This window comes from Diabrotica virgifera, chromosome 7, assembly GCF_917563875.1.
Source record: "Diabrotica virgifera virgifera chromosome 7, PGI_DIABVI_V3a".
NCBI lineage: Eukaryota > Metazoa > Arthropoda > Insecta > Coleoptera > Chrysomelidae > Diabrotica > Diabrotica virgifera.
Window position 1 is genome coordinate 50,817,694 of NC_065449.1, and position 72,089 is coordinate 50,889,782.

At 32.6% G+C, this 72,089-nt stretch overlaps 1 protein-coding gene across 3 annotated transcripts; it reads left to right on the forward strand.

Moving 5' to 3' along the window:
- Positions 1–18,194: 18,194 nt before the first annotated feature.
- On the forward strand, positions 18,195–47,330 carry LOC114327328 (uncharacterized). Of its 3 annotated transcripts, none has more exons than XM_028275916.2 (4): positions 18,195–18,347; positions 39,635–39,843; positions 43,025–43,105; positions 44,429–47,330. In XM_028275916.2, the coding sequence occupies exons 1-4, from the start codon at positions 18,320–18,322 to the stop codon at positions 44,909–44,911; spliced, it is 801 nt and encodes a 266-aa protein (XP_028131717.1). In that variant the 5' UTR covers positions 18,195–18,319; the 3' UTR covers positions 44,912–47,330. The 3 variants fall into 3 exon arrangements, with proteins under 3 accessions (XP_028131717.1, XP_028131718.1, XP_028131716.1); XM_028275917.2 differs by lacking the exon at positions 18,195–18,347 and adding an exon at positions 18,357–18,569; XM_028275915.2 differs by lacking the exon at positions 18,195–18,347 and adding an exon at positions 31,509–31,860.
- The last annotated feature ends 24,759 nt before the right edge of the window (positions 47,331–72,089 follow it).

Here is a 72,089-nt window from a genome sequence, read left to right on the forward strand (position 1 = left end):
TAAATAGAGTAAATACAACTGGCAACCAATTTGGACTGAAGATCAATAGAAAGAAAACTAAATTTATGGTGATCAGTAAAAAGAACATTCAACATATCGACCTGAATATTGAAGCCGAACGTATTGAAAGAGTACACCGATTTAAATATCTGGGATATACAGTAAATGATAAGTGGGACCCAGACGTAGAGATTAGGATCCGAATTGAAATAGCAAGATCCAAATTCATAAAAATGAGAAAGCTCTTAAGCAACCGCAACCTAAGCGTTAACCTCCGATGGCGCGCCGCAAAATGCTATGTACTCTCTACGCTACTTTACGGAGTAGAAGGGTGGACGTTAACAGCAGCAACTATAAAGAAGTTAGCGGCTCTAGAAATGTGGCTGTATCGACGCATACTGAGAATTCCTTGGACAGACAGAGTGACCAACACAGAGGTATTGAGACGAATGGGTAAAGAGTTGGAATTGTTAACAACTGTTAAAAGGAGGAAAGCGTCATACCTGGGCCATGTGTTCCGTAATGATAAGTACAGTCTGCTACAGCTTATCGTCGAAGGCAAGATTGAAGGTAGAAGAGGTTTGGGCAGGAAGAAGAAATCCTGGCTGAGAAACTTGAGAGAATGGTTTCAAATACCAGAAGCTGCGAACATAATACATGCGGCACAAAACAGAGAAACCTATCGTTTGATGGTCGCCAACCTTCGGTAGAAGACGGCACATAAAGAAGAAGAAGGACTATCCACTACTTATTCTCAAATTTTCAAGCAAATCGATCCATTCTGTAAAAATTTCGTTGTTTTGTCCTATTTTAAGCTTCATTACTCGGACTAATTTTATCATTATTTTAATTATTTTCGCAAACGAGTGTATAGAAATACAACTAAAGTCACTAGAATTTGTAATTTCATTTTTCGAGAAAAATTTGTGGATTGTATAATAATTATAATGTAAGTCCCCTTAACAAATTAAATAACTATTTCATAACCCTAATCTGATATGAAATAAAATGACAAATACGTAATCTTTTAAACTTCGATGACTGATTCATCAGGCCCGAAACAACTTAAGTACAACATTTTGCAAAATGGAAACAGTAGCTCAGAAAATATGAAACAATGTTTAAAATCACGTCTACACATCTCGTGAGATTGTTTATACCCACGTAATAGCCTCCTCCAACTCCCATATTTCCTATTACAATTACAACATTTTGAAAGTTACGATTCCTGCAGAATAGTCTCATTCGTCACAATAACGTTTCAAATACCAAACTTGAATCACGCACCTTATAAAAAAATCAGAAAAAAAAATCAGAAAAATAGTTTTTAATAAAATGTGCAAAAGAAAAAAATAGACCTGCGGCCATCTAAAAAATATGCATTTTTTGGTTATGTACGGTCAAGTTACGCTCAAAATAAAGTTGGCCTCCTTTTTTTTGGTAAAATAAATCACGAAAATCTCCCTGTGTTTAGCTCCCTAAATGAAAATAATCTTTACCGCTTTACAAACAATTTACGATACTTATCAATCTTGTATATGATCCGTTAGTTTCACTGGTTTAATGTGATTATTTTTGAAAGGGTTATAGTTGAATAGGCTTAAACAAATCACTAATCACGAGTGTATGCAAACTTTGAACAGCCATGTCTTTGGAGTTTGAAGAACAAATTTTTGTCTTGGAGAAAAATAAATTAAAACTAGCACAACAGCAAAACCTACATTTTTATACTCTTCAAGATTTTTCGTATTACAAATAATTTTTAGGTTATTCTGAAAAAAAATTTAAATGATTTTCCAAAATTTAAAAAACTAATTTTTTACTATTAAACTAAATTATTTCAAAAATAAGCATTTTTCAAACCGGTCAAACTTATAGATCATATAAACAATAAACACATTTAAAGTAAAATGTAAAATGGTAACGATTAATTTTATTTAGGGTGCTAAATAGAGGGAGATTTTCACGATTTTTGTTAACAAAAAAAGGTGGTCAACATTTTTTCAGTGTAAGTCGTTTATTTTGATGCTAGCAACTTTTGTAAAAAATAAAAGTAAAGCTTTCTTCAAACGCTTTATAAATTTTTAAGTTTTTCCCGAAAATTGCTTAAGGTGGAACAGTAGCGATCAACAGGTAGCGAAAACGCGTTCCAAGATTGCGGCTGTAATTTTGAATATTTTTTTTGAGATATTTGGCACACGTATTCGTAATATACTAAAGAATGGCGGTACAGAGCCCAATTTGAAAAATATATTAATATGTGGAAATTACTCTGTAATTAAATACAATATTTAAAAAACGAGCCTGTACCGCCATTAAGATGAACAAAAAAATACACTTTCTTCAAATAAACTTTTTATCCGATGCCTAGATTTTGTGTCATTTTGGAACTACTAATGAAATAAAAAATTTTAGTAGTTCCAAAATGACACAAAATCTAGGCATCGGATAAAAACTTTATTTGAAGAAAGTGTATTTTTTTGTTCTTCTCTGGCGGTACAGGCTCGTTTTTTTAATATTGTATTTAATTACAGAGTAATTTCCACATATTAATATATTTTTCAAATTGGGCTCTGTACCGCCATTCTTTATTATATTACCAATACGTGTGCCAAATATCTCGAAAAAATATTCAAAATTACAGCCGCAATCTTGGAACGCGTTTTTGCTACCTGTTGATCGGTACTGTATCACCTTAATTCTTCGGTGTTTTCACGTTGAAGTATTCGATTCGAAATTAGACGAATAATAAAGTATTTTTCATGTGCTACAAATTTGCTTTTACTAGGTTTATAGACGTTACTTAACACCCTTTTTTTCTTTTTTTTATAAGCTACAGTTTTTCTAAGGATATTATTTCGATAAAATATTTACTTTTTGAGTTATTTGCGAAAAACAGTCTGAAAACGTAGTTTTTGTCGAAAAATAAACATTTTCAATCGCAAATAACTCAAAAAGTATTAACTATTTATATGGGAAATAACCCACAATTAAATTGAAAAAATTATTAAGGTATCTGAAGGTAATATCGCCAAGCTAAGGTTTAGAATTTTTTTGTTGGATAGTGGGTCATATTAAAAACGATTTCACAACTTGAGCTGTTCAATGCACTCCTTGAAATTACGTAGAATCCACTAAAAAAATAATTTGGATATTTTTACACATTCACTGGACAATTTAAAAAAAAGTCATCTTTGGCGTTATTTCCAACCCTTGTTGGCAATATCGCCAACCTATTATTTCGAATGCAATACTGTCTAACAATTGAACAATACAGGGTGTAACAAAAATACAGGTCATAAATTTAATCGCATATTCTGGGACCAAAAATAGTTCGATTAAACCTAACTTACCTTGGTACAAATGTGCACAGAAAAAAAGTTACAGCCCTTTGAAGTTACAAAATGAAAATAGATTTTTTCCAATATATCGAAAACTGTTAGATATTTTTTATTGAAAATGGACATGTGGTATTCTTAGGGCAGTAGTATTTTAAGAAAAAATTATAATGAAATTTGGACACCCCATAAAAATTTTATGGGGGTTTGGTTCTTTTAAACCCCCCAAACTTTTGTGTACGTTCCAATTTAATTATTATTGTAGAGTCATTTGTTAAACACAAGTTTTTAAAAACTTTTTTGTCTCTTAGTACTTTTTTCAAAAGTCAGTTTTTATGGAAATATTTGAATATTTGTCAAATTCACCACATATTTGTATATGGTAAAGTACGGTTATCGAGACTTGGTAATAATATGAAAATTTATTTATGATTTACATTTTTAAGTATATTTTGAACCATATTAAAAAAGAAGCCACATCTCGATAAAATATGCTTTATCAAAAAAATACAAAGAGGCAAAAAAGTTTTAAAAACACTATGTTTAACTAATGGTACCGCAGTAATAGTTTAATTGGAACGTACACAAACATTTGGGGGGTTTAAAGGAACAAAACCCTCATAAAATTTGTATGTAAACATATTAAAAAAGAAGCCGCAACTCGATAATAACTGCCTTATCGAAAAAATACTAGGAGGCAAAAAAGTTTTAAAAATATTGAATTTAACTAATGGCACCACAATAATAATTTATTTGGAACGGACACAAAAGTTTGGGGGGTTTAAGGGAACAAAACCCCCATAAAATTTTTATGGGTTGCACAAATTTCAATATAATTTTTCTTTAAGATGTTCTTTCCATAAGAATTCTACATGTCCATTTTCAATAAAAAACCTCTAATAGTTTTCGATATATTCAAAAAAATAGATTTTCATTCTGTAACTTCAAAGGGCTGTAACTTCTTTTGTGTGCATATTTGTACTAAGGTAAGTTAGGTTCATTCGAACTATTTTTGGTCCCAGAATATGTGGTTTAATTTATGACCTGTATTTTTGTTACACCCTGTATACTTCAAAATGATATATTTGCTGAAAAATAGCAATAAGTAAGTATTTAAGAACAATAACATTTTGGAGTGGTTAGCATATCTGAAAATGAAGTGTCATGTTTTTCTTCACCTGATGTTTCCATCTCACTTAACTCTATATCATCAGAATCACTGTTGCTTGTCGATGACTCTACGGCAGAGCGCTTTTTAATTTTTCCAACCTTCGACGTATCTGGAGAAAGTTGCCAAGGCAACCAAAACTCCAAGAAGGGTTGGTAACGCCAAGGCGTTATTACCATCTATTGGACTTGGCGATATTACCGACGTGCACATAAATTGTTTGTAATTTGGTTTTCGAAGATAAGCAAAACTATCTAAAAAATCTGAATGCATCATTTTATTCCTTAGGAAACAAAGTACAAATCACTGAAATCAAATAAAATTACTCATCAATAACGCCGCTCCAATCTAATAAACACAAAAGATGTAAAATTATAAACGGTACTCCTTCTACAACGAACACTGATACTCAACTGTCATAAACACCGCTGGCGAATCTAAGGTCATCGCAAACATGATCACGTGATTTAGAATACTATGAGGAACATATTGACATTTATTATTTAGCAAACGTACTTTCTGAGAAATCACGAGTTGGCGATATTACCAAGCTGGCGTTATTACCTGCACATACCTTATATTAACGTTTCGACGCCACATCATAAATCATAAAAATGCCATAAGAAAATAGCTTCAGAACAACATCAAAAAGCATTGACTTACATAAAAAACTCTCTACAACGAAAGGTGCTTAGAATCAGTCATTTTATCCATTTCCGGGCTTATCTTGAAAGTATGTTTTCCACCCGTGAGAAGGAGTGATTGTGACCCTCCGAGTAAAAGCAACCAACGACACAAATTCAACATTTTGGAGGGAGGGTAAGTAGAACCCAAATCCAAATTTTCATGTAATTCGGAGATGTCCCTGAAAATTACACTCCAAAACGGTCATTTTCCGGGCTATGGCCGGTCATAGATATTATTAAATATATTATTACTAAATAAAAAACTAGAGATTACAAAATAACTATTAAATTTTATTAACTCTTTTAGCTCAGGTGACGCGTACGTGCGCCAAATACAAATATGGCTATAGAGACTAAGCGTAAGTAGAAAAGACTGTAGCGTAAGCGCGTCCATGGCACGTAAGTAAGTATTCAAACGAAATTATTTCTGCCAGCACAGGTTGAAAATATTAAAAGCCGAGCTGAAAGGGTTAAACAGATTAATGTCTTTCAGGAACTGTAGCACTTTGTTGTGTTGGTTTGGATCCTTTAGGATATCTTCAAGTGCTGTCTTCACGTTACGTTTCCGAATATAGCTGGTGTACTGTTGGCAGTCTGTTAATGTGTGGTTCACGGTAAGGGTAATATTCTTTTGACATGTACGTTCATTATTGGTGGACTTTAAATAGCCATGTGTCAGTCTTGTGTGTCCGATTCCTTATCTTCTTATTATTCGTGTTTCGTTGCGGGTGAGCTCATTTAGACTTGGCCGAGTAATTATAGGTTTGCATTCTGTGTACGCTTTGTCACAGTAATTCCAACGAGTTTTCCAAGATTCTTGGACTGACCTTTCAAACTCAGCTTTAAGATCGTTGCTTAGTATATAAGATATCGCTTAAAAATATCTAATACGAAAATGTTGAACGTAGCTCCATAATTGTTTTACTTACTTTTAATTTTTATAAAACACCTTATTATTATTAGTTGAACTTTATAGAAATACAACTACAATTTCTAGAATTTGCGATTACATTTTCCGAGAAAAATCTGTGGTTTGTATAATTACTACAATGTAAGTACCCGTTAAATTTTAACTATTTCATAACTCAAATCAGATAAGGAATATTCAAAAATGAAATGACAACACGTAATCTTCTAAACTTCGACGACTGATTCATCAGTTCAAAAACATCTCAAAAATATGTGTTGCAAAATAGAAGCAGTAGTTCAGAAAACAGGAAACAATGTTTAAAATAACGTCTACACATCTCGTGAGATCGTTTATACACACGTAATAGCATCATCTTCGAACTCCCATATTTTCGTATTACAAGTGACGATTCCTGCAGGATCGTCATATTCGTCACTATGACGTTTAAATTGCAGAGCTTGAATCACTCCCGGAGTGGGACAGTTTATAAAACTAGACTCACCAGCATGGAGAACCAACTCGCTGAAAACAATTGTACTGACAAAGTCATTAATGAATCATTTTTAAGATAAGTGAAAACATATAAAAGTAGTGGAATCCGCGGGCGAAATATATACGCATTCAAAATCGATCAATGGCACTCTGGCTGAGGTCTAGCATACGTAAATAACCATAAGATTTGCGGCAGTATTTGGAAACCACAAGAAATTGCAAAAACCCTGAAAAAACATGTTTTTTGATATAAAGAAGTTTTTCCAATGTTTGAATGTCCTAAAGGACTCAGTTACTGCAAAGTATATGTTATAACCAGTGCCGGATTTACCACTAGGCCGACTAGGCAGCGGCCTAGGGCCGCAAGCAAAAGGGGGCCGCAGCGTTTTGTAAAAAAAACTTTTTTGATAAAAAAACTTTTACTAATTGAGTTAAAATCAGTAAAACATTTTTCAAATAAGAGAATGGCTATTCTACTATATCCGTAGTACCTACGACATTTTACAACGTTTTGACAAGAGTAGCAAAACATTGCAAAAACTGCTACAGACTTGAATGTGACTTGCAACATACAAATCTCTAAAGGAGTACGCATTGAGTCTGAGAGACAACTTTGATTCCTATGAAAGAAGAGAAAAGAGTTGTCTAAAAATGAAACCTATATTCTTGAAATAAAAAGACGCCCGAAAAGAAAAGCTCTTCCAGGGTAAGACAAAGAAGATGAATCCACTGAACCCCACTTTAATGGCAAAGAAGACTTACAGATAAATACATTCAATGTTGTAATTGACACGCTTTATTCAGAATTGAATGAAAGGTCCTAAGTTTATGTCAGTGTTAATAAAGAATTTGGATTTTTAAACAACTTATCGTCAATTTCCAATGAAGAAATTGGGGTAAAAGTTTCTATTTTGACTAAAAGTATCGAATCGACATATATGGTGACCTTGGAGAAGAGTGTGTACAGTTCGAAAAAAGGCTTTGTTAAAGGTATATTTGATGAAGAAACAGAACCTCATGACAACAAGATTGCCAAGCCTCCGGGAAATACACTTTTGGAGTATCTGAAAATCATTCATGAAAAACAGTTAACAACATTATTTCCGAATATGGACACGGCTTTACGCATTCTACTATGCATGATGGCATCTAATGTATCTGGAGAAAGATCATTCAGCGTGTTGAAAATAATCAAAAACTACTTGAGAAACTCGACTTTTGACGAAGATTCTAGATTGTCTTGTCTAGTTTGGCTAGTTTTGTTTCAAATGCTGATCTTTTTCAAGCCAAAAAAGCTAGAAAAGTTAGTGTTTAGAGTTTAGATATGATATTTATTATGAGTATGGAGTGGAGTGAGTGTCAATGTTAATCACTAATCCAACTTTATCCAAATTAAGAACATGACATTGACGTTTTTCAGTATAAGAGGATAATGAATAATGAATTGAACGATCTAGAAGTTTATTTGCTGTATTCTTAAATATTTTGATTTTTCAGTACCGTAGCCTGTTACTAGTACAGTTTATATTATTTTGCTTGTTCTTTTACTTATGTCTTTTCAACTCGGCTTTTTTTAGTCTTATGTTGTCATCTGTACTTTTCCCTCCGAATGAAACAAATGGTATTTAATTTTAACAATAAACTACAATACTAATTTATAATATAACAATTTTAGCAATATTAATAATTTTACAAATAACTGCTGTTTGCTTACAAACAAATATCATTTTGAATTATATATTTTCTATCTTCTTCTTAAGGTGCTTTCTCCATTACTGAAGGTTGGCTATAACTACAGCAAATTGCTCTCTATCTTGAGAGGTAAGTTAGTATCGAATGTGTGTCCATGCCTGTCCAGTCTCTCACGTTCTTCAGCCAGGAGCATTTTCTTCTTCCTGAACCTCTTCTTCCTTCCACTTTCCCTTCCATTATGAGTCGTAAAAAGTTGCATCTTTCTCCTCTGTAAATTATATCCTACGGATAACTCGTTTTTCTGTTTTTTACAATATTTAGGAGTTCTCTCTCAGTTTCCATTCTTCTCATACCTCGTTGTTGGTCACGTGATCTGTCCAAGAGATCTTCAGCATCCTTCTAAAACTCAAAGGCTTCTATAAATATAGAATTCTTTCTATAAATTTTCTTTTTTGAAATTTCTATAAATATAGAAATTGTTGTTAGAGCTGTTTTGGGGTTTTTGCCAAATTTGAAACCAAGATTATTGTCGCAGATCCAAGGAGGACAGGAACGAGTCCTTGGATATTTTAGTAAAGTGCTTTCAAAACCTGAACGAAATTATTGCGTCACGAGAAGAGAACTTCTAGCAGTAGTAAAATCAGTGGAACACTTCTATCAATACCTCTACGGAAGGAAGTTTCTAATCCGAACCGACCATGCCGCCCTTAAATGGTTAATGCAGTTTAAGAATCCAGAGGGTCAGATAGCCAGATGGATTGAACGACTTCAAGAATATGATTTCAAGATCGAGCATCGGGCCGGAGTTAGCCACAGGAACGCTGATTCTCTATCTAGAAGACCGTGTCCAGCAGAATGTTCCCATTGCAACAAAACAGAGTCAAAGGAAGCAGTAGTACTAGGAACAACAGTGGTCAACGACGAGTGGACGCCTACCAAGATCAAGGAAGAACAAGAAAAAGATCCAGTTTTACAGAAGATTCGAAAATGGAAAGAAGAAAATCGTCGACCATCTTGGCAAGAAATATCAAGCCTAGGCTCAGTAGTTAAGACGTATTGGGCCCAGTGGGACTCATTTATCTTGGAAGACAGTTTGCTTAAACGAGTAATAGAAAATGATGATGGTTCAGTGAGGAGAACACAGTTGGTGATTCCAAAGAGCAGGGTAGCCGAAGTACTTCGTCAGTTACACGACAGTCCATCAGGAGGGCATTTTGGTGTAAAGAAGACCCTTCAGAGAATTCGGGAACGATTTTATTGGATGAATAGTTCCGACGATGTGAAGGACTGGTGTAAGAAATGTACTACCTGTGCTACAAGTAACGGACCCTACCGGAAAAGAAAGGCTCCTATGAGACAATACAATGTTGGAAGTCCGTTTGAAAGAATAGCTTTGGATATTGCCGGGCCATTTCCAGAAAGTGACAATGGATGCAAATACATGTTGGTGGTAATGGATTACTTCACGAAATGGGTTGAGATCTACGCAATTCCAGACCAGAAGGCCGCCACTATTGCAGATGTGCTAATCAGAGACTGTATCAGCCGATTCGGAGTACCTCTGGAGATCCATAGTGACCAAGGAAGAAACTTTGAGAGCGATCTATTTCAAGGAATCTGTGATAAACTAGGCATGAAGAAGACAAGAACCACGGCCTATCACCCGCAATCGGATGGAATGGTGGAGCGTATGAATAGGACAGTCGGCAAGTATTTGACAAAGATGGTGTCCAGTCATCAACGAGACTGGGACCAGTACCTTCCGTTCTTCGCAATGGCCTATAGATCTGCTGTTAATGAATCAACTGGCCAAACACCAGCAAAAGTCCTATTTGGACGTGAGATGCGTCTACCCTGTGATCTAGAGTTTGGATGTCGACCTGGAGAAGATGTTGCTGGTGAGGATTACGTGAATGAATTACGAAGAAGAATGGACGATATACATGAGTTGGTCCGTTCTAATCTTCAGATCGCTAGCGACCGAATGAAGAAACGATACGATACCCAAGTTGAGAAGGGATGTTTCAAGGAGAACGACAAAGTCTGGCTTTATAATCCAAAGAAGCGAACAGGTTGTTCTCCCAAGTTGCAGCAGTTCTGGGAAGGTCCGTACCTCATTGTCAAGAAAATCAATGACGTTATCTACCGAATAAGCAAGATTCCTAGGGGAAAGCCGATGATAGTCCACCATAATCGGTTGGCGCCGTACGAGGGAGACCACGACGTAGATGAGGAAGTGGAAGTCAACCAAGTTCGAGAAATACCTGACCTTACCTTTGAAGAGTTCATGGGCGCCTACGGAGGTACCGGTAAAGCAAGACATGGTGTTACCACTGAAGAAAAGCGAGATCTTCTTGCACTTCCCGATGACTATTCGCTGGCCCATACCATCCCGGCCAGTATCAAAGACGCACGAGGGTTGGCATCCGCCTTCCGAAGGAAGTTTGGTCGAGTTGCAGAACTTCAATGCCAACTGCCAGCTCCTGGCAAAGCATTGAAACTCCAAGATGCATCACGTTACCTATTCTATCTGGTAACAAAAGACACTGTCCGTGACCAACCTACCTACCAAGATGTATGGGATGCATTAATTCAATTGAGAGAGCACGTGTTGGAGTCCGACGTGCAAAAGTTAGCCATACCAAAGTTAGAATGCAGCCAATTAGACTGGAGAGTTATCCGAAATATGGTAGAAGAAATTTTCCAAGACACCGAGGTCCAGGTGTTAGTCTGTTGCAATCCGCATAGTTACTGGTGCGGAAAGAAGACCGTCCCCTGTCACTTTTATACAACTGGGAGTTGTAAAAGAGGGTCCAGTTGCCGATACCAGCATCCAGTTCCAGTCCTGACAAGGTTCCAGGAGGAACCATCTTTTAAGGAGGGGGCAATGTGACGAATTTCTAACTGAGGCCGGCCCTGCCCCTAGTAGTCAACAAACAACAGCGACACGTCATCGACGAGTATTGTCTCCGCTAATCCAGAAGTTTCCCCCATGATAGGCGTGGACCCGCCTCAGGCCTTCCTGACTGTTCTCGAAGCAGAGCCGTATCTATATAAGCGGATGATTTTTAAGCAGCAGGTAGTCAGTTACTAATTTCGACGCGATATTATATTGTTACGTTTTTGTGAACGGGTTGAAATGTATTTTTAAAGTAGATAAATAAATATTTGCAAATGAATTAAATAAGTTAGTATGTAAGTGTAAAATAAATTAGATATATTGTTGTAAAATTAAGTGTTAAATTGTAAGGGTTATAAATTAAACAATTTCAAGTAAGTCTTTTATTTATTTAATAATAATTAAAAGTCAATTCGCGTAATAGTTCACAAATAAATAAATCAGTACAGTAATAACCCAACACTATAAACTAGAGAAAATCACCCAAAACCTGTTTTTGTATTTTTAAGGTGGCGCTACTTACTGCAGTCTCAAAAAAATTAAAAATATGTTTTTGATAATATACACAAATAAAATAATTAAACACGCAGCCTAAAAAAAAGTATACGCTTTTTTCGAAAATATAGTGCTGAGTGATTTAAAAGCGTCGATTAAAGTGAACGTTGAAAATAAGCTATCTCTATAAGACCGTGACCAGACATCTCGTAACGCGAGAATTCGTAACCGGACAAGTGGTAACGGGCAACTCGTAACGGCGACAGTTCGTAACTATACATATTCGTAACGTCCAAATTGAATTATTCTGTTTATTTTTGTTAACCTGGAAACTAACTGTTATTATAGTTATAATTGAAATGATGCTTACCAATTTAACGAATCAGTACATGGGATAAACATGTTAACATTTTATATTTCGGAATTTAGAATATATTAAAAGTCTTTAAACACAAGCAAATATTTAAATACATACAAACTTTTAACAATATTTTTTAACGTTTATCCCTCTTATTGTTCCTTAAATTTGCATATACCATGACAAAGGAATAATGAAGTAATTCGTGAAATTTTTAGCCGACAACCGTATAGACATTCCCAACTTTCTAAGTAAACGTTTTGTAAAGGAAATATTATAATTACGTGTTACTATCATAAACCTTATGATTGGTTATAGCGTTGGGGTATTCAATCAATGGTTATATGTACATAGTTGAAAAGACGGATAGCTTTTAATACTTTAATACTTTTGGTTTAAATACTTCTATTATATTCTGAAACATGAAATGCCTTAAAAATGTTTATGATATGCCTGATACTAATTCGTAAAATTGATAAACATAATTTCATATATAAGTGTAACTGTAATAACAGTTAGTTTCCACGTTAACAAAAATAAACAGAATAATTCAATTTGGACGTTACGAATCTTCCGTTACCAATTTGTATAGTTACGAACTGTCGCCGTTACGAAGTGTCGCCGTTACGAACTGTCGCTGTTACGAATTGTCCGTTACCATTGGTCCGGTTACGAACTGTCGCGTTACGAGATGCCATGGAACAAACTATAAGACATGCCTACTTTAATGACTGCATGCCATTTCAGCAAGTAGATTTAAGAAAAAAAGGACAGCACATTTGACCAGAACTAAATATATAGACCAAGAAGACTGGAAAATAAAACTGGTGGTTTGAGTTTGGAAAAACTGGGAAATTTAAGAGACCGAATAAAATTTGTTCCCGAAGAGTATAGATGGTTTTATGAAAACGGGAGGAAAATAAAGAAAATAAAAAAAAAGAACCTACTAAAAATATGTGTTTATTAATTTTACATTTTGTATTGTAAGTTTTTTGAACAAATGCCCATTTTTGATACTTAACTATTTTATACACTTAACCCTAACCTTTACCAATTATTTTTATTATGGGGATAAAGGTAATTTGTCCACAAACTTTGAAATATTTGTCTTGAGGTAACTTGTCTTTAAATTGAACATAGAGTGTAAAAAAGTACCTTCAGATACCTGTTTAAAAAAGTGTAGCAATGCAAATTTATAAAATAAATAATTACCTTGGAACAAAAGACACTAAAATTCTCATTACTCAAAAACATTATTTTGTGACATAATATTATTACCTTTATCCACTTATGTCTTCAATTGAATTTAAGATATCTTTTAAAAATACCTGATCCGAAAACTCAATAACTGGATTATTTTTAATTTTTACAAAACATCTTACTATCATTATTTAATTGACTTTAGAGAAATTCTACTAAAATTTCTAGAATTTGCGAGAAAAATGTGTGGTTTGTATAACAATGTATACCCGTTATATTTTAATGAACTTTTTCATAACTGTAAGCAGATCTGATAAGGGAAGACATATTCAAAAATGAAATGACAAATACGTAATCTGCTAAACTTCGATGACTGATTCATCAGGCCCGAAAGAACTTAATTATTATTTGCAAAATAGGAGCGTTAGTTCAGAAAACAGGAAACAATGTTTAAAATAACGTCTACACATCTCGTGAGATTGTTTATACACACGTAATAGCATCATCCTCAAACTCCCATATTTTCGTATTACAACAAGTGACGATTCCTTCAGGATCGTCAAATTCGTCACTATGACGTTTAAATTGCCGAGCTTGAATCACTCCCGGAGTGGTGCTGTTTATAAAACTAGACCCACCAGCATGGAGAACCAACTCTCTGAAAACAATTGCACTGACAAAGTCGTTGATAAATCATTATTAAGATAAGTGCAAACATAATATAAAAGTAGTGGAATCCGCGGGCAAAATATATACACATTCAAAATCGATCAATGGCACTCTGGCTGAGGTCTAGCATAAGTAAATAACCATGAGATAACTGTTTGCGTCAGTATTTGGAAAACTCGACAAGAAATTGCAAAAGCCCTAAAAAATCATGTTTTTTGGGGTGTATAAAGAAGTTTTTCCAATTTTTGAATGTCCTAAAGGACTCAGTTACTGCAAAGTATATAAGAAAACTTGTTTTGATCTGTTTTTTATGTCTATAAACTGGATAAAATCATCCAGAATACCCAAAAAACATTTTTATGTTTTTGAAGGCGGCGCACCTTATTGAAAAGTCTGAACAATTCAAAAAATATATATTTTGATGAGATACAAAAAATAAAAAAAAAACCTGCGGCTTATAAGAAAAGTTATGCCTAGGCTTTTTTTAAAAAAAACTTAGATCTGCAACTTCTCAAAAAAATGCATTTTTATGTGATGTGCACTCAACCTAGGGGTCTATAAAAATAGACAAGTTTGTAAAGGCTTCAACTATCGATGACAATTTTTTTAAGTTTTTAAATTGATTGAAACGCTCCGAAAAAAATATAAAAACGGAAAAATTACGTTTTAGGGGTTAGGAGAATGGGCACCGCGCGTCTTAGTCTTGGGCACATAAAATGTAAAAAAATAAAAAAATTAATTCAAGTCAGTTATATCCATCTCAAAAATTATAATAAACTCCGCAAAAAATGCAAAACCCTAAAAAACATATTGGGGGAGGGGAGTAAAGGTAAATTTCTCCATATTTGAATGGCCTAAATGACTCGGCTACTTAAAATTATATATTATAACTTACAAAAAACTTGATTTGATCTATTGTGAGTCTATAAACTAGCGAAAATCTCCCAAAGAAACACCCAAAAAACCTGTTTTTGTATTTTTAAGGTGGCGGAACTTACTGCAAAGTCTCAAAAAAATCAAAACTATTTTTTTGATATATATTATCAAATTTATTTATTTATTTATTTATTTATAGTACTATACAATTGACCTGGCCTCTTGTGACTAATCCAGGTCGTTTCCTGATGGGATTACAGTAGTTTATTACAATATTATTATTTTAAGAATTTTTTCTATTTGACTAATTAACGATAGCCCTAATCTACTACTAATTATGAAAACTACAAATTGTAAACAATTCTAATAAACAGTTCTAATAAACAAATAACAACAACTAAACACAAACTAATAAACAAAAGATAAATTATTACTTTTTTTTGAACATATAATTTTTATAAAAGTGCTCCCATTTCTCATTCTCAGATGATTTTTAATCTAAAAATAGTCACGAATAATTTTAAGTGCAGGTCTAATCGACTTTATGATATTCTCAATGGTATTTCGGTGAGCTTCAGACCATTGAGTTTTAAAATTTCAGGTTTTTAGTTTAATTTTTTTCTTGATTAATATTTAATCTTTAATATTTTTTTTATTTTTGATTTATTTTATTTTATTTTATATTTGATATTAATTTTTAATTATTTATTATATAAATATTTATTTAATTATTCCAATATTTTATTTTATATTTTTATATGTAATTTTAATTTTTTTTTGTATAATTTCTTATTCAAATTCATAGAGGTTGGATATTATTTACTTGATTTCTTCTTCGTCTAATATTATATAATTCTTATTGTTTCTTTGATATTATGTCCGCTAAATTATTTAGTGTATTAAATAATTCTTCATTTTGTATTATATTTTCTATATTTATGCCAACAAGGTCTCTTCTCATTCTTTGTAGTTCTTGTGTATTTGTTTGTCTTTCGCAAATAAATACTATGTGTTCTGGTGTGCCTATTTCTCCACATTCACAATATTGATTGTCTTTTAAGTTAAATCTATGTAGGTATGTAGGGTACGGACAGTGCCCTGTAAGAAAATGGATTAATCCTTTTTTGGGTTAAAATAATTTGGTATATTATTTAAATTTGGAATAAAATTATAGAGACGTCTTGCTTTAGGGGAATTATCCCATTCGTTTTGCCATTTTCTATTTAATATTTCTTCTAATTCTCTTTTTGTTCTGATTCCTATTCCCATTAATTGTATTATTTTTTCATAATTTTATTTATTTGCCTATATCTACATGCACGTTTTTGTGTTTCCAAGTGCATGGGCATTACACCAGTCAATACTGTTAAAGCTGATGTTGCTGTAGTACTGAAGGCTCCTATCATTCCAACAAGGAAACCTCTTTGTGCTTTATTCAGTTTTTCAATATTTGTATTATTTGTTATTCTGTGTGCCCATACACTTGCACCGTACCCTACAATTGAGGCAAGTATCGTACTCAGGTATACGCGCATATGCTGGAACGGAATTCTATACTCCCTTTGTGCTAGGCTTGCAGTGTAATGCATGACTTTCGCTGCCTTCTCACAGACGCTATTTATATGGTTTGTAAAGAGTCTTGGTTCATCGATTATGATACCAAGATATCTAGTTATTTTTGTTCTTTTTATTGTTTTCCCCCTTATTTGTATACTTGGATTTCTTTCAAGTATATATATTTTTCATATATTATCAAATAAAAAAATTAAACCTGCAACCTAAAAGACATTATACGCTTTTTTCGAAAAAAATGCATTTTTAGTTATGTACACTCAACTTATGGGCCTATAAAAAATAGACAAATAATTTTTAAATGGTTTACAAACCACCGAAAAGAAGTAAAAATAAAAAATTACGTTTTTGGGATTAGGGGGTGGCCGACTAAAATTACGCTGAGTCTAATTTTTAATCACATAGAATATAAAAAAATTAAAAAATAAATTAAATTCTCGGAATGAGGGCATTTTGCCTATCTTAACAGGGGACACCCTGTCAGTAAAAATCATACATCACCTTGTATATTATTCAACCATAGGAGCACACACACTTTTTAATGGTTATCTCTTATTCACCATAGGGGCCTCCATACAAGGTAGGCGTATGTAGGTACAGTACAAAGACCGATATATTTACCTGCCATAAAAACTGTGCTATCAAGCATTTGCGAATCGAGTGTAAGAAATTTAGTGCTGAGTGATTTAAAAGCATCGATTAAAGTGAAGGTTGAAAATAAGCTATCTCTATAAGACATATTTACCTTAATGACTATGTTCCATTTCAGCAAGTAGATTTAAGAAAAAAAGGACAGCACATATGGCCAGAACTAAATATATAGACCAAGAAGACTGGAAAATTAAACTGGTGGTTTAAGTTTGGAAAAACTGGGAAATTTAAGAGACCGAATAACATTTGTTCCCGAAGAGTATATATGGTTTTATGAAAACTCGAGGAAAATAAAGAAAATTCCAAAAAGAAAAAAAAACTACTAAAAAATATGTTTTTATTAATTTTCCATTTTGTATTGAAATTTTTTTTAAACAAATGCCCATTTTTGTTGCTTAACTCTTTTATCCACTTATCCCTAACATTTTTTAATGATTTTTACTACTTATGTGGATAAAATGTCCACAAACTTTGAAATATTTGGCTTAATGTAACTTGTTTTTAAATTGAACATAGAGTGTAAAAAAGTACCTTCAGATACCTGTTTAAAAAAGTGTGGCAATACAAATTTATAAAATAAATAATTAACTTGGAACAAAAGACACTAAAATTCTCATTACTCAAAAACATTATTTTGTGACATATGACCTGTATGCACTTATGTCTTTAATTGAATTTAAGATATCCTTTAAAAATACTTGATCCGAAAACTCAATAATTGGATTATTTTTAATTTTTACAAAACATCTTACTATCTTTATTTAATTGACTTCAGAGAAATTCTACTAAAATTTCTAGAATTTGCGAGAAAAATGTATGGTTTGTGTAACAATGTAAGTACCCGTTATATTTTAATGAACTATTTCATAACTAATCGGATAAGAGAAGACATATTCAAAAAAGGATGAATACGTAATCTGCTAAACTTCGATGACTGATCAGGCCCGAAAAACTTAATTATTTGTTGCAAAATAGAAGCGGTAGTTCAGAAAACAGGAAACAATGTTTAAAATAACGTCTACACATCTCGTGAGATTGTTTATACACACGTAATAGTCTCCTCCAACTCCCGTATTACAACAAGTGACGATTCCTGCAGGATCGTCACATTCGTCACTATGACGTTTAAATTGCAGAGCTTGAATCACTCCCGGAGTGGGGCAGTTTATAAAACTAGACCCACCAGCATGGAGAACCAACTCGCTGAAAACAATTACACTGACAAAGTCGTTGATGAATCATTTTTAAGATAAGTGAAAACATATAAAAGGAGTGGAAACAGCGTGCGAGATATACACATTCAAAATCGATCAATGGCAGTCTGGCTGAGGTCTAGCATAGGTAAATAACCATGAGATAAGTGTTTGCGGCAGTATTTGGAAAGCTTACTCATATGGGCGATTGTGTTTTGTTTCGGACGTGTCGGTACAAGTGTAGCGGCAAATTAGCGCGGGAAAGTTTTTGTATTTTGTAGCTGCGCGCCGACCGAACGGTATTTTTTGTGTTTGTTCGTAAATGATGATTTTACGAGTGAAAGTTGTGTTAAATAATTAACAGATTATGGTAATTAAAGTAATTATGGCCCAAAAATACTTGAGTTTATTCAAATGTATATTTTAAAAATGTGATAAAATATTAGTTTTGTTCCTACAGTTACAAGCATGTGAGTATTGAATTTTTGTGTTTTATACGAGGTACCTAGAATTAAATTTACAATAATTAATGTTTTTAATTGAATCACATTTATTTGATTTAATTTATTGTTGTGTACTATTACACAATAAAACAATTTTTATTGTAGTCTGGTTTATTTGTAGTGATTAATATAGGTATATGTGTAATTCTGCAAACATTTTATCATTTTTAAATCTCTTTTAGAATAAAACGTAATTTATTGCTATTTTTTGTAAATATTTGATTATTTACCTACTAGGTATCTCCTAAAATACAAAATATTAGATTTCCATAATCTTGTTCTGTGATAAAATTTAAATACCGGATATACATGATGATTTTGTATAGGTATTACAGTATCTTTTAGAGAATGTTTAGATACTCGTATTTTTGGGCCAGCTATATTATTATTTGTTATTTAAGAAATATTTATACTTACTATTTTCGACTTTCGTGATACCAGATCTTGTTTTTGATTTTCCTTGATCTCGCCTATTATTTTGACTTCCATCACCTTTGACCTCGTTCTGTGATAAAATTTAAATACCTACAGATGATTCATATCTTTAGAAATTGGTACAAGACCTTTTATACTGTAGTATACTTTTTTGATATCTTTTAGAAAATGCTAAGTACTCGTATTTTTGTACCAGCTATATTATTTGCTATTTCAGAATTATTTTACCTATTATTTTCGTGATATCAGATCATGATTTTGATTTTCATTGATTTGTACATACTATAACTTTTGAGGTACATGATCTTTTTATATGATACAAATTAAATACAGGATTTGTATCTTTAGAAATTATTACATGCTGTTTTATACTAAAGTATTCATTTTAGTATCTATCAGAAAAGGTTTAGGTGCTCGTATTTTTGGGACAGCTATATTATTTGCAATTTTAGAAATATTTATACTTAATATTTTTGTGATATTTGACCAGTTTTAATTTTTTCTGATTCTCTGATATCAGCAACTGAGAACTATTTTAATTCTCAATGCTTGTAATTTATTTCTCAATGCTTAACTATTGCCTTTATTTTATGTTTTTTTCTATACATCTGCATGTTTTGTTTATTAATTTTAATTTTTTTTAGCTTCAGTTATTGACTAAAATTTCATTTGACAACTTCGATTTTTAATTATTGACAATTGACAAGTGACTGTTACCCATATTGTTTACATTATTACACATATATTATTGTTTGATATTAATATCTCTACGTTTTAGTATCTTCTAGGAGGGGTTGTGTAGTCATATTTTTGACCAGCTATAAGTATTATTTGTTATTACTTACTATTTTCGTGATATTATACCATTTCTGTAATTTTCTTTGATTTCGACTATTGTTTTGAAACATTTTCTGATTTCAGCAAGTTATGTTCTCTTTATTTTATTTTTTTCCTCTATATCGACTTGTTTTTTTTCCTTTTGATTTTCAGTTTTTAGTATAGTTTCATTTGATAGCTTTGATTTTTCAATTGTTGGCAGTTGACAATATCTAGCAGGATTGTGATTCCATCATTATAATCCGCAGTGTCTTTATCCCTATGCTTTAGTGCAGTTTCACCATATTGTTTTCTTTATTCTTCAATATTATTGACTTATTTAGAAGGTATTATTTAAAACCCTATTTGCGATATTTTTTTATAATGAAAACAACTCATTTTTTTTACAATTTACTTCAAAATTAGTTAATATTTATATTTTTACATATCTTTTACTCGCCAACCTTATAAAGCCTTGGATTCATTATATTTTATGTACACCTTTTTTTAGTTTAATGAACTATACTAGTCCAGTTAGGCTGACATCATCAGCAAAAAAACTGCAAATCTTCACCTTTTGCTCTCTCTGTGGTAATAGCACATAATGTCAACTTTGATATACTTAATTTAAATTTTTTAAATTATAATTAAAAACTTATTTATAGTAAGAATGAACTTGGTTGCGGTACTTTTTGTTACATATCTTTTGTAAATTCTTTTTTTTTTTTTTATTTACAATTTGCTTCAACCACAAGGGTTATTAGCAATGAACTGTATTTACATCAAATTACAAAATTTAGGTATATTAAATTTGGTTAATGAGTCCTATAGTACGTAAAAAATTAAGAGTCTTACATGAGTTACTTTCACTTAAACAATCTTTAATTGTAGTTGGTAACTGTTGATGTTGCCGTTCTATAACGTAGAGGGGACAGTCTATTATTATATGTTGCACTGTTAGTTCACTATCACACACATAACACATCGGAGGGGCTTCCTTCTTTAATAAAAAGTCGTGGGTGATCTTCGTATGACCAAGTCGCAATCTGGACATGAGCACTTGGTCTCTTCTCTTTGTAGGATGTTTCGACGGTGATATACTTTGTTTGATCGTTCTTAATGTAGAGTTTGATTCGTTCCAATTTGTTTGCCATTTTGTCATGATCTTGTTTTTAAAATATTGCTTTAGATCAGTATGAACGCAAGTAGTTATGATGTCTGTTAAGGGATTCTCACTCGCATTTTTTGCTAATGTGTCAGCTTTATCATTTCCACTTATCTCGCAATGTGATGGTACCCAGAGGAACTGAACTAATCTTTGATTTTGTTGGCATATCAAGAGTTCCGCCTTAATTAAGAGGAGGATAGGATGTTTGGGGTATACCCGCCTCAAGGCCGTTAATGCACTTAGGGAATCGCTAATGATTATTGAGAATTTGATGTCATGTGTGTTAACAAACTTTAATGACTGGAGGATAGCAAAGAGTTCAGCTGAGAATATGGAGGTTTGGGGAGGGAGCTGGTAGGAACTGTTATAGTTATCTGTTGTGAAAGCCGCTCCTACTCCATTTGCAGATCTGGATGCATCGGTATAAATATGGATGTGATCATTAAAACCATTTAATATCTCTAATAATCTCTGATTGAAGATTTTTGCTGGTGTGTCACCTTTCTTGAATGCAGATAGGTTTGTATTACAAGCAGGGAGAGCAATTGTCCATGGTAATATGTGTTGGCTGACTTTAAAAGTATTGTAAGTGTGTGGAATTATTGTGTCTAAGCTCTGTAACGTTGCTCTCACTCGATGATAAAACGGAGGATCCAATCTTTTCCCACAATTAAATGTCGATGGAAATCTATCTGTAAATGTGTTTTTATAAACAGGTACATGTGGGTTAGTTGATACTCTTAAGGCATACATGAGGCTAAGGTATTCTCTCCTGAGTTGAAGGGATGGTTCGCCTGATTCAACATACATACACTCAACTGAGCTTGTGTAGTGTGCTCCCAGTGCAATTCTAATTGCTGAATTATGAACTGTGTCTAGCACTTTCAATAGTGAACCTTTGGCTGAGTTGTAGGCAACAGCAGCATAATCTAGTTTTGAACGAATTAGGGTTTTGTATACAGTCATAAGAGTTTGGAAATCGGCACCCCATTGTTTATGAGAGATACTTTTCATTAAGTTAAGGCCGTTTTGAACTGACAGACGGAGAGAGTGGATGTGGTCTTGCCAAGATAGTCGGCTATCCAGTTTTACTCCCAAGAAGTTGATCGATTCTGAATACTTTATTGGTAAATTTTTTAGGAAGAGTTTCGGTGGATTTACTTGTTTCTTTGGAGTTTTACTGAAGATCATTGCTTTCGTTTTAGTGGGTGAAAATTCTAGGCCAGTAGTATTCGACCAATTCTCTAGTTTGTAAATGGCTTGCTGTATATGGGTCGTCATTGTTGATATATTTTTACCACGACAGAATATAACAAGATCATCAGCAAATAGACGGGCTTTGACTAATGGGCTAAGTGACTTAGCGATGTCATTGATGGCAATAAGGAAAAGTGCAACACTAAGAGTAGACCCTTGAGGAATACCGTTTAATTGGATTTTAGAGTCTGAAAGAAAGTTGTCTATTCGAACTTTGAAGTTTCGCCTATATAAAAAATTATTAATAAACTTGATAATATTTCCTTTAATCGACCAACTTGACAGGATTCTTATGATATCTGATCTCCAGATTGTATCATATGCACGCGTTATATCAAAAAATACAGCCAGACATTCTTGACCACATCCAAATGACTCATGAATTACAGATTCAATATCCACTATGTTGTCTAATGTAGATCTGGACTTTCTAAATCCACTTTGTATAGGGCTAAGTAGCTGTCGATCTTCTAGGTACCACATTAGTCGGTTGCTTGCCATTTTTTCAAGTACTTTGCACATATTAGATGTTAGGGAGATTGGTCGGTAAGACTCTGGGTCCGATTTATTCTTGCCCTGTTTAAGAACTGGTACAATAATGGAATCGTACCAATCAATGGGGAAAACATTATTTGTCCAAATGAAATTATAAAGATCCAAAAGATATTGTTTTCCTTCCGTTGGCATAGCTTTTAAAAATGTCGTAGGGATGTTGTCAGGCCCTGGGCTAGTGTCTTTAACTTTGTTTAAAGTTTCTAACAGTTCATCCATCGTAAATATGGCATTTAGAGGTAAATTATTGTGGTCATCAAGATTTATACATGCATTATTAAATTTATTTTTATGGGCTAGGAAACTTGTAGATAGAGTTTCGTCACTGCTATGTTGTTGGTATACGTTTGCTAGTACGGAGGCTATTTCTTGCTTAGTTGAATAAATATGGTTATGATGTTCTAGGTAATGAATGGTGTTAAATGATTTTTTCCCGTACATTCTGCTTATCATTTGCCAAACCTCAGAAGTCGGGGTAGATGAATTTAAAGATGATACATAATTTTCCCAGGCTTCTCTCTTACTCTTCTTTAAGGTGTATCTACAATACGCCCTTAATCTTTTGAATTCTAGCTGGTTATTTAAAGTTGGGTGCCTTCTTAATTTATAAAACGCCTTTTTTGACTCTTTAATTGCTGCTTCGCAGTGGGAATTCCACCACGGGACTGGAGCACGTTTTTTTGGAAATTTTGAATAACCCATGGACTCGTGAGCTATTGACGTTAAAAACTGTACGAGATGGAGTACTTTGGAGTTAATATCAATGTCTGTATCAAAGGGCTGAACCAACTGAGAAATTTTTTGTGAAATTAAAGAGGAATATAGAGACCAATCTGCATTTTTCAGACACCATTTATTGGATGGAATTGATGAGGAGATATGGTTATTGTTCGTAATTAGGATAGGAAAATGATCGCTTCCATGCAAATGGGATGTCACATCCCACGACAGAGTTGGTTGTAAGACAGGGTCACAGAGGGATAAATCTATTGGGGATCCATTGCCGGTGGAAATATTGAACCTTGTGATTCTTCCATCGTTAAGGATATTCATATTAGAATCTGTAACAATTTGTTCGATTTTACGTCCCAAGGAATCTGTTTTTTTACCTCCCCAAAGTATATTGTGGGCATTAAAATCGCCTAATATAATACGCGGTTCTGGAATTTGATTGAAGAGTTCAGTTATTTCTTTTATGGACGGGTCTAAGTTCGGAGGAAAATAAATATTACATATATTGACTTTGTGGGGGCCTTTTATAGATACTGCTGTTGCCTCCAACTCAGTTCTTAAACGTATTACTTCGGTATTAAATGAGTTATGGACATATATTACTACTCCCCCACTAGCATGGCTAGCAGTTATTCTGTTCTTATAGTACGGAGTATAGTTTCTTAAATTATGACAGTTATCTTCTTTGAAGTGGGTTTCTTGTAGGCATATTACAGATGGTTTAAACTTAGCTATAATTAATTTAAGTTCTTCTAAATGGGTGTAATACCCATTTAGGTTCCATTGCAGTATACAGTTGAATGTTGTTTTAAATTTCAGCAGAGGCGTCGCTGCTGTATTCACTGTGATCAGTAGAGAAAGCGGATAATAATAGCTGTTTATTAATCTTAGTTTTTAATCTTGTACAGCGACTTTTCAGATACTTGGGAGTTAATGCTGGATGGATTTTAGTTAAAAAATTGAGTAGTCCTTCGATATCTTCTGTATACGTTTTTGCAATGCTGAGAGGATCTGCAGAGCCGTATGCATTTTCAAAGAAATCAATTAGTTCTTCCTGGGTTAAATATCCGTTGTCAGAATTATCTTGGAAAAAAGAACTAGTGCATTTAATAAGATCTTCTGCTAAAGTCTTATTATCTTCAGGAATAGTTTTTGCTTTCTTAGATTTACGCAGAGGTTCTTTAAATGGGTTCTGGTCTACTGATGTTGAAGGAGACGTTATTTCTGACACCGCTCGTTTAGACGATTGAGTGTCAGAGGGTGTAGGAGGTTGATTTTGGCTGTGATTATTCATTTCAACATTATCTGGCTGGATAGGTGTTTGAATGGGATTTGAATCAAATAGAGAAGTATTGGTTGTTTCTTTTGATTGTGGACTGGTGGATTGTTGCGAAGATTGTGAAGGATGGATAGTTGGCTGAGCATCTGTTATGATAGGGTGGCAATTTTGGATATAATTTGGTTGAGCAGTAGGTGATGAATTTTCGATAGATGTTTGAGTGTTTGTATTTTTTTTGCACTGAGAGGCTAGATGACCTTGTTCTTTACAAATGTAACAAGACTGTTTTTCAAGTGAAAAATAAATTCGATAATTGATTTGTTCATAGTTAATTAATATAGACTCAGGAATATTTTCCAGATTTTTAGGAGAAATGTAAGTATAGCGTCGGAAACTCAAGATATGCTTAAATAAAGAGTTAGTTGTACCTATTCTTAGAAAATCCAATGGAGTTATTTGATGAATTGCAAAATTTTGTAGTTGAGTCTCTATAATACTGTGAGGTATTGATGGGGGGACATTAGAAATTATCAGTTTTTCGCTTGGTGTGACTAACTTCCTGGCTTGGATACGTTCCTGATTGATTACTATTGTTCCATTATCTGTTCTTAAAAATTCGGTGACTGTTTCTTCAGTAGTAAAATATACGCAAATACGATCATTTACAATCCTGGAAATGGCGAGAATTTTATTGGGATCGACTTTAGTTGCTATGGCATTTAAATAATCTTCAATTTTTGTATTTGGAAGTGAATTGAATAAAATGGCTTGGTTTTTGCTTGCGAATTTTTTGTTAGGTTGAGTCAGAGCGGTTGAATATAATTTTGATTGATTGGATGGATTAATGACATCTTGAGAATTTTGAAGTTCAGAAGATCTCTCCTCTGAAATTTCCTGCATATTGGGCCTATGTTGCCTGATTACGGCCCTTGTGCTTGGACAGGTTCATTAGTAATTAAGCTACTTAATTACCTCGTTACTGGTATTTATAACCGTTGTTTACTGTTTGTTGATTAAAAAATAGTAATAAAGATGATCTAACTTACAGTTTGATCCCAAAATCGGATTAAGCACTATATAATACACTATTATACCAACTTTGATAATTTTCTAACAAGTAAAACCACCTTAATTTTGATAAAAACTAAGAGCTAATCGGAAACACTGTTTACTAGTTAAGAAACCAGTTTCGAAAAAAACCTTTTGTAAATTCTGTTGCTAACTAATGAAAAGAAAACAAAATTTTGTTTTAATCTTTTATCGTAATTATCCAAAAGCATCTTAACTGAATTTCTTCAATGTAATTTTACCTCAATATAATTTTATTTCAGAAAACTATCTGATGATAATCAAGCTCGGATCTAAAACTAGTTAAGTCATTTATCATCGATATGTTGCATATTTTTTTCAGTTAGTTCAAACGTAATTCTTATTCAAATACTGGCATAAAACTAAGGTATATTATGCTATATCTTCTTTTTCTTTAGCCCATTTCTATCCAACTTTGGACATAGGCCTTCCCCAAATCTTTCCATATCTCTCTGTCCTTGGCTGCGATTTTCCAGTGAGTTCCTGCAGCTTTTACAATATCGACCTTCCATCGCATCTGAGGTCTTCCTCTTCCTCTTCTTCCTGTCCACGGTCTCCAGTTTTGTATTTCAGCATTCCATCTTTTATCTTCCTGTCTCGCATTGTGGCTCGCAAATCTCCACTTCAACCCTGTTATATGTTACAGTGTTTTTACTTTTATTTTCTCTCTTATCCATTTGTTTGATCTTGGATAAGAGAGGAGTAAGTGTTATATATGTTATAGCACTTACTCCTTTTCATTCCTTAAGCCCTTATCAGGATGTGGTTACCCTCTAAATATTATTAGCTTGCTGTCTCATTTAGCTGCGATCCTGTTCCAGATGCACAGCTGCAAGTAGGGATTTTCCCACCAGAGTCCCCATTAGGTCTGCTGGTCATATTAGAGATCTTCTTTTTGGTCTTTGGCCTTCTACTTTTTCTTCTACTACCGATAGTTCCGTGGTCTCTTTTTCTTTTGACTGTGTTGCCAAAGTAATTTTTCTTCGATCTTACTTTAATGGATTTTTTTGAGAGTCCATCTTTCACCTACATTTGTATTAACGGGAAAAATAAGTGTATTGACCAACCTAAGCTTAGTATTTCTTGTTATTGTTTGGTCTTTCCATATTTTAAGCAATTTAGCGGTTTACAAATCAATAAACATATTGTAAGAGGTTCTTGTTCTTTCAGTAGTGCCTTTTCATCGAAGTTTGGCGAATTTTAAATGCTTCTTCGTATCATCCATTACATAAAACAATTCTTAAGGTATAAACAAACCTTGCACTTGTATACAGCACCAAGATATGCTAATGTGATAAAGTGTTTACACCTTTTCTCGCGCGTCACCTTTGAATTAATGAATACGGAAAGATAATAGAATTAACTGGTTAAAGTCAGGTATGTACTTCACCGCGTTTAAGTAAATAGACGTACTTATCTCACTGAATCTAGTACTACATTGAATATTCTAATAATAAATCTCGGTGATTTCACGCTAAACGATATTTCGAATGCAAATAGAACATTTTTATACAACTGTTCGTTCGGTGTAGTACTATGTTATCAAGCGAAGTTAAGTTAATTGTTGACAATTTTAACCTGGTAATTATATGTTTCAAAATATGCATTTAGAAAACTGCTAATAATAGAACACTGTTGTAATGATTCTTGTTTAAAAAATGTATTGCATTGCTCTTATGATATAGTTCTTGTTATTTTGTTAATAGGTATATAGACATTTTTCTGTGAGCTGAAACTCTCCAGTTATTTAAAGTCTACTGCTAATTGCTTTTTGGCGGTTTTATATCTAATGTGAATTGCAGAGGTTCAAATCTTCATTTTATATTGAAGTGCATTGTGTCAAATGTCATATTTTATCTCCTGTTCACGAATTCATTTTTGCCGTTTTTGTATTTTAGCCCAAGTGTAGGCCACCCAATTGGTTTAAAATATAATTTTCATATATAATGAATTAACATTACTTTTTTTATTATAGTTACAATTTTTTTTAATATAATTTATTTAAATTATTTTAATTATTCCCATGAATTAGCATTAGATATTATGATAAATCTCCAAATTACCTTTGTTGTGTTGATAAAAATTGCGTGACTTAAAAACTGAATGATCTAGAATTAAAACAATATTTCTTAAATCGTACTGTGTCCTTGGAACAATTACCTGCTTTTACTTTATCACTCACGATTATCTCTACCATCAAATAACTGCATATGGATGATGAAATAATAAAAAATATCGGTGTCATCTGTAATCGTCTAATAACAAATGTATCAACTAAAACTTTCTCATGGCAATAGACAAATTTTAAACCCATGACCTTGTTGAGAACAGTATCATTATTGTAGTTTTTATTTTGATAACAACAATATATCAAAATTTCTCTTTCATTTATAACCTGACCAAAAATCATTACCATTAAAATTTTATCAAAAAATTAGTGATCTGTTCAACAGGTGTCTTGAAAAATCCTTATCAATGAATAATTTGAATAAAAATATAATTAGAAATTATTCGTTAAATGATTGATGTACGCTATTAGGTCAGGGTAACAAGACAAAAATATACCCTGTTCGTGACACTTCAGCAGCCAGGGTACTGAAGCGTTTTTTCGACAGGTAATACACCTATAGGAACAAATTATAACTATTTCCTGCGTAGGATCTGGCGGCCATTTTTATTTGTAAACAATTAACTGTCAAATAATGGCATTTCCCCTTTTTTTCAAATCAACGGAAAACAGTGAAACTTATGATTTTTTTAGTACAAATATCTTCGAGATTGTGGAAAAAGCTTTAAAATGACGTATTACAAAGTTTGATATACTCCCTTGTTGTTAATATAATTGCGAAAAAAGGTCGGAATTGCAAAAAAATATGTTCTCAATAACTGTTGTAAAAATTAGTGTACAGCTTTGAAATTTTTGTCAAATGAGGGTTCTTTGATGCTTAATATGTGATAAAAATTTCAAAGCGATTGATTCAATTGTTTAAATTTTATTCAAATTGTTTATCACAGAGAGCATTTTTTTGCAATAACATAAGTCAGAAAAAAATGACCTTAGAACCATTCCACAGGTGTCAACTGAAAGAGCATGAGCTACATTTTTAACATAGTTTAAAAAAGTGACAAAAAATGCATTTATTAGTAATAAATAATTATGCAAAATTATCGTCAATTTTTCTTCATAAACTTTTTGAATAACTTTTTCCAAAAAAATAACATTTTTATCCTGTTTTAAATGCACAACTACCAAGTAATGTTATCTATATCATAATTGATAAAAAATTGTAATAAATATGTACCAATATTATAATTTCTCATTAAACAAAATAAAAAGTTTATAAGGAAATATTTACGATACTTTTGCATAATTATTTATTACTAATAAATGCATTTTTTATTCACTTTTTTTAAACCAAGTTGAAAATATAGCTGATGCTCTTTTATTTGACACCTGTGGTATGGTTCTATGGTCATTTTTTCTGACTTATGTTATTGCAAAAAAATGCTCTCTGTGATAAACAATTTGAATAAAATTTAAAGAATTAAATGAATCGCTTTGAAATTTTTATCACATATTAAGCACCAAAGAACCCTCATTTTACAAAAAATTCAAAGCTGTACACTAATTTTTATAACAGTTATTGAGAATATATTTTTTTTTGCAATTCCGACCTTTTTTCGCAATTATATTAACAACAAATGGGTATATCAAACTTTATAATACGTCATTTTAAAGCTTTTTCCATAATCTCGAAGATATTTCTACTAAAAATATTATAAGTTTCACTGTTTTCCGTTGATTTGCAGAAAAAAGGGGAAAATGCCATTTTTTGACACTTAATTGTTTATAAATAAAAATGGCCGCCAGATCCTACGCAGGAAATAGTTACAATTTGCTCTTATAGGTATTACCTGTCGAAAAAACGCTTCAGTACCCTGGCTGTTCAAGTGTCATGGAAAAAAAATCTTATTTCCCTGGACTATATAGAGTGTTTTTTATAACAATATATACCTTTTGTTTAAAAAATATCATAAATCTGACATGTATTTGCTTGTCTGAGTTACACAGTATTTACACAACGCATTCCAAAGGAAACGCAGCATCGAATCAATCAGAATAGGTAGATACGCATAATTTGAAATTATTTTTGAGATTTAAACGTGCAGTGCACTTTTAATTCCTCAGATTATCTATTCCTTGTTACCTTCATATATCTAATACATAGTTTGATTTTCTTGTATATCGTCCTCGGATTAGCAGCTTTCTATTTAGTACATATATTTGTCTTCTTCTTTCTATATTCTGGACTAGTTTGTTATCTATACGTTTTATAGTTATTTTTTACTTTTCAAAATATGCTTTTAAAATCCTTGTATTATCTAGTAACCTATTTGTACCTTGTATCCTTACTTGTAAATGATGGTTTTAAAGATTGTATAGCTTGTTGTAGAATTATAATCATTCATTTAGTAGTTTTCTTAGGAAAAAATCTCAAAACTCACCAATTAAAGAATTTTTTCTATAAACAATTGAAAGTACCTCGAAAAGGCAGAATTTTTCTAAAAATTACCAAAAGAGAAAAAGTATTTATTTCGATGAGATATACCTAAAAAAATTATGTATTTAGTTATTAAAAAGTTATTCGAAGTGATTCGGGAAATTATTTCTTATGTTATTTGTTAAATAAAATTTCCGATACACTTGGAAAATTAAAAAAAAACAATTTAATCTTCAAAAATTATATGGAATCGTTTAAAAAAGTTTGGTGCAGTAGAAACCCAAAAAAAATAGTTGGGGGTAAACCGCTCGCCTAATAACAAAGAATTTCATGAATCCTTAAATCAATAATTTTTTACTTGTAAGGGCTATATAAATTTAACATTTACTGCGCAGCTGTAAAAAAAAATTTCTTAGTGACGAAAAAGTAATAAAAGGGATTAAAAATAACAAACAATCCCTATGCAAAAAATTAAAGAAATTATAACTACACTGATATTATTTAACTGTAAATAATTTATTCAAAATGTGTACAAAAGTAGCATTCATTAATAAATTCCTACCGAAATATTAACATTATCAAATAAAATACTAAAATACCTATTAGACGTAAATACCGTATTTATATAAACATAAAATAAGGTTTTGATAATTTTAAGTGAGTAGACAAGAAACACCAAACAGCAAAGTATTTTGTATTTAATATAAAATTCCTCTTGAAAAATCAAAATCAACACAATCAAACCGGCAGTTTCAAAAACGATAAAATTTGATAAAAAATATAATATAATAACAAAATCCTTTAAGTATTGTAATATTATATCCGTTATAGATATTAAACAATAATATATTGTGTCGTTAAAATATTGATCTAATCGCAAAATAACTGCCTAATATCAAAGTCCCCAATTTTCTTCGCGTATATATCTCCGCGATCTACATCGCGACTGACACCCGATATCGACGAAAATTTTCACAAACTACTAGATCATCATCGCCGAACTACCTGTCTCTCTCCTCCTGTAGCGGCAATGTTACAATTAATCGCAGCCACCTATGAAAAACAATAAAAAACAATAGCAGGAGTGTTTAACACAACATCTTGATGACGGTCTCATCATGGGAGGCTGGACCCTGATGTTGGATGTCCACTCAACTGCTGCGGTTTAGTCTTAGTCAGACTGTTAACTTGCTAACAGGTCTGCCAATATTTGGTGTTTAGGTGAGAGAGAGTGATAATATCCTCATGTTCCGTCAAAATGACTTTATCTGTGCTATACGGCGGTTGTGCGCGAAAGAGTATGTTCAAACGGTGCTATTTTTTATTTTGTAAGTATTTTTTGACATTTACTACAATAATTGCATTAGAAAAATGAAGTGTTATACGTAAATTAATTTTATTGACTTGCAAAACAACTAAAAACTTTTTTCAAAAATAAACAAAGTTGCAAAAATTTGTTGTCAAAAATCATCTTGATTTAAAATAATTTTTCTTTTTTATGAGTTTTCAACTAGTGACCTGTTGACATCTATAGTATCTGTGGGTATATCAGACAATTTAAAAAATTTTTATTTTCTATTTATTTTCTTTCTTATTACGTTTGTTTTTAATTTCATAACCCCCAACACATTTGAAAAATATTAACCATTATAAAAAAAACTTTTGCGGAAAAGAGTATGTTTAAACGGTGCTATTTTTTTTATTTTGTAAGTATTTTTTATCTACTCAAATTCATCAATTTAGTACAATTGCCAAATAAAATATAAATTATTATACATAACTATATTCTATTGACTTGCAAAACGGTAAAAACTATTTTCAAAAATCAACAAAGCTCCAAGATGCAACAATATGTTGTCGAAGATAATTTTCATTTAAATTAATTTTTCCCATTTATGATTTTTTAACTAGTGACCTATCTGAGCATAGACCAAAAATTTTTTCAAAACAAATAGAAAAACTTTTCTGTTTGTTTTTTATTTTTCTCTTTTGTTTCTAATTTCACAACCCCTAACACATTTGAAAAACATTAACCGAAACATAAACATTGTTTGGCTAAAACATCTTTTACTAATGGCCGTTAATGGTTTATTTTAATATTTTGAGCTTTTTGTTATTATTTGCATTTCTTGACATAATATGTAACAATTGTTGTTTCTTTTTCTATTATTTCGTTTCCATTATTGTTCGCCATTTTTTACGCATCTTTTGCCTTAATATTTTCTTTTGTTTAGCTTTTCTGTATCTCGATGCGAAATAAAATTTGTCAGTAGTATCAATTTTTTAAACAATTTACTTCCTCAATCAATCAATTTTTCTCGATTTTTTTTAACGTAATTTGCAAAAATTTTAGTTATTTTTCCAATAGTCATCGATCTTTGAATACAGGTGGTCAACTTTGTCTTTTTATCTGGTATATCATACGCATAAAAATGTCAATTGATTCAAAATTTATTGAACTATTACTACAAAATTTTGAGAAATACAAAAAATACCTATTTTTTTAGTAATTACTCAGAATCAATCAATAGATTTCTCCCTATTAAACTCCCATTAAGTCATTCTGTAGTGACGAAAATATCTGATGTCCATAATCGATTTTTAACTACCACTAGATAAGAACCGTCAAAACTTTTGTTGACTCTTAAGCTTATTTTACCGTTAGACATAATATAATAACAAAAAGTCGTGTAGAAGTTTTTAGAAAGTTAGAAACAAAAAAATTCCTTCGAAATTACATTAAAGTTTTTAATGCCGAAAACATGTTAGTTATTTTCCAACAGTGAAAATGTTTATGACCGTTCAAAATACCCGATTTTTTCTAGAAATAGGCATTTGAACTTCAATATTTTTGAATAGAATTCATACCAAATTTATAAATACAAATTGAAATCAATTTCAAAATCTAAATTTCTCTTTCGCCAAAATTAGTTCCCATCAATTTCATCTTAATATTTATTTATATGAATGTGTGGGAAGATCAACCAATTAATTCCGTATCAAATAACTGTATAGAATAATAATTAATACCTAATAAAATATTAAGTTATTACTAGTAACGAAAAAATGATGTCAATTATTTTCGTACAAGAATAAATTACTGATTTGTGCTATTAATTTTTATAAAAATAGATTTCTTAGGTTGACTGTCTTGATAATATTAGTTCTAAGTTAGAACCGTGAAAATAACAATGTCTCGCTTAACAATAAGTAATGGAAAACACTTATAAGTATAAAAAACATTGTCAGTAATGTATTCCGAGTTTTACGATTTGTTGTTTCTGTTTACCTCAGCTGATGCTGTAATTGTAATACACAATTTTTACAATATATCTGCCACATTTTGTTATTTTTTTTAGTTTTTTTTTTCAAGTTTTGTCTTTTGTATTCACATCTGACATTTTTATTAAAATTTTTTGAAACCTGTCGCATTTCGTCTTCAATTTGAAAACTCTTTTCAATCTGGAGGCCTAATAGTCAAAATAAAATTATTTATAGCACACTAGTATTCCCTTGTCATTAGTGTATCACTTACATTACTTGTAGAGTAGATGTTTATTCTTTATTTAGTGTTACTGGCTATTTTCGCATTTTCTTATTTGGCTTCTTCTAGCTGATAATATTCTTTATTAAGGGCATATGCGCAAAATCTCGCCTGTCAAAATGTTCAATGTGTTTTAAATATATTCGTTTTTTTTTCGAATCCTGGGAAAACTAATAAGTATTTTCGAAAAATTTCAACGCAGAATGAAAGATTATCACCGAGGGCCGAAAGTTCCTTAGAATACACAAAAGGTTTCTTTTGAATGTGATATTTAAAATTAAAAATCACACTAAATTTTCTCTTCTTTTTCACCCCTGTAACTTATTAAAACAAACATTATAGAAGTTGTCAGGGACTTTTGGCCCTCGGTAATAATGTAATCTTTCATTCTGTTTTATTTTTTTTTTCAGGATTCGAACAGAACAAATGTATTAAAACACATTGAACATTTTGACAGAAGACGTTTTGCGCCTGTGCCCTTAATTTGCATTTTAAACTTTTTAATGTTTGTTATTTTATCTTTCTTATTGCTCATAAATATTTCTAGTCGATAATTTTTTTAATTCCTTATTTCTTCAGTTGGCATGACTGCTTATTGTGCACTTTGTATCATTTTAACAAGACCCTTAGCAAATATTAAAATATGAAGTTTTTAAATACAAAAATTAAATTATATGTATCTACAACAACAAAAATTACGTTCCGAATACAAATCTGGATATAATATTTACTTTTTACCTGATATTTTACTAATTTGCAATCAAATTCGCAATCTTAGATTCTCCCTAGTCTGCCTTATTCATTGTTAGTCTGCCTTGCCAATTTTAGGAGGCCCGAATTCAGGTGGTCACTGGAAACTTGACTCCAACGATAGAATTTTTAGACTTTAGGATCTAAAAAATGGTTCGAATAAATGTTACTTATTATTTTATGAGGAATCCAATACAGCAATAAAAAACGGGAGTTCCTATTTAATATTTTAGAGTTACCCCTCACCCCACCTCCAGGGTGTCGAGTGGGGGTCGTATTTGGTGTCATTCGGGGTTTTTGAAAAATATTAAACGCGTATTTTTTGGTTTTTTATTTGGAAGTGTATTTCTAGTCTCGAGATATTAGACCGTTTCTATAATTTACCTTTAGTATCACTAAAAATCGTTTTGTCCGATTATAGCGCCACCTATCCACAATTTGACAAAATGTTTCAAATAAAAGTTGCTTACTTTTACGTAAGGAATCCAAATATACAATAAAAACTAGTGGTTTCCATTTAAGATTTTAAAATTACCCCCACCCCATCTCCAAGGGGTGGAGTGGGGGTCGTATTTAGTGTCATTCGATAGATTTTTGAAAAATATTAAACACGCATTTTTCAGTTTTTCGATCCGATGTTGAGTTCGTGAAATATTCTACCGTTCCCCTACTTTTGGGACACCTTATAATATATTTTCCAAGATTATAATAGATATATTCCATTATAGATATTTTCAATAATTATTAATTTATAGTTTTCGAGTATTGGAGAAAAAATGTTGTCTGTTTTTACTCTACTCCTTTAAAGACTGTATAATTTACGTTCCGTAAGTACAAAATTTGATGTAACGTTATCACCTGACTCAAAACACAAGCTACTGTTAACATCTTGACTTGCCGAAACTTGAGTAATAACAGAAATAACTGAAAAAGGCCTCGGTATTTTCGATTCATGTTTAACTACCTGAGATTGGAAAATCTCATTGTTATTGGGATCGTAAAAGAGACTCAGGTGTATACCTTTGTACTCTGATAGAACGGAAATATTTATGGTAGCAAAATTATCTCTATCCTGTTATCAATAAGATTTTTACGGTTAAGTACCGCAGATTTTGAGGTAATAAAATCTGGTCGGTAATTTTTACGTATTTGAATATTGTTTCTTTCAAAAGCAGATTTAAACCTTTAAAGCCGAGATTTTACCGTAGGGTTGGTAATCCTTCTTTTTATAAGTGGAATGCCGTAATTGAAAGGAAGATTTTTAGATTTTGACACGTCTTAACAAGTCTTTGTAACTGTTGCCAAATATTGACATCGTTTATTTTATTTTGCGCAAGTATCGTTTATACTGCTATTTTTTATACATGTGTGGTTATAGTCAATTTAGTATACAGAGAGAGTCTGTAATTTGGAATAAATTCAATATCTCAAATATTAATTGTTTTTTTGAAAAATGCTCAGACCCGTCGATTAGTATTTTAAATTGTCTTTTTTGACATACAATAATAATGTATACAGGGTGTCCCAATTTAGAGATATGACGTCATCGTAGATTTTATTAAATGGCGACACTGTCATTTTGAAAGCTATTTTCATAGGGTGTGTAAAGTTATCTTCTTCTTCTTCAGGTGCCGTCCTCGTTCCGAAGTTTGGCTATCATCAAGGCTATGCGTATTTTTGATACCGTAGATCTAAATAATTGGCAGCTGCTGCACTTGTACCAATCTCTTAAATTCTTCAACCATGAATGTTTTCTTCTGCCAATGGATCTTTTACCTATTATTTTTCCCTGAATAATTAATTGTAGTAGCTGGTACTTTTGTCCCCTCATTATATGTCCCAAGTATTGCAGTTTGCTCTTTTTAATAGTAAGCGCAAGTTCTTTTTCTTTCTGCATCCTTCGCAACACTTCCATTTTTGTCACTCTCTCTGTCCACGATATTCTCAGTATCCTGCGGTACATCCACATCTCGAATGCTTCTATTTTCCTTGTATCGATCTTTTTCAGTGTCCAAGCTTCCATTCCCTAGAAAAGAACTGACAGCACGTAACATCTCATCAGGCGAATTTTAAGATTTAAACTTAGCTCTCTTCCGCATAAAACTGTTTTCATTTTGGTAAAAGTAGCTCTAGCTTTTTCTATTCTGATCTTGATTTCTTCAGAGTTGTCGTTGTTTTCATTAATCACAGTTCCCAGGTAATAATATTTTCTAATTGTAAAGTTATACACAACTGCAAAATATCAAATTTTTATTCTCCACCATTTACAAGATATGTAATAGAAAATATCAAAGTTATGTCTGCAATTTGGTATAATTCAATAATTAAAATACTAATTGTTTTTTTTAATGCTCAGATCCGTCGATTAGTATTTCAAATTGTCATTTTTGACATACAATAATAATGTATACAGGGTGTCCCAATTTAAAGATATGAGGTCATCATTGATTTTCTTAAATGACAACACTGTCATTTTGATAGCTATTTTGATAGGGTGTATAAAGTTATACACAACTGCAAAATTTCAAATTTTTGTTCCCTACCATTTACAAGATAATAAAAAATAACAAAGTTATGAAAAACAAGTAATCGAATAATAATTGAATTTAATTATTTCAATTAAGCAATAAATACTCATAATTTTGCCCTCAATTATTGTCAAATTGTCAATGGGCAACTTTATTAGCATTTGCTTATTTGAAATAAATAAATTCAATTATTATTTGATTACTTGTTGTTCATAATTTTATTTTTTATTATCTTGTAAATGGTAGGGAATAAAAATTTGAAATTTTGCAGTTGTGTATAATTTTACACACCCTATCAAAATAGCTATCAAAATGACAGTGTTGCAATTTAAGAAAATCAACGATGACGTCATATCTCTAAATTGGAACACCATGTATACATTATTATTGTATGTCAAAAATGACAATTTGAAATACTAATCGACGGGTCTGACCATTAAAAAAAAACAATTAGTATTTTAATTGTTGAATTTATTCCAAATTACAGATATAACTTTGTTATTTTCTATTATCTTGTAAATGGTAGAAAATAAAAATTTGATATTTTGCAGTTGTGTATAACTTTACACACCCTATTAAAATTGCTATCAAAATGACAGTGTTGCCATTTAAGAAAATCAACGATGACGTCATATCTCGAAATTGGGACACCCTGTATACATTATTATTGTATGTCAAAAAGGACAATTTGAAATACTAATCGACGGGTCTGAGCATTTTTCAAAAAAACAATTAGTATTTGAGATATTGAATTTATTCCAAATTACAGAGTCTCTCTGTATAATAAATATAGGTAGTAAATTATATGTCATACCAATATTGATCCTCTTTTCAGACATGTCTTTCCTAACCATAACTCACTAGCTCTTCTTTAGTCTTCAATATGCACCGATCATCTGTACATTTTTGTTCTCCCATATTGACTTTAAGTTGTGTTATATCTACACTTCTAATAAACCTATTCTTAGGTTCTTAGCTGACGAATATTCAATCCAACACATAATAGATGACAAATTGATAGAATTTTCGTTTTTAATTTCATTGGACTGTTGGGAACTGTCTCACAATAACAAATTCGTTTTTTTTTCTGATTTTATCTATTACACTCTACATAGGTCCAATGTTGCTCTACATTCCTGATCATCAATGAATCTGCAACCCCGTGAGTCTTGGCATATCCTCGAATCAGCTTCAGTTCATTCCTATCCTTAATACCTGTTTCCTTCCACCTAATCCTTAAATCATTGCTCTGCATTACGAACCTTAGATACCAAGAATTTAACGGGTTGTTACAATTTTGATGTTCGTTTAGATTTGTGATTTAGATAACAGCAATTTAGATAGTATACATTAAGGGCCGGTTGTTCGAACGCTAATCAACAATGATCACTATCAAATATTTAATTACTGTCACCAAAACTGTCAATGTCAACTTTTATTGGGTTGCTGAAAACATAATTGATTAAAATTATGAGATTAGTTAATCAATTAACATAACAATTATTAACATAATTGATTAAGTAATTTCATATTATGTTTTCAGCAACCCAAACAAAGTTAACATTGACAGTTGGTGACAGTAATTAAATATTTGATAATGATCATTGTTGATTAGCTTTCGAACAACCGGCCCCTAATATATTTCATATTATTATATTACTAAAAAAGAACAGAAACTAAAAACAGAACTTAAGTCATTCAGAGTAGGTACTCCATGTCATAAAAAACCATAACTTCTCTTCTTCAAGTTTCATCTTCATCTAAGGTTGGAAATGATCATGGCTATTCAGCCTCTGTTGACTGCCACTCTAAATAGTTCTGCATTACTGCATTCAAATCCTTCCCTCAAGGTCTGAAGCCCTTCGTCTTCCCACATTTCGCTTTCCTTGAAGACATTGTTAATTCTTACAGCAACAATATTTTCAAACACATTCTATATAAAAATGTGCGATATAAATAGACATAACTTTGCATAGTATTTGGGAAAATGTTTCTTCGATCATACAAATGTAATTCTACTTCAAAAATATGCTTCCTGTAATCTTTGTTTAGCTTTGAGGTTGTTATAGTTATCTTTTTTAATGACATGTCGCACCTTCTTTGGCATTTTCACTTTGCTACCAGGAAAACGTTTTTATTTTCTACAAAATTGATTTTTGCAAAAAAAATTTGGTAGGTACTCACTGGTCTAGACATACTTAGCTGGATAATTAAGCTTTCCACATACACTTTTCTGACTGTCCTCGTATAATACAATACTAACAGTTGTTTTTGTTATAGATAACCACTGTACCTTCCTCCTGAGCGTAGCGGCGCTTTTATCGGGAGCAATGGCTGCTCCTAGAGGAAACCAATGGTGGACGAATCCATGTGGAGTACAAACAGTTCAGCTTAGGCATGGCAGAAGTCCGGCTGAGAACCAACTTAGAATATTTATTAAACTTATCGACAATCCAGTATTTAAAGACTTAAAAGCAATATATCCCTCTGTGAGTATATCTTTTTTATTTTGAGATTGAAATAAAAATTACACGAAATAAAGCACCAAGTACAGTTGCCATCTAGTTATTGCAGAAAACCTTAATATCATTATTATTTATTTGTAAACTAAAGTCATCACCATCATAATTACAGCCCTTCAATCCTAGTGTATTATGGCAAAGCCGGCGCATATAGTAATCCTTTTTTCCAGGGGGATTATTCCTGTTTGATTTATTTTTTATAGATCTAGTTGTGTCTTTTCAGCGTTGGTTATGTATTTCCAATCTTTTCTGTTTCTGCATCTTGTCTTCCAGTCTTTTATTTTCATCATTTTTATGTCTTCCTCTATCTGGTTTCACTATCTTATCCTGGGTCTGCCCCTTTTTCTTGGTCCCAGGGGTGTCCAGTGCGTGATTCTTTTTATCATTTCTGTGGACGCTCTTCTCATTAGGTGACCTGCCCATTGTAGTCGTATTGCTTTTATGTATCTTGCCATGTTCTCTCCTCCCATTTCTTGTTCAATTTCTTTATTGGTCTTCATTTTTGTTTCTCCGTCGCTTGTTCTTTTTGGTCACAATATTGATTTCATTATTTTTCTTTTTCCTATTCTTAGATCTTCTTCTTATGTTTTTTGTCAATGACGTGGTTTCCATTGCATACGTGATAAATGGACTGATCAGTGTCTTATACATACTGATTTTTAGACGAAAGACGAAGCAAGTTTTCAATCCTAATAGTAAATTAATAATATTGAAAAATATTAAAAATCACTAAAAGATTTTTAAATTGAAAACTTATTGGTACATTTTCATGGTAACACCTCCAAGACTTCTATAATTTGCAAGTCATGTGGATGCTGCAGTGAAGACGAAAGGGAAGGAATTCTACACCTTGCAATTCACATCCCCCGTCTGCAGCCGGCAAAGTTCTAACTGAAAAATGCACCTGGTTACTCTACGGAGTAATACGAAAAACAAAATAAAAATGTGTACCATTTTTACTGATTTATACTGATTTTTGTTTGTCTGCTGATGTTTTTGGATCTAATTGCTTATTCCTTCCAAAAGCTTGATTACCCTTGTATTCTCTCCTGTATTCTGTCTTTGCTACTTTTTCCTGTTGTTACTCGTAGGTGGTAGAACTTGGTTACTTCTTAAATTTATACTTTCCCGTTATTATTAGTCAAACTTAAGTTACATTATATAAACTTAACAGTGTAACTTATTATTATACAAACTTAAGTCACATTTTATATATAAAAAAAGAAAATTAGTCTAAAAAGTACATTAAAATTTCATAATCAATTATTTTCAATGGGAAATAAGCCACAATTTTACCAAAAAAATGATTTTATTAACGTTTCAACGCTCAAGTCGGGTGTCGTCAAAATACAAAATAATACTAAATTAAACAAAAATGTTGTTGCTTAGTAAAAAATTCTTCTAATAATTTATTTAATCTGACTCATTTATATCGGCAATTCAGACATGTATTATACATTTTAAAAGAGAAGATGATATTGCCAATATTGATGAGTTGCGTTCCTGGGACGACTTTACTAAAAGATAGTTCATTTGATTACATGAAATCAATCCAACTCAACAATATCCGTATTAGAATTTGAGAATTTGGTATTAGATTTGAGAGTAAACTAAATGTATGCCCAAATACTTACGATGTCGGAATAGGTTTTTCCTGGTTTTCCCTCGTGATTTACTATGGAGTCTCTAGCGCTAGAATTTTATTGCCACTGTTGCATTTGTCTTTTTAAAGACAGATCACATGCTATGATTTTTTGTGGCGGATATTCTTGAGTTGGGTTGATTTCATGTAATCAAATGAACTATCTTTGAGTAAAGTCGTCCCAGGAAAGCAACTCATCAATATTGGCAATATCATTTTTAAAGTCTTCTACTTTAAAATGTATAATACATGTCTGAATTGCCGATATTAATGAGTCAGATTAAATAAATTATTAGAAGAATTCTTTACTAAGCAACAACATTTTTGTTTAATTTAGTATTATTTTGTATTTTGACAACGACACCCGACTTTGGCGTCGAAGCGTTAATAAAATCATTTGTTTGATAAAATTGTGGCTTATTTCTCATTGAAAATAGTTGATTATAAAAATGCCACAAGGAAAAAGCTTCAGAACAACATTAAAATTTCATTCGCAAATAAATTTGTATGCGCTTTTAAACCTAACCACTACTAAAAACATTGAAAAATTTAAAGACTAAGTCAACTTTTTATAATCTTGGAACGGGTATTAGCAATTATTGTCTTTTAGCAATTGAATAAGATCAGCACAACTTTTTATGTAGAATGTTCATCTATCTACTTCAGATGCTGTTGATTTTGATATGCTCAGGTATTCTAGGAAATCCAGCGATTAGCTGTTCCCTGAAACTTTACCGACCTGTATTAATTAAGGTTAAATTCCTTTTATTGCCATCATTACAACTATCATTATTGCGGTATTTGCTAGAAAAGATTATTGAAAGTAATTTTCTTTACAGAGTAGAAAAAGTTTATCGACGGTTTATGTTAGTTTTGTTGTTATAAAAGAGACCATTGGTTAAAATATTGATACAATTAAGATTTTTTTAAATTGCGCAATAAAATAGTATCAAAAATTATCTCAAGTTTATGAAGAATATTATTTATTTAATTATCTGATTAAGTAGTAAAATATGGCAACCCCGTTGTTCTTTAATAATTTGGTGGGCTGCCGATCTGATGGTTTCCCTACAAGTTACAACAATTTTATTAAACGGCGAAATAAAATTCGTCCGATTCATTTTAGGACACCATGAAATTGGTCCGAATTTATTTTAGAGATAAAAAGTAACCATGAAATTCGTCCGATGCCACCATGAAATTTGTCCGATTTTAATTTTGTTCATTTTAACCAAATATTTATTATCAGTATTTATAATATAATATAATGTTATTAAACAAGGGAACAATAGATATGCACAATTCTTCTTCAAATTACTGATTTTATGAATATCCACAAATATCCGACATCTTTTAATATTATAGTTGCTGATAGGTATAACGTGTAATTTTTTATTTTTCTTTAAATATACAAATTACTGTATGAATAAAAGTAATGATACAATTATGAATATTGTAAAAAGTAATTATGAATAAAAGTAATAATCAAATTCTATTATTTTCCAGGTTGCTGAACACCCCCCAAATAGAAATTGTCCCAGAGTTAATCCTGTACTCCAAAGGATGAACAACGCTAATCTGTCTCTGGTAAGTTGATAATTTTTAGAATATTATTCGGAGTTTGGTCAAAAATCTTTTATCTAGTACCCATTCTATCTCCGGCTTTTCTTAAAAGTTTCTGTGTCTTTAATTCAGTCCACTCGTGATTTTTTGTCATTCAGCAATGTCCAGCATATTTATTGTCTACGAGGACCCCGTTTACCTTCGATTTTACCCTTCATAATTAGTTGCAATAACTTGTAGTTTTCATTTATAAGAATGTGTCCTAAATATGTATTATGTTGTTCTTCTTTTTTTAATGATGATCAAAAGTTAGTTCCCTGTATCTTTTTGTGTTCTGTGATATTGGATTTGCAGATTGAGTCTTTGGTTACTTAGAAATTTTCTCCAGACCTGCTCTTGGTTGCTTTTTTTTCGGATCTTACAAAACTCGTTGGTATTTTACTTTGTCCACTTGTTTAATATCTTCATTTTTTTTTCGAATCCGATTTATGAATTTACCCCTCTTACTTATACCCATGGTATTTGTTTCCTTTATGCTTATTGTTATACCAAACTATTCCATATTTTCGCAAATTATGTTTAGTAGCGTCGCATAATCTTTCTCATTTACCTTGATTCCTTCTGTGCAGTTTTCAAATCCTTGTATAAATAATTCTGGTGAATGTATACTACACAGTAGTGGTGAAATTGCACAGCCTTGTGTCACTTCTCTTTGCTTACATGTCATGCAGTTTTATTTCCATCTGATATGACCACATCTTGTTAATTCCAATAGAGATTTCTTACTGTTAGTATCATTCTTTTTTGTCCTTTTCGCTTTAGACATTCCATAACAACGTTATGCTTAACTATGTCGAAAGCTTTCTCATAGTCTATAAAAGCGACGTAAATGTATTTTGTTGTTCTCAACGTTTTTGAGCAACAGTGGTGTGAAATTATACAGAGTTTCTCTTGTTTCAAAGCCATCACGAAGGCCAAACTGTCTATTCATAATATCCGCTTCACACTTTTTGAATACGATTCTTGTACGATCTATCATTTATGATCAAACTGATCAATCTATAGTCATTATAGTGTTTGGTTTCTCTTGGCAATCCTCAATAAGTTTCTGAACTAGTAAATAGTCAGATAACAACTCTGTTAATCGTTGAGGTCCTAGCGACTATTACATAGGAAAATATTTACACATTTTCTAGACATATTTTCTTTGCATTAATGGAATGTTTAAAAGTAAATATTGTGCCTCCTTGTCAATAAGTTCTCTAAACATCTTTTACTTAATTTAAGGCAGTACTAATTATTTTAAATACATTATACCCCATATCTAAAGTTTTATTTTTGTTACAGGCTACTCAGATATTTTATGAGAGTATGATAGAGATCGCCAAACTAATCCAAAAGGTTCAGAAGGTGCCAGTAGGAACGGCAATAAAGTTCGATTCCGTGGAAAGAAAACGAATATACCGAGAAGTGGAAGTCAATTTGAAGAGCGTCATGTGCGAATTTAGTGATAGGTTACCCAAGTTGGAGCCTGTGGAACCCAAGACTGTGCCAATCAGATTCATCCGGCGGAACCTCTCCGGTAAATGTTTGCCAAAACAGATGAACCTTACCGAAGCTCAAATCGTAGATAATGATCTCTTCAAGAAAATGAAGAAGTTCTTTAGACAAAGTAAAATTATTCTAAGGAGAAAAGCTCGACTTAACAATCGTAGACCTCAAGTAAGTCAATTGAGGAAGAAGAACTTAAATCCTCGACGAATGCGTAGACGAAATTTCGCGAATAAAAAAAGAACTATGAGACAAAGAAAAACAAGTGCTGCCGCTTAAAAGTGTCCTTAAAACACCCTAGTGAATTGTTATTTTAATACGCGTCTGTGATATAGATTAAGTATTTATTTATTTATTTTTACATTTATAAGTAGTCGACAACGTAAATACGCTTAAAACTCGATATATGAAAAAATGTTTTCATCGAATTTTTTTAAAGCCCAGCTTACTCAACTTTATTGCACGAAAACGGTTTATACACATAAATTAGTTTTGTACAGCAAAAATATATATTACTAAGAATGGGTCCGACCAGTCAAGATTTTCTGCGCCGTGCTCTTTCAGTTTTTATTTACGGGAGCACGATGGCAAAAAATGAGCACATTTTAGCTGTGCCCGTTGGCTTTTTCATTTTCACCTTTTATCTTCTATGTGAGGGCCGGCGTAGCCGAGTGGTAGTGTGCTAGGCTAGCGTGCCGGTGGTCTGGAGTTCAAATCCTACCGCCGGCAAGAACAACTAGACATTTTTAAAATGTTTATAGGCCCCAGGTCGACTCAGCCTGAATAAAATGAGTACCTTGGGTAAAACCAGGGGTAATAATAGGCGGTTGAAGCGTAGCACTGGCCCTGTTACCTTCCTTGTATACCGTAGGCCCTAGATATAGCAAACTACCCTGCTATACTCCCAAAGCCACGTGAGCGGTATAAAACGGGAGACTATTATTATTATCTTCTATGTGATCTTGTCTGCAATTAAAACCCATGCATCATGTTTCTTATTTTTTATATTAATGCTATTCTTTTCTATAGTTATTACTTTTCGGATCACATAATTCTAGTTTGTCTTTGTATGCTTAACTTTTTCACGATTCCACGCAAAAGTCATCGCAAATATAGGACAATAACACAATAATCAGTAAAAATGGTCTTCAGTTACACACACAGTTCCAACTGAACGCGCATTGACCTAACAGATTGATAATGTTCATTTTTATTGGAATTTGCAAGGCGTATCACACTTTGTCGTTTCCACTAGACGCTCAAGCCTGCGCCGCACAACAAACAGCGCTGCGCAGCGCAGTGCTTCGTAATGGGAACAGTGCTGCGCAGAATAGTGCACATGTCCTCCCCATTAGTCGCCCAAGCCTGCGCCGCCCAACAAATAGCTCAGCAAACGCAGAGCAGTGCATAGCAGCCCTGCGTAGAGCAGTGTTGCGCAGGATAGCGCAGCCGGTGAGATTCTAGCTTTAGAACTGTTGCACGAGCAATTTAATTGGACTATCTGTTCTTAATTTTTTAAATCATATTGAAAACTGTTTTGAGCAATGTTTTTATTGACTAAAGCGCTTTTTATTTTGATCTAAATTATTTTTTATACGAACTATTCGGAATGATCTTTTAATATGCTAGAGTAGTGCAGGTTCAGGTTGCTATTTTTGAGGTTTGTCAAAGTATGATAGCAGAGCGTGAGTTACGGTCTAATCTAATCGATTGTTGTTATGTCGCAAGTTCGATTGTTGTTATGTCGCAAGTTCGATTGTTGTTACGTCGCAAGTCAAGTTACAGTGAAGCTTTGACTTTTAAATCATTATAGCTATAACATGTCTTCAGCAATAGCCATAAACCATTGAAACATACATTGACTTGGTTTTCATGATTGATACTTATCTGAGTCAAATATTCTCGTTTTTGAGTTACAAAAACATATAGTTTCGTATCCATTAAGCAAAAGAGCAAACCTAAATGAGTCAGTTCTAAGTAAAGACTCAGAGTCATATATTTTTGCCGTTACAATACTGCTTGTACATTATATTAGAAATAGCAATAAGGTGTAGAGCGATCTGGGCTAAACTTCTTGTATTATTTTTGAATAAACCAATGGCTGGATAATCATTGGTCTTGTATTATATATTGTGATATATATGAACAAAAAGTATTAGATTTTTATCTGTAAGAGACTGATTTTTGTAATTATTCGAAATATTTTTCTATGGCATCTCAGATTTGAATTGTTCTTTGGAAATCATATGAAAAAGATATTGCAATTTTTAACGTGTAAAAGTTTAAGTCAAAAGTTACTGTTGAATCAGAAACTTTTTATGTTAAAATCGATTTGGAAGTCAAAATATTAAAAATTCTTAAATACAATATTCAAAATTAATTAATGATCCCCAAAGAAAATCAGATCTCTATTTTTCTTAAAATTTATACAAGTTGAATAAACACTGTTTAATGTTTAAACAGAAAGTCAGTCTCTTAATTTTTTATAGACACAGTGGGCATTAAACTTTGTACATTCTCTCTCTTTTAGAAATTTTTGCCAACTTAATGTTAGGTCATTTTATCATTCCATTATTATTTATTGTTTATTTATTTTTCATGTTCATACTGCGTGCCTTATTTATTTTTTAACTACTCCTTCTTGGAATTATATTTTGTACCCTTAATTTATTTTTATTTATTTCCTTTTGTATCTTGCCTCATGTGATAAATTTGTAAATATAATAATTTTTAAAATATTTTGTTTTACTTAAATAAAATCCTAATATACAGACACGGATTTAGAAAAGAATTTGACACTAGAGTGGCTTTATTTACCATACAAACACTCAGAACGTTGTCAAGATATTAACTGTGATGTATTCATATTTATTATGTATTGTTGACTTTGAGAAAGCGTTCGACAAAATACAACACAGAAGGCTTGCAAACATATTACAGAACACGGAAATAGATGATCAAGATGTGAGAATCATTACAAGTTTATGTTGATACCAGAAACCCATAATTCGAGTAGACCAACCAAAATCTAAAGAGATTTCAATAAGAAGAGGAGTACGACCAGCTGTGTACTATCCCCTCTACTCTTTAATATGTGCTCAGAAGAAATGTTTAAAGAGGCACTAGAAGACATTAACGAAAGCATATCAATTAAAATAAAATCAATGAGAAAATCCCAATAGTTGGCTGTATTGTATATCATAGTTTAAAAAACTCATACAGAAGTAAAAACTTCAAATTGTATTCTGGTATAAAATCGTTTAATACGATACGTTTTTAATAAACGATTTTATATCAGAATACAGTTTGAAGTTTTTACTTCTGTATGAGTTTCATATCAATTAACGGAACACTAGTGAATAATCCGAGATATGCGGACGATACAATACTCCTTGCGGACAGCAGAGAATGGCTGCAAATTTTGGTTGATCGCTCTACGCAGTACTGCGAGAGGTGTAGAATGGCTCTGAATACAAAAAAACAATCATAATTGTCAGTGCGAACAAAATTGAAGACGAGACAATCTAAGTTAAAGGAAAAGCATTAGAGAATATACCCAGATACAATTATTTGGAATGTGGGCTAAATGAACAATGGGACCACAGCCTAGAAATATAACCACTCTTTGAGATGGCTAAAAGCGCTTTCAATGAGATGAAAACAGAATTATGCAATGTAAAAGCGGGAATGGAAATTAGATTTAGAGTATCGAGATACTACGTATTCCCTGTCCTTTTATATGGAGTTGAAGCCTGGATAGTTCCGGACGCAGCTGAAAAAAGACTGTCATCTTTGAGATGTGGTGTTATCGAAGAATGTAAAAATAGTCCTGTCGCCAGGGGGGGTACAACGGCCTCGTTAATTCAGATGGACTTACTCAAGTTTTTTTTATGTATTTTGACCCGTAGAACACGAATTTTTTGGGTAACAGTTGATCCGGATGTCGATAAGATTGTTATAGACCAAGAACTTGAGGAATCAAATAACAGCGATTTTTGGCAAAACAAAACAATATTTTGTATTTTTTGGGCCATTTTAAGTAAAAAATATTTCTACAAGTTTTTTCGTAGGATGCACAGTTTTCGAGATAAACGCGGTTGAACTTTAAAAAAATCGAAAAATTGCAATTTTTGAACCCGAATAACTTTTGATTAAAAAATAAAATAGCAAGTCTGCTTACCGCATTTGAAAGTTTAAGTCAAATTATATCGGTTTTGATTATTTGCATTGGTAAAAATTTATTTTTTTATTGTTTAACAAAGCTATAAACACGTAGGGTTTCCCGTGCTTTTACATGCGTTTTAACGCATGTAACGTAGAAATAGTCTTGATTGCACTAGTACCTATTCTACCTACTCGTTCGATTTTAAATGAGAAATCATAGAAACATCACTCACGCACTAGTTGTTTGTAGCTTTGTTTAGCAATAACACAATAAATTTTTAGCAATGCAAATAATCAAAACCGACATAATTTGACTTGAACTTTCAAAGGCGCTAAGCAGAATTGCTATTTTATTTTTTAATCAAAAGTTATTCGGGTTTAAAAATTGCAGTTTTTCGATTTTTTGAAAGTTCAACCGCGTTTATCTCGAAAACTGTGCATCCTACTAAAAAACTTGTAGAAATATTTTTTGCTTAAAATGACCCAAAAAATACAAAATATTGTTTTGTTTTGCCAAAAATCGCTGTTATTTGATTCCTCAAGTTCTTGGTCTATAACAATCTTATCGACATCCGGATCAACTGTTACCCAAAAAATTCGTGTTCTACGGGTCAAAATACATAAAAAAAATTTGGGTAAGTCCATCTGAATTAACGAGGCCGTTGTACCCCCCCTGGCGACAGGACTAAAAATATAATGGATATGTACAACAGCTAACAAACACGGAAATATTAAGAAAGGTAGAAAAAGAAAAAGAAATACTCAGCATTATGAAGGAAAGTAAAATGAGCTACTTTGGTCATAAACTAAGAAATGAAAAAATGAGTTGATACGATTAGTTATTCAAGGGAAAGTGGAAGAAAAAAGAGGAACGTGGAGACGATGCACGTCCAGGTTGACAAATTTAATACAGTGGAGTGGAAAAACAACATCAAAACTCTTCCGAACCGCTGCATGTACAGTAAAATGGTTCATAATAATCAATGGGCCAAAGCCCAAGAAATAAACATAAGACGGATCCATCTTTCCTGTCGCTCAGTGAATGTTCAGTTCTCTAGTACAGATAAGAGGCGGAAAGCTAGAAATAAATTTTTACCAAAAACATTTACACTTTATTTGATATTAACGAAGGGAAGTAGTTTGATATGCGATTTTTTTGTGCACAACGTTTACCAAATGAATAAGTCGGTATCAATGTTGCGGAAAAATCTCTAAAATTTCATGATTTTAGTCTCCAGAGAAATTTCCATGCAATATTTCGCTCTCCTCAGACCATCTAACGTATGGTCCTAAAGTTTTGGGAAAAATTTCAAAAGCATATAACTCTGACCACAATAATCTTATATTTTTTGATTAAATTATTCAACAATTTAACTTAACTATCCTTATTATAAATCAAAATTCAAATGACAGACAAGGGACGATTATTTTCGATTTGCCTAATAATTCCCCTGACACGTTGCATCATCCTTTGGACGACCTCGGCGTCAATTTCTCTAATTTTTGTATATATGCGGCGTCTTAACTGTTCCTGATTTTGTGCTTCCCATCCGTTATTATAGACTTTCCGACTTAATATTGCCCAGAACTCTTCAATTGGACGAGTCTGAGGTAGGTTGGGGGGATTGTCTGCTTTCGGTACAAAGGTAATGTTGTTAGTTTCGTACCAGTCCCTTGTGATCCTCGCGTAATGACACGAAGCAAGATCTGGCCAAAAGACTATTTGATCATTTGCATGAAGTGTATTCACAAACTGAAGCAATTTAGAGAGACATCTTTGAATATAAATATTTGCGTTTAAGGCTTCGCCTCGAACAACACCAATGTAGGGCTGTGAGATAAAGCCAGCCTCAGAAATTGCACACCATACCAAAATTTTGTCCTCAAATTTTTTCTTACTTTTGAATTTTATTTCATCAGGTACATTTTCGTAATCGTTCGTGTAAAACTCATCGTTACCCTTCGTCTCAGAGTTGTACAAAGTAAAATATTTTTCATCGTCCATCACGATCAACTTGTTGACGAAATGCACTCGCCTTAACGCGCGGCAACATCTCGGAATTCTCTCTAAATTGATCCTCTGTGTATTTTGGAGCTTTCCTTCTTTTCCGGTAGATAATATTGTTACTCGATAGGGTCCTGTATACTGTAGTCTTTCCAACATGAAATCTTCTGACCAGTTTTCGCTGTGAGACCCCAATTTTGTTCTTAGCTGCTTCAATCAGTCTTGCCTCTCTTATATGGTTCAAAATCCGCGGTCGGCCACTTTTACGCAAGTTAACACATGGTATCCCTTCTTCACATTCTCTGATTGTGCGATAAATTGTCGATTTGCTTATGTTTTGATCTCGATAAATATTAACAATATCTCGTTTTGACATTCGCCCAACCATATTATAAACACCTCGACGAATATCAATTTTATAAGACATTTTGCAGAGCACAAACCAAAATATTCTGCTTTGTTTATTAAATGTCAATAACTGATGACATTTCAATTCCATGGCCTTCTTTGTTAAAGGCATTTTGCTTCTCAATCAGACCAGGTGAAATTTTTCCCAAAACTTTAGGACCATACGTTAAGAATAAATTCTTTACGAACCCTCGGAATAGTTGCAGTAATTATTGCTCTCGTCAATATCTCGTAGTTTATGTTTTTTGTTGGGATTCAACCGAAGCATGTATTAAAATTACTGGAGAAATCAGGCAAGTTAGCTCCCAAAGTTGCATCTGGGGCGTGGAAACAATCTTGTATCTAGAATACTAATACCGATTTTTTCATAAGAATGGGATGGTGGTGGTGGTGGTTATGAAGTAAATTAGACATGACCTTTCTTGGTGGTGATAGAGGTTGTCGTCAGTGGTATGAAAACAAAGATCGGGGTTATACTCTCCCTTCCTCACATGTGCCTCTATGGACCCACTACAATACGTATCATAGTAATTGTTAAAATCAGGCTGGGTGTTTGTAGCGATTAAGGACGGGTGCAGACCAGGTGAGAGCAGGGGATTGTAAATATCAGTCAGTGTAATATCGCCGAATTTCACAGTTGACTCTTGGAGGGGAAGGGGGGGTTGTTCTTGGTAGAAGTGGAAATTGAAGCTGCATTTTCTATATTTATTGTACGTACAGAAATATGTTGCTACACCGTAGGCTCTATCGTGTTGAAATTTTCCCCGTGAGCATAATTATTGGACTTCGTTTTTTGTATGTGTTTCTTGTATTGCGATCAGGTAAATATTATTTTCTTTTAATAATCTGTACAAAATTTGTCATTTTCAGTTCGAGTTCTTTTGTCAATTGGTCATTAGAAGATTCATTTTTGGACAGTCATCGTTACTAACTGTGAAACCGGTGATTTCTTTTTGCCTGGAGAACTTGTAAAATATTGTCTGATGCCTCTTGTGTTAGTTAATTTCACTTGATACACGTGCAGTATTCTACTACGGAAGCGAACTAGCTTCATACTCCAGAAAATTGTATGGTAAGACACTATGGGATAGAGCTAGAAGTAGAGACGTAGAACGAAGATGCAAAGTGGAAAACGTCAAGGACTGGGTAAGAAAGCAAATAGTAGAATTAAACAGTGAGACAGCAGTGACTGTTCCTCCATAGGAAAATGATCAATGGGAAGACTATGAAGCCAAACGACAACTTCCTGGAGACACTTTGAAATAGAGGTAGAGTTAGAGCCTATTTTACTTTAACTCGGGTCCGAGGCACTACACAATTTTCGGGCCCCTAAATATGATTTAATAATAGTAATAATTTTTTTGAAAGAATTAATTATTTAATAGAAATATAGTTGCACCAAAAATTTAAATTTTTATTTATAATAAATAAAATTTATATTTAAACAATTAAACATTGTTTAGCTCTCTATTTCGGCTATCAAAATAAATACAGATTTGAAGTTTTGCACAGTCATACAGGTTTAAGGTTCACATTTTTTAAGATACTCAAGTGAAATTCAAATTTTCATCACGGCCTACTGCGAATCCACAAACAGGGTAAATTTTTTATTTCTAAGTTATTTGAAAAAGTACTTCCAAATATTATTCTAACCCCACATACCAAATTGCATGACAAAATCACTTTTAGTTTTTTCAGTATTTGTAGCCAGGGCCCTAAAATTCAGCTGTCCCGAGATGCAACTTGGGCCAGCCAATTTTAAGTTTTAGGGTCCTGACTACAAAATAATGAAAAAATTAAAAGTGCAAATTTTGTTCTGAAATTTGGTAGGTGCGGTTAAAATAATATTTGAAACAACTTTTTCCGATATCTTTAACGCGGAGCAAAATATCGAAAATTTACCCTGTTTGAGGAGTGGCAGTAGGCTGCGTTTAAAATTTAAATTTCAGCTGACTGAGTGTCTCAAAAAATGTGAACAGTCAACCTGTATGACTATCCAAAACTTCAAATCTGTGTTTAGTTTTATAGCCAAAATATAAAGCTGTCTTCATGTTAAATGCGACACACTGTATATATGTCATTTCCTTTTGTAAATAATTTGGTTGTTGAATTATAAAATGCTAGACCGTTCTTGGACAAAAATTTAATGGTTGCTATATTCGCTGAAGAAAGTTTCTCCAATGTTCCTTTTCTTTTAAATAACTTTTTTCCATTAATGTTACAATTTGTCCTGCTGTACTACTTCTCTTGACTAACGTACCAATTGATGAAATATGTTCAGGAGATCGCTCATGTTGAATAACTGTCCTATTGATATTTTTTCAATCATTATACCGATGGAAAGTTAGAAGAACAATACTTTTCGTGGAAATCAGTTTAAAATCGTAACAATAAACACGGCTACATTTAGGACTGTACACTAACCACTTGCGAAGAATTTTTGCCCATTAGCTTTTATGTTATAAATCGCACTTTGCAAATGTCTGGTTGTTTTTATTAACCAGTTGTGTAACACGTTCACTAATTTTATCAATATATTGATTCGGACTATTATTTATAAAATATTGTTGAAATTCCAGATTTAAATGTTTTGGCCAATCCCCTAGGAAAGGAGTTATTGACATTGTCGTTTTCTATAGGAGATTACGGAGATGTACCTGCGACATGTGAAGTCGCTTGAAAATCAACTGTGGAGTTATCATTTATCATTTTCTGTTCATAAAATGAAAGAATTTTGAAAATTTATTTTGTTATTGCAATAAAATTTTTTTTTATGATCTTTCCGGGCCCCATTGAAATGCGGGCCCGAGGCAGGTGCCTTATGGGCCTAGTGATAAAATAGGCCCTGGGTAGAGTCATGTCCAGACAAAACGGAGAAATTGAAATTTGAATTTGGTATTAATTAGAAAATAAAAAAGAAATGCCATCTCTCCGACGGGGTCGACAATCATCATCATAGATATTCGGACTTTACGAGACTGCTTCTCTGAAAAGTTCATTTGGTGTACATACCATTCTTTCAGGTTACGCAGCCGCAATATTCTACGTCTCCCTTTGCTCCATTTTACTTGAATCTTTCTGAAGATTCTACACTAATAATTTAAAATAATTATTAATCAAGGGCCCCTACTTATTTGCTATATGTAAGTTATATAAATATAAACACTTTAATCTACTTATTTTGGACGGAATAAATTAAATTATTGACGTCAATTTATTTTATGACCCAAGTTTTAACGTTTTTTATATACTAATTAATTGATAATTAAGGATTATTTAACTAACAGGTAACTCCTACTCACTCATCGTTTCAGAATGAGACAAAATAGGTATTATGGTTAAGTTAGATCAGTTATTATAAAGGCCCAAAATCTCATAAAGGTGTTACGTTACTCAATATAAATATCTAATATTTCTAACACTGTAATTAAAGTGGGACATACAGTATTCTTCGTTTTTTAACTATATTTTCATTAACTGTTACAGTTTAATACAATCTTAAACAAAGACAATATCATGAAAAAGCTTTAGTGAAAACGCGCCAAAGGCCTTCACTAGAGATGCATCAAGTCAAACTAGTTTGATTTTATTCAACAAACTTGACTTGACTTGAAAATCAAACTTTTTTTGTTAAAAAGTTTGACTTGACTTGATTTCGATATCTTTAGGTTTGACTTGAAATCAAACTTCTTCAAACAGTTTGAAGTTTCAATGTCATATTGGCAATGTGTTTATTTCCAATTCTAATTGAGAGCGTACGGATTTTGTTGTGACTTATTTGGATAGGTCTGAATCTGTATTCTGCTACTCCGCAAATTAGTTTGTAGTTCATATTTAGACGTCCATGTTTGGCTTGTTTATTACGTTCGTTTTGAAGGGTGTGGCTTTGGGAGATAATATCTGAATGTGGATATTTTTCGGTTCAGATAAAGTACCAGAACAAATTGAGTCTGATATTGAAGGTATTCCCACTGCAAAAATTAAGAGAAACAATCTCTAGTCGAAGCAGTATTAATTAAGAAAAATAAATATACTGATTTATTTGATGTTGCGGCAGGTAATTTCAAAACAATGAAAATTGCAAAGTGCATACATACTTCAATTATGTAAAAATAAAGAACAGCGTTATAAAATCACAAACAGTGAACTAATTCTAAAGGACAACGTTATGCATAACTCGCCCAAGCGCCATTTCTTTAAAATCGAGATAACAGCGGATTCTTGTGACACATCCCTGTTATTGTCACGTTAACGGTTACTAAGAAAAACAAAAATAAACCAATCGACATTCTGTCTATTAAGGGTTTTTAGTTTTTCATAACAAGACTATATTCATAACTGCCATTCTTAACTGACATTCATAACTGCCATATATCCATAACTGCCATTCATAACAGTTTCGCAATTGTAGACTAAGCGCCGACTTTGGTCTGTTTATGCTAAACTAAGCGTTTGGCCAGAATAACAGTTTTGTCCCCATTAATGTACACATTAATTTTGACAAAAAATGATGGAATTTTTTTAAAGTGAAAATGTTATTGAAAAATACAATAATAATCTTTATAAAATCTTTTTTTTATGTCTAACGTGCTTTGTACTAAGAATATATAGTATAGTATAAGTCATAAAATGGACCTTTCGGGATTCTTCTATATTTTGAATTTTGAATGTTTATTAATCATTTCTGTACTAAGAGTATAAATCAATAGCCTGTTTTTCATGTATAAATATTGATTTTATTCCAACAGTACAACTTTTAATTTCAAAAGTCTGCTTTGTAAGGTACAGGTCAACTTCTACTGTTAGTACCTTCTGCTTTCACTTACGCAGCTTGACTTATACTTTTAGTGCACACCAAATGTTGAGATTCTGGGGCATTTGTATTGAAAAAATGTAGATAATCCAAATTTGACCACAAAATTTCAAGGAATTAACATCCTTAAAAAGGGGTTGGTACGGAAACATATTTTTGAGGTTCTTTGTTTTCTTCCTTTTTAATTTTCCTGAACCTTTTTTTATGACTTTCGTTCTGTCGTTGAAGACGGTGCCGATGTTTATTGTTATCGGTTATAAAACCAGAAAATTATAACTGTTCATTTAGTATTTTTTTATTTAATTTTGTTGTGCGTGCTAAAAAATAGTTTACTGTGAAAGTGTCAGTATTCTATTGTACATGATTTTTAAAAATGAGTAGAGGGAAACAAATACTAAAATTATTGGAACTAAAGGATGATTTATATGGCACTCAATGTATTATTAAATTTCTTATCTTAATTGGCAACTGACATGTCTATCTCAATAAAAAAGTATATAAAAAAATAAAAAAAAATAAAATACAGGATCCTTTGTAAAAGGTATATTTAAAAGACCCTAATAATGGTTACATCACAAAACAAAACGTTTTCGGATTAACAAGTAATCCATCATCAGTGTTAAGCCAATAACATGCATGCGTGAGCTACCAAAAAGTTATGGGTAAAAACCCTTTAAAAGATATAGTTGACACTCAATTTTCAATATGTGAGGTTCATCCCTTTTATATCACATCCACGTGGGTTAGAGTCCTGTGTTGCCCTGGGTAATATCCAGGAATATTTGCAACATCTAACTATTTTAAACATAATATGTAGTATAATATAAGATCTTATACCTTTTAAAGGGTTTTTACCCATAATTTTTTGTGGCTCACGCATGCATGTTATTGGGTTAACACTAATGATGGATTACTTGTTAATCCGAAAACGTTTTGTTTTGTGATGCAACCCTTATTAGGGTCTTTTAAATATACCTTTTACGAAGGATCCTGTATTTTTGTGATTTATGGTATACAGCCAGCTACAGGAATTTTATTTTCCTCGTGGATTGTTAAAAAAGTATATCTACGAAATAAATTATTTTTCAAACTCTTTCAAACTAGTTTGACAAACAGTTTGAATTTTCAAACCTGTACGATTGACCAGTTTGACTTGCCTTGAATTATTTGTCAGAAGGATTGACTTGAGTTTGACTTGAAATTAAGTCAAACTCAAGTCAAATTCAAACATTCAAGTCAAACTTGTGCAACTCTATCCTTCACCTCATTCCAAGACTTTCCTTGACCTCTTATCTCGTCCAGGATGGATCTTCTCCAAGTTTGTGTTGGGCGACCTCTTTTTCTTTTTACTTGGAGATCCCACTTTAGGGCAGCCTAGACATATGAAGTCTCTTACTCCTTCGAAAGTGAAAGTATATGTGTCAACCTTTAGATCTTCGGGTTTTGCTATTTGCTTGGTTTTTTCCACTTTCATATTCTTTGCTTCAATAGTATTAATGTGTAGCCCCATTATTTTACTGCTGCTTCTAATGCTCTAATGCTGTGAACGATTTGAGTAGGTCCGCCTTTCTTCTTGCTATGATATCGATGACATCCCCACACGCTAGTATTTCTACACTCCTATTAAAAATGGTTCCTGTTGTTGTTATTCCAAATTTCCTAATAGGTCTCTAGGCTAGGGCAATGTTGAATAGAAGGCGTGATTTGTGTCTGAAAAATTCTTGATACTCCGTTCTTCACTGTAACCTTATACTCGACTATTGAGAGGGTTGCTTTCACCAATTTCACTAAGTGTATTGGGATATTGAATTCCACCATGGCTTTGAACAGTGCGTTTCTGTCTACATTGTCATAGGCATATCTAAAATCTACAAACAAATGGTGAGAATAAATTCCATAGTAATATATGTTTTTTCCAAAGCTTGTCTTAGTAGGAAAATTTAATGGATCGTTTTGTTTTATAACTAATTATAATCTAGCTTGGTCATTATTTTTAATTTATCAATGTTGATTGGGTTAGCGGATAGGAACTCCTTTGGACAGTCCTACCAGGGAAAGTGAATCAATCCCTTCCCACCGCAGATTCCAGGAGTTTCCTGACCCGGGAAACTAGTACCTGCTTAGGGTCCCTTGTCCGTAACGAATGAAGACCACAACGGTATCCACGGCGGAGAAGAACATATTCAGTACGGTGTGTATGGCGGAAGTGGCGACCCCCGATTTTAGGGTTCGTGTAAAATCAAATGTAGCGTCTGATCCAGATATGATACAGGTCAGCAGCTGTGTCATTAGTGGCCCGTGGCTGTGGAATAAAATTCCTGACAGGTGCGGTTCCACAAAATCGCAGGCGACAATCTGATATTGATTTAACCGGCTGTGATACTGCGAACACTCACCAACCCGTCCGGCAAACGTGGTGTTTTAATGCCAATATACCCCTCAAAACAAAACATGTTGAACTTGAAACAATACGGAATGGTTCCCCAGGTGGGTAGAGCAAGCAGCTCAGACTCCCACACCGGAACTCTCACACCATACAATTAGAATTACAAGAAGAACTATCCAAGATAAAGTGGGATATTGTAGGACTATCAGAAGTGAAAAGAAGAGGCGAACAATGCATGCAGCTAAACTCTGGAAATCGCCTGTACTATACGGGGAAAATAGACGAAACCTATGGTGGAGTAGGATTTCTTATCAAAAAGTATCTCACACCATACATTTCAACATATAAAAGCGTTTCTTATAGAGTAGCTTATATTATAGTAGACCTAGATAATAAAACTAAGATAAAGGTAATACAAGTGTATGCTCCCACAACATCACATCAGGAAGAGGAAGTTGAAATGTTCTACGAAGATCTGATAACAGCATTAGATGAAAATGATACAATATATACTATAATTATGGGAGATTTCAAGGCAAAATTAGGTAAAAAAGAAGAAAATACTGAAACTAAAATAGGGATGCGTGGTTATGGCACACGAAATGCAAGGGGAGAAAAATTATATAACTTCTTAGAACAACCAAATTTATATGCCATGAACACATATTTCAAAAAACAAGCAAACCGAAAATGGACGTGGATATCTCCCGATAAAAAGACGAAAAACGAGATCGATTACTTCTTATGTGGGAGCAAAGACATTTTTGAAGACATAACTGCTCTCAATCAATTTACAACTGGCAGCGATCATCGTCTTTTAAGAGCAAGGATTGTTTTTAAACAGATCAAAACCCGTAGAAACAGGCCACATAATTGTAATCAGATAGATCAAACTAAAATCCGACAGAAGGGAGATGAGTACAGAGAAGTCTTAAGAGAAGAATTTGTAGGATATTATCAACAAGAAAATACCGACATGAACACAATTAATAGAGAAATGCAACAAAAGCTCTTGAAAGCACTGTGGAAAAGAAAACGAAAAGTAAAGAAGACGCCTATTTCTAAGCGAAGGAAAGCGAAACACCGACGGTTTCAAAGAATTGAATAAACAAATAAAGAAGGGAGTAAAGGAAGACTTAAGGATCTACAATGAAAACAAGGTAGAAAAAAATATAGAAAAGAACCGAGGCCTAAAATGCTTAAGACCAAACATAGGAAAGCCTCTAATAATCTCATTAAAAGATAAAGATGGAAAAGAAACCAGAGAAAAGAACAAAATCCTAAAAGTTGCACAAACATTTTACCGTGATTTATATTCCTCAAACAAAGACCCAGATAACACCGCAAAGGAAAATCTTAAGAAAAAGATCATAAATGTCAACTCAGAAGTACTCCCTAATATAGAATCCTTCGAAATAAAACAAGATATGGCACAACTAAAGAACAATAAGGCTCCGGGCCCAGATGGAATACTTGCCAAAATGTTAAAGGAGGGGAGTGAAATTATTCTCGAAGAATTGAAAAATCTCTTCAACGAATGCCTTCACAAAGGAGAAGTCCCAGATGATTGGAAAGAAAGCTTGACAATAATTCTCTTCAAAAAAGGAGACGGGGAAGATCTGAAGAACTATAGGCCAGTTTCCCTGTTGTCCCAAATGTACAAACTGTTTATGAGAGTAATAACTAATAGGCTATCGTCGAATCTTCATAGCTATTAACCGGTAGAGCAGGCAGGATTCCGAAAGGGTTACAGTACAGCGGATCATCTTCTTACAGTCAGAACGCTAATAGAGAAAGCCAATGAATATCGCTTAAACTTATACTTTGGCTTCGTTGATTATGAAAAGGCATTCGACTCCATAGAACTTTGGGCAATAGAAAGAGCTATGAACAACTGCAGGATAGATTCTCGATACAGAATGCTCATACATAATATTTATAAGAACGCTACAATGAAAATACAAATAGATGAGAAAACCAAAGCTACACCAATCAACAGAGGAGTTCGCCAGGGAGATGTTATCTCACCAAAGCTGTTCACACTGGGTCTTGAAGACGTGTTCAAAGACATTAACTGGGTAGATAAAGGAACAAATGTTAATGGAAGAAAACTGAGTCATTTGAGATATGCTGATGACATTGTAATATTCTCTACAAGTTTCGAAGAATTACAGACCATGATGACGCAACTATTTCAAGCTTCGGAAAAAGTAGGTCTTAAGATGAACTTGGAAAAAACAAAAGTAATGACGAATACACCGAACATTACAAAAATAACGTTGAATGACATATATTTAGAAGCATTAAGCGAATACATCTACCTGGGACAGATAATGAAAGTTAACAAAGAAAATCAAACTGCCGAAATTACTAGAAGAATAAGGTTAGCGTGGGCAGGATTTGGAAAACTGAGTTGGATCTTGAAAAACACTAAAATAGAACAATATTTGAGAACCAGAGTTTACGATCAGTGTATCCTCCCTATACTTACGTATGGTTCATAGACGTGGACAGTCACCAAGGCCAATATGGATAAAATAGTAAAGGCACAGACAGCGATGGAAAGATCAATGCTCGGGTTGAGGCTTATAGACAAAAAAACAAATATATGGATTAGAAGCAAAACCAAAGTAAAAGACGCAGGAGAACATGCTGCCAAATTAAAATGGAGCTTCGCAGGACACAATGCCCGACTGAAGGATAAAAGATGGAATCATGAAATACAACAATGGAGACCATGTTTAGGAAGAAGAAGTAGAGGAAGGCCATAAATGAGATGGGCCGATGACATAAAAAAAGTTTGGAGGACACAACTGGAAACAGGTGGCGCAAAATAGACAACACTGGATTGAATTGGGGGAGGCCTATGTCCAAAGTTGGATTACTGAAGGCTGAAGAAGAATAAGAAGAAGATTGGGTTTCAAGAGTGTAATAATAAACTGCCTTTATCTTTTGTAATAATTGAATTTGGACATTCAGTAGTATTTGTTTATTAACTATACAGGGTGTCCAGAAACTCTCCCGACAAACGAAGACAGGAGATTCTTCAGGTAATTTTAAGACAATTTAACAAAATTCACCTTGTCCGAAAATGCTTTCTGAGGGAGCTAGAGTTCTTTAAAGATGGCGTCTGGGAATTAGTTTTTCTTAAATATCTCCAGAACTCTGTTATTCAGAAAAACAAAAACTGGTACGCTTATTTACCTTCCAGAGAAAAATCGATTCCATCAATTGCGAATTTCTAGTACCGGTCATAGGCGCCCGTTTTTGGGTAGGGCAACTGGTATTTTATCGCATAACTTTTTTGTCTTTAACTTCTAAACCTTCTTGACAATGGATTATTAAATTGTGAGGTATTCTAGTACTAAAAGGTACTCTTGCTTTAATGCGATAGGATGCACCGTTTTCTAGAAAAATCGATTTGAAAAATTTTCGTTGATTAAATTTGAAGAAAATTTGAAAATTTTTGTTAAAAAAAGATGGTGTATTTTACTGATTTAAAGTAATAGTAACTTTTAGTACTAGAATACCTCATAATTTAATCATCAAGTGCCAAAAATGCTTAAAAATTAAAGACAAAATAGTTACGCGATAAAATAACCATTGACCTACCCAAAACGGACGCACATGGCCGGTACTAGAATTTCGCAACTAAGGAAATCGATTTATCTCTGGAAGATAAATAAACGTACCACTTCGTTTTTCTAAATAGTTTTTTTTTGAAATTTTTTTTTCAAATTCAACAAACGAAAAATTTTCAAATTGATATTTATCGAAAACGGTGCATCCTACCGACTTAAAGCAAGAGTACCTTTTAGTACTAGAATACCTTACAATTTATTAATCCAGCATAAAAAATGCTTGGAAGTTAAAGATAAAAAAATTATATGATAAAATAAAAGTTACCCTTCCCCGAACGGGCGCCTATGACTGGTACTAGAAATTAGTAATTGATGTAATTGATGTATCTCTGCAAGATAAATAAGTGTACCAGTTTTCGTTTTTCTAAGTAGAAGCGTTCTGGAGATATTTAAGCAAAACTAATACCATGACGCCATTTTCAAAGGGCTCTATCTCCCCTAGGAAGCATTTTCGAACTAGGTGAATTGGGTTAAATTGTCTTCAAATTATCTGAAGAATCTCCAGTCTTCGTTTGTCGGAAGAGTTTCTGGACACCCTGTATTTTCATTAACTGCTACGGTTTAATACCCTCTTAAACAAAGATAATATCGTGAACAATCGATATGTGTTCCATGCTCTGCACTGGTTCCAAGATTCCTTTTGAAATGACAAATCTCAAAGAATCATAAAAATGCGGTTTGAATATGGTTTTATTAACACACTTATTTAATTTTTATAATCTCGTGGTTATGAAAATCTGGTTCCGGTTGTGATAACTTCTAAAATCGAAACCCATTAGATGAATCATTTAGTTTAAACTTCGAATAAAACAATAAAATCATATAGGAATATCGCAGTAAATTTCGTAACGTTACTTAAAAAATGCTTTTTATTTATTTAGATATGAATAAGTGGACATTGAACTTTTTCAATTTTACCGTTAGCTAGAGCAGTAAGTGCTAGTTGTTTATTGTAAAAAATTGTTTTACATACCACTCAATACCTAATATATATTTTTAAATATTAGGTGTGGGACAATACATTGCTTGTGATTATAATTATTTCAGAATTAATTTATGAACCTATAGCAATATTTTGTTTTGTTTGCAGGAAAACATCAGCCAAAATCTAGATATAATGAATTCCATGGTCACCATAGCAAACGAAGTTTTGAAATCAGACCAGGACCCAATAAAGAAAAAGGATTAGATGACCGATAAACTACTAGACCTTATTTAACAAAGAAGCAAGTGAGAGAATAAAGACGAGACTTATATGGAGCAATATATCGACAAATCAATTACGAAGTTAAGCGAGCAAAAGAGGCCTTAATGGAATAAAAATTTTGTGAAATGGAAGAACTACAAAGAAATTATGACGAGTTTAATATACACAAAAAATTAAACTCAGAGAAAAAGAACTCCTCATTTCTTAAGAATATCCGAAGCTAAAATAATTCTCGAATTAAACGAAAAAAAGGAAGAATGGAATAATTTTGTATAAAGGAGCTCTTCCTGGATATAAGGACACCGCTTAACACCGCAAAGTATACGAAAAGGTCCTATTATTTTAAAACCGGAAGTAAAGAAAGCCATCCAACAAAACACAAATGTGAAATATCCAGGCCGTGATCAAATACCATCAGATTGGCTCAAACTTCTAGATGACGACAATGTCTCTACTTACAACTAACTGACAACTAACTACTTATATCAAACTGAAATAATGCCACATATATGATTGGAGTCTACATTTATCCCACTCCAAAATAAAAGCTAGTCACTCTGTCAAACTGCTTCTCAGGATAATTCCTAATATAATTAGGAAATATGAGAAACATGAAGAGCATGATGAGCAGAAATATGAAGAAACAATGGTAAACACACAAATCGGTTTGAGACAAAAATTGTGAACAAGGGAAGCATTACTACAAAGATCAGGGGAAGTACTGACATCAAATTATGTCTGCTTTATAGATTCTGAAATGTAGTTTGATAGGGTCCAACATAGTAGGCTGTTTGAGTGTCTAGAAATGATTGGATAAACATCTGAGACTTTTACAACATCTATATTGGAATAAAAAACTTCAATTTCTGTTCTGGTAGACGGCAAAGGTACAGACAAAATTTTCATTCAAGACAGGGTTACAGATAGGGTTGTGTGTTATCCCCAACTTTGTTTAACTCGGAAATCATATTTAACGATTTAATGCAAGGGCAATGTGGAAATCAAATTAGGGGAGAATCTATTAACAACATCAGATATACAGGTGACAGAGCAATAATGGTTTAGAATATCGAAGATCTTCAATTTTGTATAGATCGAGTCACTAGAGACCGCTCCCATAACGGACTTGGCATACATACATCAAGGATAAAGGTACTTGTGGTTAGTAAACTAATTGTAACTAATTGGCCCTATGTATCTAATTGACAACAATGAGCCGATTACAAAAGTTAACCATTTTAAATACCAATGATGTATATAAATGTTTTAAATATGTTAAATATGTACGAAAATGTTTTAAATACCTATATATAAATTTCAAGAGGAGCATTTATTAAACTTGGATCCATACTATGAATCCATAGTATGTGTATCCTGTATTAATATAAATACGGTGAAACGATGTCTAAGATTAATACGATGAACAAATTAGAAGCCTTCGAGATGTGGTCATATCGTAGAATGCTCAGAATATCACGAGTTCAACGCATTTTAAACATAGAAGTCTTAAAGAGAGCAGGTCAAGGCGAAGGTGACTTGATGAAAATGACAAAAAAGAGAAAACTTGAATATCTAGAGCATATAATGAGAAATAGCAGACACTGGATGCTACAGTTAATACTCAACGGAAAGATCGACGGTAAAAAAGGAATTGGTAGGAAGAAATATTCATGGCTCCGAAACATGGGCGCCCATACCCAGCCTTTCGGGTACTTTAAACTAGGTGTATATTGTCATCTAAAGTAAGTATATTGAGCAACATCTTCACGTCTGCCCCCCCCTAAAATTTTTTATATGGGCGCCCATGCTCCGAAACCTTCGTTAGTAGCTTATCAACAGATGAATTGTTAAATTCCGCTCAAGATCGAGAACGATATCGGCAAATTGTCATGGAAGCTACCCACGCCTAAAATTTGGGAATGATACTCAAAGAAGAAGAAGCAAAAAATACAATGCCGTCGACTTTGCTAGGTAACAAAATATTTGTTCAACATACACTACACATTATAGTAGGTACCTACCTGATTGCAAAAATCCATGAAAATGCCCTTATTTGTAGAGCCATTAAGCTAAATAAATGAAATAAATGAATTTTTTTCCGGAACCAGCAAAATAACAACTTTGTTTTATTCACAGCGGAGGTTCTTAGTTTATGTTGGTTTAGTGAATCAGTATTAGTTTATTGTATTTCCGTCTTACCCAACTCTTCTTCTTAAAGTGCCTATCCGTTCCGGTTGTTGGCGATCATCATGGCTATCTTGACTTTGTTTACCGCAGCGCGGAGCAGTTCAGTGGTGGTAGTCGTGTTATACCACTTTCGTAAATTTTGAAGCCAGGAAATGCGTCTTCTTCCCGGTCCTCTTTTACCATTTATCTTCCCTTGGAGAATCAGTTGGAGAAGGCTGTAACGTTCTTGATTTCTCATTACATGTCTTAGATATTCTAATTTTTTTGCTTTGATGGTTATGAGAGTTTCACACTCTTTCAACATTCTACGCAGGATTTCCACATTAGTAATTCGGTAAACCCAGGATATACGTAAGATGCGCCTATAACACCACATTTGGAAAGCTTCGAGCAGATTCATAGATGCACAGTTAGTGTCCACGCTTCCATTCCGTAGAGCAGAACTGTGAATATGTAGCATTTAAACAGACGGTATTTTGTTTTTAATGATATGTCTCGACTGTTGAAAATAGGTCTTATTCTAACGTATGCTGCTTTCGCTTTTATTATTCGCTGTTTAATTTCTGTTGAGTGGTCCCACTGGCTATTTAAATTCGTACCCAGATATGTATATTCCTCAACTCTTTTGATATTCTGTTGGTTGACTGTAAGTTGAGAGTCTGATATTGGTTTTTTACTAATTGTCATAAAGGTCTTCTTTATGTTAAGAGCTAGTCCATATCTGTTGCTGACTTCTGTTATACGATTATGTTAATATCTGTAAATCATTCAGATTATCGGCAAAACTATGGTGTTATCTGCATATCTAATGTTATTCAACCATTCACCATTTATTAATATTCCTTTCGCACAACCGCCTAAAGCTTCCTTAAATACCCATTCAGAATAAATATTGAATAGTAGTGGAGATAAAATACAACCCTGTCGTACTCCTCGTTCTATTGCAATTTTATCAGTTAACTGGTCTTCTATTTTGATTTTGGCCGTTTGATTGTAATAAATGTTTCTGATAATTCTTAGATCTTTGTTGTCAATACCAATTTCTTGCATTAGAGTTATTAATTTGTCATGTTTTATTCTATTAAATGCTTACTGGTAATCTATAAAGCATACGTGTTTATCACAATTTACATACCTGCATCTATGAAATAGCACTTGCACAGCAAAAACGGCCTACCGTGTTCCCAAAGCATCACGAAATCCGAATTGTGTACTTGTTAGTTGTTCCTCGCACTTTGTATAATTATATTCGTTTGTGAATGACCTTTAGAAATGTTTTAAGTAAATGGCTCATAAGGCTTATAATTCTATAGTCTTCGCACTTTCCCGCATTGGGTTTTTTTGGAACATTTATAAAAGTTAATTCTAGCCATTTTTGGGGAATTATGCCTGTGTCATGTATATTGCTAAATATATTTGTCAACCATTTTATGCCGTCGTAGTCCATAAGTTTTAAGAATTCGGAATGAAAATGATCAGGGCCTACTGCTTTACCATCTTTGGTACTTTTGATGGCATACGTTACTTCTTCAACTGTAAGTGGAGGTCCAGATTTGCAATTGGTGTTTGTTGTGATGCCAGTGTTACTTCGTATATCTTGAAAAGTTATTTCCACGTATTTAATCCAAATATCCCTTTTCTGTTCTATTTCCAATACTATGTTTCCCCGATTATCTGTCAGAAATCCAGTGTTCTTGTATTTATATAAGCCTGCAGCTTCTTTGATCTTTTTATGGAGGTTAAGCGAATCATGTTTTTGTTGTAATAACTCTATCTCTGTTGTACATTTCGAGCTTAACCAATTTTCTTTTGCTATTTTAATAGCCCTTTTAATTTCGTTATTTATTTTGTTGTAGTTATTCTTATTATCTTTAGCCTTTCTTCTGGCTTCCATCATACATAGAATCTCCTCTGTCATCCATTCTTTTTTCTTTGTTCTTTCAGGCCTTAAGTATTTCTCTGATATTTCTTGACTTACTTTGTGTATCTTTTCTACTTCTAACTCTGTGCTATCTATTTATGTATGAACCCACGTTTCTTCTTTTACCCAACTAAGTACATAATTTCAGTTAACTTTGTAAATATTCCAATGATACATTAAGTATTTTCTATGGGAAATATTTTCTATATATTGTTGCAAAGGCTATTAGCAGACTTTTCAAATAAGGTGTCCCAGTACTTTGGTTTGTATTTACGACGATGACGTAATGGCCAATATACCTATAGAAATTGATGGCCATGCAAAAATTAAAATTGGCGTGTTTTAAGATTTTTTTCATTAGATTAAATGCCTCCACAGCTAAAGACCATCGGCATGGTACAGCTGACTTTGCAATCAGATACTGTAATGTGTACTGTATGTATTGAGTAAATGTCTTGTTACTTTGCAAAGTCGACTTCATTGTCTTTACAAAGAGACGCTAATGGTATCCGAACGTCTGCTGTCTCTCCGATCCCACAAGGATAGAAACTATCTTCATTTAAATTGTTTTAACAAATGAAAAACTTTCTACCCAGCTAAGATTCGAACTCACAACCCTTGGATCACAAGGTAGGCTTTCTTACTACTGTGCCAATGAGTGGAAGATTTTTTTAAAACTCGTCTGTTATGGAAATAATAAATGTTTTTCATAGATTTGCATTATACAGTGCGCTGGAATAAGTGTTACCCGTCGATTTTTAAAACAATCATAGTATATTCTGGCATCAATGTTTCGAACTTTACGTGATCCCTCTTCAGGTGACAGGCATAACGTTGATTTTTTTAAATGGGAAATTACATCATGTGACACCTTATTTAGAAGCTTTTGAGATACTGATTACAAAAATGTATAATACTTAAATCCTTCTTGATATCGTAAGAGCAAAATTTTGGTCGAATTATTTTTAAATACATTCATTTTTTTTCGAATCCCGAGAAAACGAATCAATATTTTTGAAAAATTTAAACGCAGAATGAAAGATTGCATTATTACCAAGGGCTGAAAGTCCCTTAGAATAAAAAACAATTCTTTTTTTAATGATATATTTTAAATTAAAAATCACACTCAATTGTCTCTTTTTTTTTCACCCCTGTAACTTATTAAAATAATCATTAAAGAAGTTCTGAGGGACTTTTGATCCTCGGTAATACTGTAATATTTCACTCTGCGTATAAATTTTTCAAAATTACGTTTTAGTTTTTTCAGGATCCGCAGAAAATGAATGCATTTAAAAATAATTCGAACGAAATTTTGCGGCTACGCTCTTAAAACGGATTTAAGTATTACACATTTTTGTAATCAGTATCTCAAAAGATTTTAAATGAGGTGTCTCATGATGTACTTTTCCATTTAAAAAAATCAAAGTTCTGCCTGTCACCTGAAGAGGGATCAGGTAAAGTTCGAAACATTGATGCCAGAATATACTAGCATTGTTTTAAAAATCGACCTGTCTGAGCGTTTTTCTCATGTGCTAAAAATAAATAAGTTAATAGGGAGGGGTAACACTTATTCCAGCGCACTGTATGTATTGTATGTGTATATCATTTCAATGTCAAAATAGTTTGAGATACATTTTTAGTATTTAATATTAATTGCAATTGTCATAATTGCAGTTGAACTATAAAATCTTTCTGATTTAATTTAACATTATTATCTTGTTTTGTTGTCGGCCAAGATTGGACATACATGTTAACCGACTAAAGCTTTGCATCTCCCGGTATAATCACAAAATAGAAAGAGGTGCGTGTATTGGAACTATAAATATAAAGAAATCTGAAATGGAAAACCCTACAATCATCGCGTTTTTAGGCACTTGTAAATATATTACGTTTATCATAGTCCCAAGTGCGATTGCTTTTCGTTGCTCATTCCCAGCGCCCAGACAAAAATTCTGGCCCGGAGACAGTTATCCTACGGTGGCGGTGACTCATTTAAAACTACGCCCGCCTGGAAAAGAATCATCCAAAACTTTATTTTCGCTTTATCGGAAACGGAAAGCTATTAGAAAAGTTTTATGAGGTACAGTTTTTTGTAAAAGTTGTAAATTTGTGTAATGTATCCAGTTTGCAAAAACTTCAAATAAATGTTTTTTTGTAGATACTTTCACTTTCAAATCATACAGAAAAAAAACAGCAGCCTTGCATTTTTTATAAAATTATACACAGTGATAAGAGCACTAAGAACCGGCAAAATAACGCAAAAGATGGAAAACATAAAACGTGAAATAAAAAGGGATAAATTTAGTAGACGTGGAAAATTGTCGATATATAGGAGTCGACAAGACAAGAATTCTTGTCTTGACAACAACTTCTTGTCTTGTCTTGAGAAAAAATCAAGAAATTTAAAAAATCTTGTCTTGACGTTTCCTTGACATCTTATATCTTGTCTTTACTCAAGAAATTTCAAGATCTTGAAATTTCTTGATTACCCCATCCGGTGTATCCCGGCGACCTTTTTATTGCGTTGCGTGCTGACACGGCCTATACTCTGGGCTAATTAGCAAAATACATGGAAAAGTTATTTACCAGCAATTTTATTGCTGGAATCGAATCTTACGATTGTATACATTAATAATATAGGTATGCAAAGTCCGCAGATATTGTGCTACTTTTTTTATAAACAAAATGGCGCCCGAAAATCCTGTTTTTTCAATTTTTGCTCTATAACTCCAAAGATTTTAACTTTACACCAAAAACACCTAAATAAAAATTCACCGCAATTAAATTCCGCATCGAGACGTGTTTTTCTCGATTCACTTCGACGAAAACTTTCCCCGGAAAAAGCGGGTTTTTTCAACAAAATCTTTAATTTTCAACTAAAATTTTAGATAAGTAATTGTTAATCAATAATTACATAACTTGGTAATGTAAAAGCCCTTTTCGCAAAGATTATAATTCCAGAAGGTGATAGAAATTGAATATACAGTTTAGCAACAATTGAATTGTTAATTAAAAATTTACGGTCACTATAATAACGACAATAATTATGGATACATAAGAATAACTATGATTTTTTCGTAAAAAGACACTATACCTATCTAATGTATTTTACAGAATTGAAATTGGACTATTCAAGCGGCCTCAGAAATATTTTAAAGTTATAAACAATTTTTTGGCTTATAAACAAATAAAATATCTCGGGAAATATTAAACTAAATTAAATTATGAAAATGGTATTTGAAAAACAGCAGCAGGACGCTTCTTTTAAAAGAAAAAACGTTTAATTATAACGAGTGGTTCCTGAGATACAACTGGTCAAAGTTGATCGGAATTTACGGCAAAGATATGAACAATAGGATCATAATTCTTAAACCATTACCTTTCTATTTTTGTCCTCTTTCTTCACACCAATTTTCATATCTTTGAAATACTCCTAACATATATTATTATAATAAAAACTATCGATAATACGTGTGAAAATTGCCAAAAATAGCAAAATTCCAATCAAAAATTAGGTTGGAGAAAATGTAACCCTCAAAGTTCAAAATCGGTATACGTTAAAAAAATGCATTTTCTCGGCTTCTCATGGAGCAATTTCCTTCATTCTTTTTTTGTTCCTCAAAAACTCGAGTAGAGCCATCAAAATAACGTATTATTAAATGTCACACTTGCTTTTGTTTCGTTATAATAGATTAATTTATTTATAAGAACAGAAAACTACATATTTTTTCCAGTTGTAGGCTTTTTTTAGATAAACTTACTGCAAGTGTACCTTTTAAAGTTAAAAACATAAATATTCTCATTTGAGAGCTGTATAATTATTTAAACAATTTTTATTTAAACAAATTAAAATTTTGTGTTATAATAAATAAATTAATTTATTATAACAAAACAAAAGCAAGTGTGACATTTAATAATACGTTAGTTTGATGGCTCTATTCGAGTTACTTGGGAACAAAAAAAGAATGAAGGAAATTGCTCCATGGGAAGCCGAGAAAATGCATTTTTTTAACGTATACCGATTTTGAACTTTGAGGGTTACATTTTCTCCAACCTAATTTTTGATTGGAATTTTGCTATTTTTGGCAATTTTCACACGTATTATCGATAGTTTTTATTATAATAATATATGTTATGAGTATTTAAAAGATATGAAAATTGGTGTGGAGAAAGAGGACAAAAATAAAAAGGTGATGGTTTAAAAATTATTATCCTATTGTTCATATCTTTGCCGTAAATTCCGGTCAACTTTGACCGGTCGTATCTCAGGAACCACTCGTCATAATTAAACGTTTTCTCTTTAAAAGAAGCGTCCTGCTGCTAGTTTTCGAATACCGTTTTCATAATTTAATTTAGTTTAATATTTACCGAGATATTTTATTTGTTTATAAGCCAAAAAATTGTTTATAATTTTAAAATATTCCTGAGGCCGCTTAAATAGTCCAATTTCAATTCTGTCATGTACATTAGATAGGTGTAGTGTCTTTTTATGAAAAAATCATAGTGATTCTTATGCATCATATTTATTGTCGTTATTATAGCGACCGTAAATTGTTAATTAACAATTCAATTGTTGCTAAACTGTTTATTCAATTTCCATCGGCTTCTGGAATTATAATATCTATGAAATGGGCTTTTAAATTACCAAGTTATTTAATTATTTATTAACAATTACTTATCTAAAATTTTAGTTAAAAATTAAAGATTTTGTTGGAAAAACCCGCT

Coding starts and splice junctions, on each gene's coding strand:
- LOC114327328 (XM_028275915.2), top strand. CDS start 31,791: ATGACTTTATCTGTGCTATACGGCGGTTGTGCGCGAAAGAGTATGTTC. Junction 31,861..39,634: donor ACGGTGCTATTTTTTATTTT/GTAAGTATTTTT, acceptor TTTTTGTTATAG/ATAACCACTGTACCTTCCTC. Junction 39,844..43,024: donor TAAAAGCAATATATCCCTCT/GTGAGTATATCT, acceptor ATTATTTTCCAG/GTTGCTGAACACCCCCCAAA.